Genomic DNA, 72,089 nt, shown 5'->3' on the forward strand with positions numbered 1-72,089 from the left:
TTATTCATCAAACAACTTGTGTTTACTCACCTCAACAAAATGGTGTTGTAGATAGAAAACACAAGCATTTACTTCAAGTTGCAAGGTCATTAATGATTGATTCTAATTTAGATTCTAAATTCTGGCCTTATTCATTATTGACTACAACTCATCTAATAAATATAATTCCTACTAACATTTTAAATGGAAAACTCCTATTGAAATGTTATCGGGGAAGAAACTAGATTATAATTATTTTAAAGTTTTTGGTTGTTTGTGTTATTCTGTTAAATGTTTATCCAAACAAATCAAAGTTTTCAAAAAGATCCAATAAATGTGTTTTCATTGGATATCCTTTAAACAAAAAAGGATATACAGTTTATGATATTGAAACAGGAAATGTTAGCATTTCAAGAGATGTTATTTTTATGAAGATATTTTTCCATTTTCTAATAAAATTATCCAAAACAAAGAAATTCTACAAGGAAACAAATCTTCTGATTTTCCATATTTCTTTGAAACAGAATTAGATAATTTAGATTATGATAATGATTTTGAAAATGTTCAAACTGAAATTTCAGAACATCAAAATTTGAATTCTAATTCTGAACCTGAATTGAATACAAGTGAAGGGATAACTTATGTTTCTCAAGATGAACATGAAGTTAATCATTCACCCGTTCTCACGATAACTAGAAGGTTCAGAACCTTCGATGCAAGATGAAATAAAATATGTGTCTCAAAAAAGTTCAAGATTTATAAAACAACCTGTTTGGATGGAGGATTATGTTGTAAGTCAAGTTGAGACAAATATAAATAAAAAACAAAGTTATTTACCACCATCATTTCCATTTGTATCAATTTGCAACAATGAAGAATATATTGAATTCTTGGGCAACATTGATCAGTTTGTTGAACCAACTTCATACAAACAGGCAATTTTAAATCCAGATTGGATTAAATCTATTAATGATGAACTTACTGTTCTTCATAAAAATAATACTTGGGTTATAACAGAACTTCCTAAAGGAAAGAAACAATAGGTTATAGATGGATTTTTAAAACAAAATTAAATGTTGATGGAAGTATTGATAAATGTAAATCCAGACTAATTGCAAAGGGGTATAACCAAAAAGATGGAATTGATTTTCATGAGGTATATGATCATGTAGCTAAAAATTAGACTATTCGACTACTTCTTGCTTTAACAACTGCTAAGAAATGGAATTTACATCAAATAGATGTAAATAATGTTTTCTTGCATGACTGAGTTGAAGAAGATTTATATATGAAAGCTCCAGAAGGTTTAAAAGGAACACTACCAAAACAAGTGTGTAAATTAAACAAAAGCATATATGGCTTGAAACAATTGTCTAGACAATGGCATTTTCAAATTTGTAACATCCTTACTGATAATGGTTTTAAAAAATCTGAGAATGACCATTGTTTATTCATAAAAAATGATGGATTTAATATTGTTTGCTTGCTTATTTATCTTGATGATATCATATTACCAGAAAATTCAATTGAGAAAATTGATGAAATACAAAATATGATTAATACCAAATTTCCTATTAAAGATTTGGGTAAATCTATGTTTTCTTAGGTCTTGAAATTATATAAACTGATGATGGAATTTATGTTAACCAGCAAAAATATATTCTTGACATTTTTTCTTATATGTCCTTGATTGCTGCTAAACCATCATCTATCCCTATGACTAGAGATACTAAATTGGTTCAAGAACTAGTGAATATGATACTCTTTGTGATGTTGAAAAGTATAGAAGATTAATTGGTTGTTTACTATATTTGAATTTCACTAGGCCAGATATTGCATATGCAGTACAACAATTAAGTCAATATATTAATAAACCTTATAAATCACATTTTGAGGCTGCTGTCAAAGTAGTCAAATATCTTAAAGGAACACCATCCTTAGGCATTTTTTATGCATCTAAGAATATTTTGTTATTTCAGCATATTCTTATAGTGATTGGGCTTCTTCAGGGACGGACCTAGGATTTCGAACTGGGGTGGGCTTGAAAAAAATTTAGGGTGGGCTTAAAATAATAACGAGAAAATTTAAAAAAAACAAGTATATAAAAGTAAAGTTTTACCATTTTTTTAATAATTAAATAAAAAAAACAATGAATTTTATTAAATTTTTTTAAGAAATTAAGGGTAATGTCATATTTCTACCGTAAAAAAAAAAAATATTTCGGGGTGGACTTCAGCTCACCCGAGCCCCTACATAGATTCGTCCCTGCTTCTTGTTATGATACTAGAAAATCACTTACATGTTATTGTATTTACATTGGCAATACTCTAGTAGCATGGAAAATAAAAAAATAACAAACTATATCTATATCATCAGCTGAAGTTGAATATAGATCTATGGCTACACAGTATGTGATTTTACAATGGCTGACTTATTTACTTGCTGATTTTTAGATCAAAGTTAATCTGCCTAGTTTTGTATTATGACAATAAAGCAGCGATGTATATTACGCAAAATCCATGGTTTCATGAGAGAACGAAACTACATTGATAATTGACTGTCATTTGGTAAGAAACAAAGACAAAGATGGTTTTATTATTCTAACCTATGTTGCTTCTAATGTTCAAAATGCATATATATTTACCAAAGCTCTTGATGTTAGACAATTTTAAGATTTAAGGCTTAAGCTAAAGCTCAAAGACTTCCATCTTGAGGGGGAGTGAAGAAATAAAATAATAAGTTATTTTATTTCTAAATATTGTTTAATAGATTTGTTATGATTTGAGTAAATTTGTTAGGGACTTAATTAACTGTCAAATATTTGTTAAGGCAGTTAATTAACTGCATTAGTTATTTTGGTATTGATTAGTTAGATTAATTAACTTTCATTCCAACATTATAACGAATATAAGTCTAAGGACTTATTTAGACTATAGATAGTAGTTTAATACTCATTTTGTAATTGAGACAATATAAATAATAACTGAATAATGAGAAATCCCTTAATCAAATTATTTTCACTTTCTCAATTTTTCCATTCTTGTAATCTCTTTCACTCTCAATCTCCAATCTCCGATCAAAAAAGATTGATATATCAAGAGAAGAGGGTAAACTACAAAACTGTTTATAAGATGAAAATTTAGGGTTTTCTATTGTTGTAGAGAAAGAGACAAGGATTTGAAGCTTTCACGATACCATATCTGTTTTGGCGGGAAAGATAGACAAAAATAATTGTCTTGGTCTTAAAGTTATGAAATATTACAAATTGAATTTCAAACCAGACAACTTCAAATGCCAAAATTGATCAGCAATCATTAACGAAAAAAATTTAATCCACTCAATTCATGTTACCATCAATACTCTTATTTCAGTTTCTTTCTTAATTTTTTTATGTCCGAAATTATATTTTACCCACTTAAATTTCGAGTTAGATTCCTGTAACGCCAAAAATCGTTCATCGGGAGAATCATATCTCGACTCGATAATTGTCGCCCCATAACTCACATTTTTCTCGAGCCTCGAGTAAGACGGAAAATTAAAATGGTAGGCGCGATTAGAGCACACTTAAAAATATAGATTTTGACTAATTTTACTTTTTTGGAGTAGGCACCAAATTTGTTTCTCGGGAAATTAAGGAAAAAAAATATTTTGCATGTACAAACACATTTTAGAGATTATGTTCTTAATTCGGTACTTAGTTACATGTGAGAAATTGTATTGACACTATGCTCGATTAGAGCTCGCTTAAAAGAATTGATTTTGACTAATTTTAATTTTTTTAGAATAGGCATCTAATTTTTTCTCGAGAAATTAGGGAAAAAAATTATTTTGTGTGTACAAATGCATTTTAGAGATTATGTTCTTAGTTTGATATTTGATTAATTACACGTGAAAATGGTATTGACACTATACTTTATTAGTGCTCGCTTAAAGTATCGATTTTTATTAATTTTGACTTTTTTAGAGTAGTCGCTAATTTGTCTCTCGAGAATTTAGGAAAAAAATTACGTGTACAAACGCATTTTAGAGATTATGTTCATATGTGCCATTTTTCAGCAATGACTTCATCTCTTCCTCCATTGCAGTTAGTCATTCTTCCTTATCAACATCTTTAAAAGCCTCCTTATAGTATATAGGCTCCCCACAAGACCTCCTAAGTACCTCTGTTTGTTGATTCTATTGATTTCTATCTTCTTGTTAAACTTCAAAATCAGTCTTAATATTATCAAGACCAGAAAGATCACGTATGTATGCATCAAGGTTTCACCATCTTCAAAATTCTCAATACTCTAATCTTCAAGGAATACCACATCTCAGCTTCTTAAAACATTCTTGTCAACTAGGTTATAACACTTGTATCCCCACTTTTCATCACAATAACCCAAAAATATGCATTGCCTGGTTTTTACATCTAACTTAGGACTCTCATCTTTTGGACATGCACAAAGACTCTGCAACCAAAAACACGTAAATATTCATAATTAACATCTTTACTTGACCAAACTTTTTCTGTTACACTTATTATTCAATGGCTTGGAGGGAGAACGATTGATCACATACAATGTAGTGCTCATGGCTTCAACCCATAAATGCTTAGCCAACCTAGCATGGGACAACATACTCTTCATCCGTTCCAATATTATTCTGTTCATCCTCTCTTCCACTCCATTTTATTGTGGAATCTTGGGCATAATCTGTTCATGTTGAATATCATGCTCATTACAATAATCATCAAATGAGCCTATGTACTCACCCCCATTATTTGACTACACCCTCATCAGTTTTCAGTTTGTCTCTCTTTCAACCAGCTTGTGAAAGACCTCGAACCTTGCTATAACCTCATCCTTGGACTTTATAGCATAGGCCCAAACATTCTAGATGCATCGTCTATGAAGATTACAAAATAAGAAGCACTACCTATGAATTTAATCTTCATAGGACCACATACATCAGTATGGACCACCTCAAGGACATTCTTTTTTAGTTGCACTTTCAACTTACTAAAGGAGACTCTGATATGCTTACCCTTCAAACAATTCTCACAATTTTCAAGATGATTATCCTTGAGATTCGGAAACTCATTCATCTTGATCAAAACATTCAGCCCATTTTCACTAATGTGACCTAGTCTCTTGTGCCACAACTCAGAGGATGACTCCATCATGATAGAATAAGCTGCATCATAGACAATTCCAAAATTTTCTTATATAAGGGACATCATTTCTTACCTCGTGCAACAACCAAATAACCATTTCTTAGCTTCCATCCTCCACCACTGAAAACAATATGGTAGCCTCCATCATCGAGCTTACCTGTGGAATCAAATTCATTCTTAAATGAGGACATGTCTTACATCTCTCAATGTTAAGAAACAGCTCATGTTTGTCTCGATTCTAACATCACCAAGATCAACTATTTTGGACACACCACTGTTACCAATGCGGACCTCACCATAATCACCAACTTTGTAGGACTGGAAGTAACCTTTGTCTGGAGTAATATGGAATGAGGCACCTGTGTCAACAATTGATGTTGTTTCATTTGAAGATGTGCTAAGACATGAGTCTTGACAGTTAGAAGCATATGTCAGTTCACCATCTGAATCATAAGCAGATGTATCTGCACTCTGTTATTTCTTTTCTCTAGACTTCACCGTACCCTTTGCTTTATCATTTTTAAATTTTCAGCACTCGTTTTTCCAATGACCCATTTTCCACAGTAATGACAAGCACCATCCTTATTTGGAGTTTTAGACTTTCTTCTAGACTTGCCATACTCGGACCAATTTTATTATTCTTTGATCTTCCTCTATCAATCACAAACATATCAGACTTAGAGGGTTTATCCCCCTTCGATTCTCCTCATCAAATAAGGAACCGATGACAAATGTCATGTAGACTTTACCATTTGGTGTTGAGTTGATGAGAGTGAAAATAAGTGTCTCTCAACTTGTAGGCAAAGATCCAAGGACTAAAAGTGATTGTACTGTTATTTTTGACATAATTAGAATCCCAAATCGGAAGATGATGGGAGTGAAAGAAGTTTCTCAGTATATAAAAGAAACTATGTTCATAATTAGAATAAATCCCACATCGGAAGATGATGAGAATTGGGGAAGTTTCTTAGTGTATAAAAGAAACTCTTCTCTATTTTATTTATTACACCCAATATTTGTATTTCTTCTTCCTTATTAATTGATATCCTTAGTGCTCGGAGACGTAGGCAACATTTTGACCGAACTTCATTATCAAATTCTGTTAATGTGTTCTTTCGGTTATTTTCTTCTTTTGTGTTTCTGTCAGGGTTTTTCCAAACAAATGGTATCAGAGCCGAAGGTTTGTCCTTGGCATGGTGGAGTCTTCAAAAGGGGCGTCAACTCCTTCGTCATCCTAGACGAGGACACTAATGCCGAATTTGAAGTTTGCAGTGGAAATCTTTGATGGAACTGGGCATTTCCGAATGTTGTAAGGTGATGTTCTAGATTGTCTATTTCAGTAGGGTCTAGATGTTTCTATTGAGGTCGGAAAGTCAGATGGTATAAAAGAAAATGAATGGAGTATCATGAATCGGTTGGCGTGCAAAACAATTCGATCATGTCTGTCCAGAGAATAAAAGTATGCTATGAAGAATGAAACTTATGCACAGAAACTGTGGCAAGCATTGTAGGACAAATTTCTGAATAAGAGTGGTCAAAATAAGCTCATTATGAAGAAGCGGTTGTTCCGGTTTGATTACCAATCAGGTACTATTATGAATGAACATATTACTAAGTTTAATAAATTAGTAGTAGATCCGTTAAACCTTGATGTTAAGTTTGAGAATGAAGATCTTGTTTTGATGTTGCTATCGTCCCTTCCTGATGAATATGAACACTTAGAAACAACATTACTTTATGGGAAGGAAAATGTTTCGTTTGATGCTGTAAGTTCTGCTTTATATAGTCATGAATTGAGAAAACGGGACAAAAGGAAAAACAAATAGGTACAGTAGAGGAAGCATTGATGGTTAGGGGTCGTCAGCAAAAAAAAATCAAGAAAGGAAGACGATCCGAAAGTAGAGTTGCCAAAGATGAATGTGCTTTCTATCGTGAGAAAGGACATTGGAAGATTAACTTCCCAAAGTTGAAGTAGAAATAAAAAGATTTTGAGGATGCAAATGTTGCAGAAAACAAAGGTAATGCAGATTCAGAATACTTTTTATCGATGTCACACACAAAATCACATGTTGATGCATGGATATTGGACTTAGTCTGCACTTATCATATGACATCAGTTCGAAAGTGGTTATTTGACTTTAAGGAGCTTGATTGTGGAGTTGTTTACATAGGAGATTGTTAGATAAAATAAGACCGGTTCAAATAAACCTAACTTAAATAAACTTTCCATGCAGGAACAAGGAACCGGACCGGATGAACAAGAGAACCGACTAAAGAAACCAAACCGGTCAAGCTACAAAACCGATCAAGAGTATTCGGAACGTGACCGCACAAAGAAAGGATCGGCCAAAGCTCAAAACCGGAATCATCAAATAGCCGATCATTCACAAGACAAGAATAACCGGAAGAAGTCCGGTTACATCACTACCAAAAGACATTCGGCCAAGTCAAATGACCGACCAGTACAAGAAGACAATTTGGGTATCTGTTGAGAATGATACCAAAGGAACAGACTGAATACTTCCATATCCATGGAAGTCTGAGGAAAGACTGTAGGCTGCAGAAAACAGTACTACCGGATCCTTCTACTTCAGGATAAGCCAGAAAGGAAATCTTCCAAGTACAGACAACTGTCTAAACAGACAGTGCCTATATCAAGTAAAAGACAAACCCGGCAGGTTTGTCTTACAAACCAGAAGAACAGACCGGCAGGTCTGAGACAGAATACCAGGTCTGAGGTTGACCATCAGGTCTGAGGAAACGACCGCAGGTCTGAACCTCTGAAACACTGAATCACTGCACCTCTGCTCAGCCAATCAGATTCAAGGAAGTGAAATATGACCGTTGGCATATTTCACCTATAAAAGGAGGCAGTTGCAGAAGAGTAAATGCGGGACATTAAGAGACAACAGTGTGATATTGAGATAGCGCTAAGAGCATTTACTACAAGTGATAAGAGTGTGCTGTTTTAGAAAGCCTAAGTGTTGAAAGTTAAAGTGTGTTTTTACAATTTCGGTGTAAATTGTAAGAGTGTTATCGAGCAGGAAATAAGTCTCGATCGGCCTGTACTTGTATTCCTTAGTGAATATCCTTCTCGCGGTTTCGAGAGGAAGGGGTGACGTAGGAGTTTTATCTCCGAACATCCATAAAATCCGTCTTGTTACTTACTTTCTGTCGGCTTCATTATCTAACCGACTAACTTAACCACACCGCTCCAAACCGACTTTATACTAACTATACCGAATATACAGATTACCGAAACCGACCCACCATTTCCAAATCTCCATCATCCGAAACCGACCGTGCCTATCATACAAGCGTGCCGCTTCAACCTGAAAGCAAACCTCTTCCGCGCTTGAACCTAGTTCAAGGGTTTGTGACAGGTTGTGTAGTATTGAAACCCCGATGTTAATCTCTAACCAGATTAACCACCACCCTTCGAGTGTGAACAGCTAACCGGTCCAACCCCCGGTTCACCAGCGGCGACCTAGATCCTAACAATTGGTATCAGAGCAGTTAGTTTCAATACTCAAGCAAACATGTATCAGGATAGGCCTCCAATACTAGAAGGTGATGACTTTGCCAACTGGAAGGCACGCATGCACCTGCACCTAGTCACCTTGGATGATGAAATAGAGTCCATTCTGACCGAAGGACCGATAATTATTGATAAGGATAGAAAGGAATGGACGGCTGAAGATAGGAGAAGGAACAATCTGGACAACCATGCTAGAAACCGGATCTCCAACAGCGTGGACAGAAACACATACTGCAAGATCAGAGACTGCCAAACCGCGAAGGAGACATGGAACACGGTTATCCAGATCTTTGAGGGAAATGAAAGAACAAAGGAGAACAAAATAATGGTAGCCACACAGAAGTTTGAAAGCATCAAGATGAAACCATGAGAGACTATGAAGGAATACAGTGACCGGTTCACTGGTGTGTTAGATGAGTTAGCAACTCTGGGAAAGAAGTATGACAACAAAGTGGTCATTATGAAGGTTTTGAGATCTCTTCCAAGTGCTTGGGACATAAAAACGATGGTAATGAGAGAATCAAAGAGCCTACGTAAGATGAAACTATACGACGTATTCGAAGATCTAAAGGCATACGAGTTCGAAATGAGATCTAGAACTGAAGAGGAAGTCTCGGCCTCAACGTCAACCAGAGCACTCATTACATCTACAGAACCGGTTGCACATGCTCCTACACTTGCACCGGCACCAGCCCCTGCACCCGTACCGATCAGAACCGCCGAACAGTTCACTGAAGATGCCATGGCAATGCTTGCACAGAAATTTGGAAGGTTCATGAAAAGGAGCCAACTGACAAACAACTACTATGGTGACAAATCCAATGTAAGATGCTATAACTGTAACTGTTTGGGACATTTTAAGTGGGAATGCAGGAAACCGAGGAGGGATACCCAGAAACCGGACTATCAAAATGACAAACAATTATCAACAAGCCGGTGAAGGAAGTGAGGTACCGAAAGCACTGATAGCCGACGATGGAGGAAGACTATGGGCTCGCAGTGATAGTGACGATGAACTCACATGTCTCATGGCAAATGAGGAACAGGTATTTGACTCTCCTTGTGAGGAATTTACTAAAGATGAGTTATACAATGCATTAAATGACATGGTAGAAGAATATAAGAACCTATTGACCATGCTACCTAAGCACCTCAACATCAAGCCCGACTCCATAACACATATTCCAATAGAACCAGAGGTACTCATCATAACTGAACCGGAAGTCATACAACCTGATGATACCCACACCCTATAAACCGAGTTAGATCCTAAGACCGAACAACCTAGTGAACCAACTAGAGAACTAACCGAGGAAGAGAATGCCCGACTTCAATATAAGATGGCCGCCTATAAGAGATCTAGTGATATAGTAAAGAATATGAATAAACACTACAGGCATCCTCGTTGTAAGCGTGGCCTGGGATACACAGAGAATAGCTCTAAAGACCGAAAACCCATAGAGAAAGCAAGGCTTACAAAAGGAAACCTTCCCTTTATAAAATTTCTTAAGAGCACCTGTACCGCTGAAGAAGAGGAGACCGCATACTATAGGGAAGAAAAACTAAAATACGATTATGTTGGTCCAACCGATTCATGGCTTGACCCTGTGAAAAGAAAAGCCGAAATCCTCAGATATAAGTAAAACTTTCCTGAACCGAGTAGGTCAAACCATAGATCACCGAATCAAAGACCATCACCATTTAGGACATTTGAAGGAAAACTGAAATACACAAAACCAAGTGTCAAAAGGACAGTTAAGACCCTAGCAAAGAAGACCGTCCGATTTATCAAGGTCTGGATACCTAAGGGACTAATCGCATGTGGACCCAAGTAAACGTGGGTACCAAATAGTTGTAAATATGTACATTTTGCAGGATCCAAAGAAACGGCTAGGAAACTCCGAATGGTTCTTGGACAGCGGTTGCTCCAGGCACATGACCGGAAACAGCAATTTGCTAACCGACATCAGATCAGTAACCGGTGCTCTAATTACCTTCGGTGACAACTCAAAAGGTAAAACTGTGGGCAAGGGTAAGATTGTCCATGGTAACCTAACCATTGATAATGTACTTCTAGTTGAAAACCTACGTTTTAATCTACTTAGCATTAGTCAGATGTGTGATGCCGGATACACGGTAGAATTTCTTAAAAGTGCATGCTTAGTTAAGAACTCTCAAGGCATCGTACTACTAACCGGAAATAGGATAGGTAACATTTACAAGGTAGACTTGAAAACTAGAATAGAATATCCTATATGCATGATAGCTAAGACTGATCAAACCTGGCTGTGGCATAAGAGACTCAACCATCTAAACATGAAAACCTTGAACTACATTCGCGGTAAAAAGCTAGTTGAAGGTATTCCTGATATAGTATTTAACCAGGATAAGGTTTGTTCAGCATGCCAAATGGGTAAACAAACTAGGTCATCTTTTAAGAGTAAAGGAAACATTCAATCTAGCCGTTGCCTAGATCTTCTACACATGGATTTATTTGGACCGATTCAGGTCATTAGCCTATGAGGTATGCTCTACACCATGGTAGTTATTGATGATTATTCTAGATATACATGGGTAATATTTCTACCATCTAAATGTGAAACCGTATCAAACCTGATCACACTTCTTAAGCGCCTGCAAAATGAAAAATCAACTCGTATTAATAGCATTCGAAGTGATCGAGGTACCGAATTTACCAATAGTACATTAACTGCATATCTTGATGAATCCGGCATTAGACACGAGTTGTCTAGTGCTAGGACTCCTCAACAAAATGGCCTGGCCGAGAGAAGAAACCGGACTCTCAAGGAAGCCGCACGGTCCATGATAGCCGACTCCGGCATTGCTCAGAAATTTTGGGCTGAGGCTATCAACACTGCATGCTATACACAAAACCGGTCTTTGATAAACAGATTTCACAACAAAACACCGTATGAGGTTTATTTTAACATAGTTCCCAAACTCAAGTACCTCAGGATTTTCGGTTGTAAGTGCTATATACACATAAATGGTAAAACCCCACTCACCGTTTTTTATGCAAAAACCGATACCGGCATCATGCTAGGGTACTCGGCAGTATGTAAAGCATATAGAGTATATAATAATAGAACTGCAACCATGGAGAAAACAATTCACGTTGTTTTCGATGAATCGGTTGAAAGCAACACTGCTTCATGCTTTGATCTACACAACAGATTGGAAAATAATGATATTCATTCTGATAGTGAAGATGAGACTCCGGTCTTCAGGCGGTTTGTCCATGACCAAATGGGTAATATTGATACCCAGCCGGATCAAGCTGTTCCACAACAGGAAGCTGACACTTCGGTCCAATCCGAGGGAGTCGGTCGGTCTGACAATCTCGTTCAGCCTACCGACATGTCTAGCCTTGGTCAAGTTAACGGTAATTTGGTAGACATCCCTGAACTGAATCTCAGAAGAAACAGTAAACATCCTCCTGAGCAAATTATAGGTGACCCTTCAGAACCTGTTCGAACTAGGAGTCAACTTCTGGAAGGATATTTTAACTCTGCTTTCATATCCCAGATTGAGCCGAAAAGAATAGATGAAGCATTGTCAGATCCAGATTGGATCTTGGGAATGCAAGAAGAGCTAAACCAGTTCGAGAGTAGTAAAGTCTGGTACTTAGTTCCCAGACCGAAAGATCAATCGGTCATAGGAACAAGATGAGTATTCAGAAACAAACTCAATGAGGACGGTTTGGTCACGAGGAACAAAGCCAGATTAGTGGCTCAAGGTTACAAACAGGAAGAAGGCATTGATTTTGAAGAATCATTTGCTCCTGTAGCCAGGATTGAAGCCATTAGGATTTTTCTAGCTTTTGCGGCTTTCAAAAACTTTAAGGTTTTTCAAATGGATGTTAAAAGTGCATTTCTGAACGGTGACCTACGTGAAGAAGTGTATGTTGAACAACCACCCGGTTTCAAAAGCGCTGCATTTCCAAACCATGTATACCGGCTAAATAAAGCTTTATACGGTCTAAAGCAAGCACTTAGAGCCTGGTATGATACACTAACCGCATTTCTATTAAAACATGATTTCACCATCGGTTCGGTGGATAAAACATTGTTTAAATTTGAAAAGAAGGAACATATCCTACTTGTTCAAATCTATGTAGATGACATCATTTTCGGTTCCACCGACCCTAAGTTATGTGATAAGTTTTCAAAAATGATGACTGACAAGTTTGAAATGAGTATGATGGGAGAATTAAGTTTCTTCCTAGGTCTTCAGGTTAAACAACTTAAAGAAGGAACATTCATCAGTCAACCTAAATATACCAAGGAGCTGCTAAAGAAATTCGGTATGGACACCTGCTCCTCGGCGGCTACTCCAATGAGCTCATCCATTAAACTGGACAGAGATGATGAGGGCCAATCGGTAGACCAGATTGCATACCGGGGCATGATCGGTTCTCTACTGTACCTGACAGCGAGTAGACCGGACATCCTGTTTGCAGTTGGTGTTTGTGGGAGATTTCAAGCAAATCCAAAGCAATCCCATTACACAGCCGCAAAGAGGATAATGAAGTATCTAAAGGGCACACCTGATGGCGGTCTGTGGTACCCAAAGGACTCGTCCTTCAATCTAACAAGTTACTCAGATGCAGATTATGCAGGGTGTAAGATTGATAGAAAAAACATCAGCGGAACATGTCAGTTCCTTGTTGACCGGCTCGTTTCATGGCATAGCAAGAAGTAGACATCTGTGGCCACATCCACTGCAGAGGCTGAATACCTGGCGGCCGGAAGTTGTTGTTCTCAACTCCTCTGGATCCAACAGCAGCTGAAGGACTTCGGTGTCATAGCTGAAGAGTCCCCGATTTTCTGTGACAACACGAGTGCCATAGCGATCACCTACAATCCGGTTCTCCACTCCAGAACCAAGCACATCGACATAAGGCATCACTTCATCCGGGAGCATGTCACGCTGAAGCATATCCGGCTGGAATACGTACCGACCGATCAACAAGTAGCCGATATCTTCACAAAGCCGCTACAGGAAGCTAAGTTTTCTCAATTCAGGCTTACTCTCGGCTTAACCGACATTAGCCAAATCCTTCCAAAGGATGCTTAAAGGGAAACCGGTTCAGACAGACAAAACCGGTAATTCTTCCTAAACTGTTGAACATCGAATCTTCAGGGTGTTTGTGGAAGAACCGCCCAGATTATCAGATAGAGTAAACCGACCGGCTACTTGGTGCATGCACCAAATAACCGCATCGGGATGAACAACTGATACCTGACCGGTTCGGAAGCAGGTTACCCTAGATTATTTGAATTTCAAACAGAAGATGAATAGTTATCAGGGATTAAGGATATCTGCTCTGCAACATTACTCTATCAAAGTAAAACAGGTCGCGCCTAAAAAGACGTGAAGATCTTTTGATATCTTTCACAGTCCAGGTCTACGACCGACAACCTAGCCTGTAAAACATACCTAATTCATGCAATAACTTATAACTGGCGGTCAATAGACTATCTCATTCATTACCTGGACAATAGGATAGCCCCCAAACTAGTATTTAAGGGAAGCACATATTCACTCAAACATTCACAAGACAAAAACACATCATCTCACTAAGGCAACCTAACCATGTCTCAATTCTCAAACATTCTTCAAGTCGATTTTGAATCTTGCTCTAGTACCGAACACTACGAAGTATATCGGATGATCAAAGATCTGGAAGATACTGGCCTTTTAGTATTTTCTGGATGATAAGCAAACTGTCTACTCTGAATCCGTTTTGGAATTTTACTATAATGCCAGAGTATTCAGGGGTACTCCTCATTTTGATACCCACATTCAATCCAAAGTTGGGGGTATAATCTTCGATTTCACCGAGCAAGACTTCGCTCGGTGCTTCGGTCTACCTAAACAAGGGATCACAGACCTCAACCCACCGGCCGACATTAAAGTTGAGGTCTCCCTTTCTTTTGCCCGGTCGGATGAGCCTGTTGATGACCATGGCTCTAAGTCACTCTTGAGGGCTGAATATCAGCTCCTCAATGATGTAATAGGTAGGGGCATCTTTGGAAGAGATGTCACCAACACCTACTGCGCAGCGAATTTCAACATAATGGCGGCCATTGTCACCAGAACGCCGGTCAACTGGTCCCGGGTGCTATTCGACGTCCTCATCTGGATGGTCAGCATCCGATCGGTCGGTCTCATTCCTCAGATAAGCAGTCTTCTCGTGGAACTTGGTGTTCCAACCTGTCCTGGCGAGGGTTTGAACCAAGCCCAGGTGCTAACCAGAGAGACAACCGATTCATTTTATGATCGGTTTGAGAGAGCCTGGAGGAGGAGGAACCTCAATCCCCCCCGTGAAGCCAATCGCCGTGCACCTTAAGTCACTCCTTCTTGCATCCGGTCGTTTTGCAGTATGCATCGGGTGTATTCTTATTCAAGTTTGATCATTTCGGCCTCTTCTATGTCTTTTTCGGTTTTACTTGTGTCTTTCTTGATCTCATGTTTTCCTCATCGTTCATTATGCCATTTTCGGCATTGTTTCTGTTATTTTCGGTTTCAATCTCATTAATCCAGGTTATGTTTAAGTGCATCCTTAATTAATGAGATAATTCCCAACCAACTGAATATTTAATATCTAACTAACCTGGTTACTTCCCAACTAACACCTACCTTGGGCTTTGCAATTTGCCGCTTCCCCATGCGCCTTGAAAAGGTAAAGATTCTTTTCCTTAATAAAACAAAACTGACCATCAATGCTCAGATTTTCCCTCCAAAACCAATCCTATATAAAGAGCCATCCTCTACTCATTTTATCACATTCGAAAGCACAAGATCACATTTGACATTCTTGAATCCTGTCTCTCTCAATACCGAAATCATGCCGAGCAGAACTCTGGGAAACTTCCTAAGCATTGATTTCAACTCTTGCACGGGCGAGAGGGACTATACCACTAAGCAGAAATTCATGTATGACTCTCTCGTTGAAACCGGTCTTCAACCGTTCCTTGAAGAGGCCGGTCCTATTCTTCTAGACGATGTCAAGGCCTTCTTTCGAAGCGCCTGCATCAGGGGAAAGTACATCGTCTCCACTGTCAGAGACCATACATTCTGGATAGACGAGGTTGAATTTGCCTCACTATTCGGTCTACCCACTGAAGGTTTCTCTGACTTTCCTCCTATTCAGGACCTTGCGGGATTTGAAACCGCGCAATACCTGTCGGACACCCCTTTTCCGGTGGAAAACTTTGGGCCCAAAACCCAACTTGCTAGTCACGGTCAGCTACTGCTCGAAATCGTGACCCGGTCAATTCTGTGTCAATCACCTAATCAACGGTACTCTAGGAATACCTACAACATCATGACCCACATTCTTTGCAAATCGGCCATCAACTGGTCAACGGTCATATGGGAAAACCTAAAGAATATGGTGCTGACCAAGAAAGGGCTCGGTTATGCACCACATATTAGCAAGCTGATTCTTGGCTACCGACCAGAATTCGGACCGGGAACACCGGCTTCCTTTTCAAACATCCTCGACATGGATTCGGCGATAGACCGAATATGGAGAATGTCTTTCCAATAGGCTATACTTTACATTATTTATGTATGCCTATCTTATATCGGTTTCCTTTCTCTGCTATTTCTTGAATTTTAATATCAATTCAGTCTAAATGACCGTGTCTTCTTAATTCTTTGAACATTTATCTAAGTAACCGGTTCATATCTTCAAACTATAACCGCGTTTTCATCCGGTCACATAAAATCTGCTTAATCTGTTAACACTCAAAATAACCGATTGGACTTAGAAACCGAATCATCAATCGGTTTCTAGAAGAAGAATGCGTCATCAATGACATAAGCAAAGGATTTTGGAGGGAAATTTCCCGCCGAAAATTGCCGCCCCCATGTTTACCGCCCTTTGTTTGGCGCCCATTATCTCCCGCCCACGGTTTGGCGCTCATTTCATTTTGGAGGGAAAATTCCCGCCTTTTATTGATGGGACGGTTGGGTTTCCAAACCGCATCTATAAAAGGGGCCTTCGGTCATTTTGTTTCATTCTCACGCGAATCTACTTTCTCTATCTAAGCTCTCTAACTCTTTTGAAGCGGTTCTCTTCCTCAAATTCTTAAACATGGGGCGTGATTCGGCTTTGTTCAGACTCTACTCTCAGGTGGATTTCGAGGAAATCCGGTTGAATGGTACGCCCGAGGCGAAGGAAGTTACTGACCGGCTAATCAAAACCGGTCTGGAATACTTCCTCGACGGTCCCCATATTATATACAAAGATGTGGTCGAAGAGTTCTTCAACACCGCAAACGTCGCCTACGACAAGATCACCGCGACTGTATGCGGTTCACAAATAGAGCTCACTGAAACATTAGTGGCCGAGAGCTTGCATCTACCAACAACCGGCCAAGATGTAACAGCAGAAATAGAGTAGGACATCTTTGAGTCGGCCTGCTACATTCTATCGGCAACCAATGAGCCGATCAAAACATCCGGGAGTAAACAAATGTTGAGGCCGGAGTTAATCCCGGTATGCGACATCTTCGCAAGGGCAATTCTGGCGAGGGGAGGAAACTTCAGCAACCTCACCAAGGACAAAATCAAGATGTTGATCGGTCTGATGGAAGGAAAAGAGGTCAACTGGGCAAGATCGGTGTTCGGTAACCTAATGGACATGGTGAAACCGGATTCAAACCGGTCGTGGGGATACGCCGTGCCACTCGGTAAGATCTTCCTCCATCTAAATCTCGACGTCGGTCCCGGCGTTGCGGTAGCAGAACGCTGCCTTATCAGATCAAGGCAATTCCTTGAAAGAACACAACCGGCCCCCAGCTCCACAGGTGGCCGAAAGAAGAAAGCCGCAAAGAAAGATGCCCCGGCCAAAGTAAAGACCGGAGGCAAAGGAAAAGAAAAGATAACCTTCTCCGATCCACCTCGACACACAGAAGATGAGGAGTGGGCTTCTGAGAGAACAGACACCGAAAGGACGGAAGATGATAGAACGGTCCTCAATGAAGACGGCTCGGTCCAGAGTCCTAAGGATGTCGCACCGAACACCAACCCTGAGACCACCGAGGGTGGAGAAGAGGTTGATAAAGAAGCCGATTATGAAGGCAACAACACAGAGAGGGAGGAGGCCGAAGAGGCAGAGGCCGATAGGTTAACTAGGAAACTCCTTCAAAGCATCAGAAGAAAAGCCGAGTTGGTTGAAGAACTATACCTGGAGTGGCACGAGCACCAGTTTGATACACCGTATAGACAACTACTACCGGACCACACAGATGAGGAATGCATGAACAGACTGGAGGAAGTGGAGGACCTGATGATGAACCTTACGAACTCCAACACACTCCAAGAAGTACAACACCGAACCTGTCTCTTGTTACCGAAGGTTCAACTTCGGAAACTAAAGACAAAAATCCGGAAAATTAAGGAAGAGCTCAACAAGATGGAATCGGTGGACACCGTAGCGCCGCGGGTGTTAGAAAGGCTTGAAAAAGCCAAAGGGGAACTAATTCAAGAAGTCGAGCGGTTGGAAGCCATATGCAGCCGAATGAAAGTACCGGTCTATACCACTCCCGTGATCGAAAGGTTTCCGGTCGACTGTCCAACACCTCCAAGGGAGGATACGGCACCATTAGAACCTCCAAGGGAGGATACGGCACTATTAGAACCTCCAAGGGAGGATGCGGCACCATTAGAATCCAGTGACAGAGCCGATCCAAATCTCACGGAGCAATCACCTCCCCCACCACCGGAAGTCACCGCTTCAGACCTTACTAAAGAATGGGCTGCTAAAGAATGGGTTGAGGACCGACTTCAAAAGCTTGAAGCATCCATATCAGAACGGATCGATGACCGCATACAAGAACACAACGTGTCCGAGCTTCAACCATTCAAGGATAGATCCAACAGAATAGTTGATTCGGCCCTGAAGTTCACCGACGTGACAAGGCTGCTTCTGGAAAAACATCAAGAACGACTCTCAGAACTCGGCAACGGACTGTGGGAAGAGGCCGGTGAGCGCGATAAATGGGCTCAGCGAACCGCAATTCTAGAGGATGTGACCTCCGATTTAAAGAAAGACTTCGAACGGGTCGACACGACACTTAACCGAGTCTCCGAACTCGAGAAGACAAACGAGAGTCTCGTGGCCGAAGTGAAGGCGCTCTCCGAACAAATGGCCGAAATTCTAAAGGCTAAGGTGGACGCGGACGCCGCGGCTGTAGCGGCTGATGCTCAAGTAGCTAAGAGGGTCCAGGATGCGCTGGATGCCGAGGCAGGAAAAGATAAAGAGGCACCGCGCCCAGCTCAGCTGACCGAAGCGGAAGTGGAAGCCGCGCGAATTAAAAGAGGAGAGGACATATTCCCAGGGTTTACCGAAAAAGTGGCCGCTCTAGCAGCAGAGGATGCTGAACGGTTGGAAAGGGAGACAAGGAGGCTGGAAGGCTATGCAAAGGAAAACGAGAAGAAGAAGGCGGCCGCCTCCACCTCAGCGCCGAAAAAGCGGAAGAGGGAAGCTCCTAAAAAGGAGGCCGTTAAGAAAGTTCAGATTGCCGAGCTGCTCAGAGAGGTTTCTGAACCGGTCATCCCAAGTACATCGGAGCAGGACGACCAAATCGAAGATGAAGTCGAAGCACAACTGCGGTCTCGGTCTACAAGACGACGACCTTCCGAACCGACTGGTCGACAGCAACCGAAGAAGAAGAGCATATATGAACTCACGGACTCTGAATAGGGACTACATTTCCTCTTATTGCCTTAGTACTTTTATATATATTTTGTCTCTTTCGGTTACCTATATATATAAAGTTACTTTTTGAAACCGGCAATCTTTTGCATTTCTACTTAGTTTTGATAATTTTAAATAAAATAATCAAAAAGGGAGAAATTGATAAGATAAAAGATAAAGACTCTTATAAAGACTCTTCAAAAAAAAAAAATTTCAAACATTTTTCGAAAAATTCTCCCAAGTCAGTTTCAAAAATCCGGCCAAACAAAACAACCGGCCTACGGTTGCAAACTTACATGATTTTGATAATTTTAAATAAAATAATCAAAAAGGGAGAAATTGATAGGATAAAAGATAAAGACTCTTATAAAGACTCTTCCAAAAAACAAATTTTCAAACATTTTTCGAAAAATTCTCCCAAGTCAGTTTCAAAAATCCGGCCAAACAAAACAACCGGCCTACGGTTGCAAACTTACATGATTTTGATAATTTTAAATAAAATAATCAAAAAGGGAGAAATTGTTAGATAAAATAAGACCGGTTCAAATAAACCTAACTTAAATAAACTTTCCATGCAGGAACAAGGAACCGGACCGGATGAACAAGAGAACCGACTAAAGAAACCAAACCGGTCAAGCTACAAAACCGATCAAGAGTATTCGGAACGTGACCGCACAAAGAAAGGATCGGCCAAAGCTCAAAACCGGAATCATCAAATAGCCGATCATTCACAAGACAAGAATAACCGGAAGAAGTCCGGTTACATCACTACCAAAAGACATTCGGCCAAGTCAAATGACCGACCAGTACAAGAAGACAATTTGGGTATCTGTTGAGAATGATACCAAAGGAACAGACTGAATACTTCCATATCCATGCAAGTCTGAGGAAAGACTGTAGGCTGCAGAAAACAGTACTACCGGATCCTTCTACTTCGGGATAAGCCAGAAAGGAAATCTTCCAAGTACAGACAACTGTCCAAACAGACAGTGCCTATATCAAGTAAAAGACAAACCCGGTAGGTTTGTCTTACAAACCGGAAGAACAGACCAGCAGGTCTGAGACAGAATACCAGGTCTGAGGTTGACCATCAGGTCTGAGGAAACGACCGCAGGTCTGAACCTCTGAAACACTGAATCACTGCACCTCTGCTCAGCCAATCAGATTCAAGGAAGTGAAATATGACCGTTGGCATATTTCACCTATAAAAGGAGGCAGTTGCAGAAGAGTAAATGCGGGACATTAAGAGACAACAGTGTGATATTGAGATAGCGCTAAGAGCATTTACTACAAGTGATAAGAGTGTGCTGTTTTAGAAAGCCTAAGTGTTGAAAGTTAAAGTGTGTTTTTACAATTTCGGTGTAAATTGTAAGAGTGTTATCGAGCAGGAAATAAGTCTCGATCGGCCTGTACTTGTATTCCGTAGTGAATATCCTTCTCGCGGTTTCGAGAGGAAGGGGTGACGTATGAGTTTTATCTCCGAACATCCATAAAATCCGTCTTGTTACTTACTTTCTGCCGGCTTCATTATCTAACCGACTAACTTAACCACACCGCTCCAAACCGACTTTATACTAACTATACCGAATATACAGATTACCGAAACCGACCCACCATTTCCAAATCTCCATCATCCGAAACCGACTGTGCCTATCATACAAGCGTGCCGCTTCAACCTGAAAGCAAACCTCTTCCGCGCTTGAACCTAGTTCAAGGGTTTGTGACAGGTTGTGTAGTATTGAAACCCCGGTGTTAATCTCTAACCAGATTAACCACCACCCTTCGAGTGTGAACAGCTAACTGGTCCAACCCCCGGTTCACCAGCGGCGACCTAGATCCTAACAGAGATGATGATACATGTAAAATAAAAGGGATAGGTTAAATCAAGCTGAGAAATGATGACGGATCCACCAGAATTATTAGAGATTTTTGGTACATACCGAATATGAAAAAGAATCTCATTTCCTTTAAGGGCCTTAGAGTCAAAAGGCCTACAGGTGAAATTAGAAAATGGAATTCTTAAGGTAATCTCTGGAGCATTAGTGATGTTGAAAACTATCAAGAAAGTAATAATTTGTATTACTATCAAGGTAATACAGTTAATGGAACAACATGTGTATCAACTTCTGGGAGCAGTAACGAATTAGAGACAACAAAGCTATGGCATATGCGATTGGGGCATGTTGGTGAGAAATCTATGCAAACTCTTGTCAAGCAAGGATTATTAAAAGGTACAAAAGTTTGTAAATTAGATTTTTGTGAACATTGTATTCTAAGAAAACAAAGGCGAGTAAAATTTGACATTGTTATCTATAACACCAAGGGTATTTTGAATTATGTGCACTTAGATGTCTGGGGACCTATCAAAACTCCTTTTCTTGGAGGTAGAAATTATTTTGTTACTTTTATTGATGATTTTTCTAGAAGAGTATGAGTGTTTAATATGAAGAATAAAGGTGAAGTGTTTGAGATTTTTTTAAATGGAAAACTCAAGTTGAAGACGAGATAGGAAGAAAAATCAAAATTCTCCGGACTGATAACGGTGGAGAATACAAGAATGATCCATTCTAGAAGTTATGCCAAGAGTGTGACATAGTTTGACACTTCACAATCAGAAAAATACCACAACAGAATGAAGTATCGGAACGTATGAACGGGACATTGGTGGAGAAAGTTCGATGTATGTTGTATAATGTTGGGTTAGACAGGAAATTTAAGGCAGAAGTTGTGTCATACGCTCAACATTTGGTAAATCGCCTACCATCATATGCACTTGGTGGCAAAACTCCATTAGAGGTATGGTCTGAAAACCTGCAACTCATTATAATTTTTTGACATATTTTTGGTTTTAAAGTATATTATCATGGTGTTGAATCAAATTTGGATCCACGAGGAAAGAAGACTCTTTTTATGGGATTTACTACTGGAGTTAAAAAATATCGACTCTGGTGTTTGGATGCAAAGAAAACCATTATCAGTAGAGATGTTACTTTTGATTATTATTCAATGTTGAATAAGGTAACACCAGACAATATTGATTGTACTCCGCAACAGGTGAAGTTTGAGGAGATAAAGATAAGCCCAACTATAAGTGACTCTCTGACGACAGACGAAGAGTTAAATGAGGAAGAGGTTCTGACCCAAGAACCTTCAGAATAACGTGAATCAATTGTTGTGAATAAGCCAAAACGAGTTATTCAAAAACTAGGTCGGTTTGTTGACATGGCAGCCTATGCACTTCTAGTCATAGATGATGTTTCATCCACTTTTTCAGATGTCAGTCGAAGTACTAAAAATAGAAAAATGAGAAGTGTTATGGAAGATGAGATGCAATTTCTTCAGAATAATGAGACATGCAAGTTGACGCATATACGAAAAGGGAAGAAGACTATTGGTGGTAAATGTATCTTTGCTAAGAAAGAAGGATTTTCCGAAAATTTTGATGTTTGCTACAAGATAAAATTGGTAACTAAAGACTACGCTCAGAAGGAAGAAGTTGATTATAATGAGGCACTTTCTCATGTTGTTAAACACTCTTCCATTAGAATTTTGTTGGCCTTGGTAGCGTAGATGAATTTAGAGCTAGTTCAACCAGATTTGAAGATCGTAGACATACACGGTCATTTGAACGAGGAAATCTACATTCATCAACCAGATGGATTCAAAGTTGCTGATAAAGAAAATTGGGTTTGCAAGTTGAACAGATCATTGTACATGTTAAAGCAATCGTCTAGACAATGGTACAAGTGACTTGACAATTTTATGATTGAGCACAAGTACACAAGAAACAGATTTAGTTCATGTGTGTATTTGCGCAAACTGCAAGATGAGTGTTATATTTATTTATTCTTGTACGTTGATGATATGTTGATAGCATCAAAGAGCCAATATGAAATTGACAAATTAAATGCTCAATTGGGTAAAGAGTTGGAGATGAAATAAATCTCACATCGTAAGATGATGGGAGTTGGGGAAATTTCTTAGTGTGTAAAAGAAATTCTTCCCTCTTTGATTTATTGCACCAAATATTTGTATCTCTTCTCCTTATTAATTGATATCCTTAGTGCTCGGAGACGTAGGCAACATTTTGGCCAAACTCCATAATCAAATTCTTTTAGTGTGTTCTTTCGGTTGTTTTTTTTGTGTTTTGTTAGGATTTCCCAACATGCACCTTAATCAAAGTTTATCTTCATACTACTCGGCTGATTCAAATATTTTAAAATTCATTCAAATGCTCAGAAATTGATTTATTATCCATGTACTTCAGATTCACCAACATTCATATTCTATGATAACTCATAAAAAGAATGAGAGGAAAGGTAAGTCTGATTCTTTGTTTGCAAAATATGGTGGTGGTGGGAGCAAAGTGGAATCAGAACCTATTGATGAGGAGTTTGAATCCATACTGAAGAAGCTCCAAAGCAAAATGAAAACCAAGAAGAAGTAAATGTAGATTTGGATTTGGAAATGAAACTGATTGGTTTATCAAGTAGTATTAGTTTGATGATACTTTTGAGCATGGGGGCTTGTTGTATCAAGTCTTTTAAGGAATCAACTGAAATTTGTTTGGATCATGGGTTTCCTCTCATTGAAAAATTATTATTATGCTCATAAGTTTTGCATGATATATATAGAATTTTAAATTATTATGCAGATCATTAGGTTTCTCAAAGTCTTGAATAGCAAACACTTGAGTCATAATGACCATTTTAGAAAAGCAACCCCAAGAACTATTGAGATCTCAATCAACATGTCTCCTACATAGATAGATGTTAATAATAAACTATCACAAAGAAGCAGTCTCCTAATCTAGTGAAACTCTTCAAACATGTCCACCTGTATGCTCCATATAAATTTCAAAAATGAATTCTACTGCTGACGCAGAAGAAGTCAAAAATTCTCCATAGTTAGCCCTTTATCCATAAAAGAATCCTGCTACTAGGTGGAATTAGGAAAGTCAAGTTTTCAGGTATTGGATAACCCAGACCGGAACGACCCGAATTCCTTCGTAAAAACTGGTACCTAGGTGGCTCGAAATATCCGGCCCCAAATGGACTGATACCCGGAAGCAATGTATTTATTAAAAAAAACTTATTTTATAAATTTTAACAACTTTGAATACATCTAAAAAATTTATAATCAAAGATCCTTATTTGAAATGAATGAATCAATTATTTACTTAGCTTTAAAGCCTGTTAAAATTATCCCATACTAATAAATAAAATTTCTAAAATTTATATACAAGTTAATTGCAAGAGTTTCTTCTACTATTGATATTACACTTACTTCTAAACATACATGGTGAGTTGTCTTACCAAGTAAGAAAGATTAATCTGAAACGCTTAAATCCCATATTTTGGCTCTTTTGATTTTCTCTTTGATTAAGGGTCTCTAGACGGTTTGAGTTTATTCCAACCGGTCTGATTATGTTCTAAACGCCTCTAAGAGGATGATAATCTTGCAAGGGAGTGTAGAAACATGCAGTTCATCTTCAACCTCCATCCGTATTTTCAGTTGTTCTTGGTTTCTTATATTTTTTATAGTTTGATTTATTTGTTGTTTTAGTTGTTGGCAGTCAGTTGTAGATATTTTTGAGGTTATAAAATAAAAAAACATTCGATTTTGAGTTTTGATGGTGAACACTGCTGCAATCCAATCGAGAAACCTCCCAGGACCCAGGAGCTCTTAGCCTATTTTTGATCGAAGAGGCTAGCCCGGCCTAGTTTCACATCAAGGAACCTAGTCCAATCATGTATTCTGACCATGGGTTCTCCCTTAGTGTTGGTCTAGTTTCTAACCAAGGAAGCCTAGGCTTTATTCCCCTTCATGACCGAGATTTCTAGTATGATTTTCGACTGAAATACCCAGATCCTAGCTTGATTTCTAATCGAGGTGGATTCCTTGTTGTTTGTCTAATTTTTTATTAAGGAAGCCTAAGCTTTAGCCCCTTCATGACCGAGGTTTCTAGTATGATTTTCAACTGAAACACATAGATCCTAGGTTGATTTCTAATCTGAGGTGGCTTCCTTGTTGTTTATCTATTTTGACCGAGAAAACCCACCCACTAACCCCTTTCGCGATTGAGTTTTCTTGCCTGATTTTTGATCTAGAAAACCAAGTCCTAACCTGATTCATGACTGAATGTCAGCGATAAATAACTTCAGTCATCCGACCAAGGTCCACGCCGAGTTTGTCTAATATTGATTCTTGACCCTCCCACTTTTTGGATTTTAATGAAATGGTTTAACCGTTTTCCCAAAAAAAATGTGAGGATCTCTACTGATAATTATTTTTCCAGAATCATGATAGTATGTTTTATATCTCTTTTGTCCATCATTATATCCTAAAAAAAATCATTTTGAGGCACTCGAATCAAATTTAGATTTATGTATGTGAGTATTCTGAACATAGCATAAGCAACCAAAAACTTGAATAATCTAGTTCATGTCCATAAAAAATGTAAAATTGTGTTTTTCACTTAAGAATCACAGTGGGCAATCTGTTTATAAGAACTGTGGTAATAAGAATTGAGAATAGTCATAATTTAGATGGCAGTTTAGATTAAACATCAAAGCTCGAACAACCTGAAGCAAATGCTTGTGGTTGGAGTATATACACATGTCTTTTGATTTATTTTTAGTCATCTACTATTGTAAGCATAAACGAGATATTTGTGAAACAAGGTTCACAATAAGGCCCTCAAATATCAAAATGTATAAACTGGAAAAAGAAATCAGATTTGTTAAAATTTGATCTAAAACAGATTTGTTTTGACTCAATGGAATATTGATCTTATGTTGTTTAGCTTTTGGACAGATTTTGCATCTGAATATTTTTAACTAGATGCTCAGTTGGAAATTTTGAAATGAATGAAAAATAATTCACATCAACAAAAGGATTACCAAGACATTTATGCCAAATTTCAACAATATCATTTGCATTAGAATTCAAACTATTACAAGAATAAACTCTATCATGGATGCATGAGTTATCCTTTTGGTTATTGAAACTAAAATAACCTAAAACATAGAAATTTCCCTCATTTTCCAACCGTCAATGTGTCTTTCTTTTAAAGATCCTACAATAGACATTTATTTATGAAGAAGGTTACTAACAAGTGAGAATCCTTAACCAATTTGGAAACCGATATTAGGTAATATTTGAAATCTAGTATGTATAGAATATATGTTAAGTTCAATTGTGGATGGATTATCACTAAGCCCATTTGTTTCACAATTTTAAAAAAATTATCATTTTTAGATTACAACATACATGTCCACTAGCTCTCTTGTTATCTATAATCCATGAATTATATCTCATATAATCGTTTATTGAAAAAACATATAATAATGAATTCACACATGCATATCCATGACAATGAGCAAAGTTAACTTAATTTCCTTTATGTGCATTCACAATCTCATGTTAAATCAACATAGTAAGAGAAATCATACCAATCTAGAAATCCCAAGAATTTGAATCATCCAATAACATTTTGCCTTTATCATTCTTTCCTTCTTTACTGAATTAGTGAATTTGTTGAATGTCTCCTTAATCATTATTGTCAAATTTATAAAACTATTATCAAATTCAATCATATTAACCATTGTGGAATTATTCCGTTAACAAGTAACATGTAATAGGCTTTGTTGATGTCAAGCAACCGATCCAATTTTAGAATTTATCTCATAACCTATATATACATCTCATTAAATCCCATCAGAAATTGAATTAATATATTAGTGGACAATTTATCACAAGTTCCATTTGATGCATAACATGTACAAATATACATATGACAACAAATCCAATTATAGAATTTTTCTCACAACATTCAATCCTATCGAAAATTGGATCAATTTATCGGAGGACAATTTATCCAAAGTTCCCCTTAATTCATCACACCTACAAATATAGGTCACTAAACAGTACAACTCATCCCAGAATTATTATTTTGTTTTGGAAAATAGACATCCAACGACATATTACATGAACAATAAAGTTGATCACTTTCTGTACATCACTCATTTTCACAAGCTTTTTTTTCCTTTTCTCCTAGCACTGATACCATCTAAATATTAAGTTAATCGAGGATTCTTAACTTACATTATGAAGGGGATGAAACTTATTTATATACACTTGCACGACAATTAATTACAAAAAGAATAATAAAAAACTAATTCTAAATAAACTATTTAGACATTACTAATAACATTAAGACGGTAGGAAAATAATCACATTATAAGGTATATATTTCAAGTCTTTCGTAATAGTGTTCCATATAAATTGCTAAAAGTTGGACACAAATGAGCAATGGAGTATTAAATAAAGAGCACGCTCATATGGTAAATATAACACTAACCAACAAAAGTGAAATCATTACACCTCAATTTGTTATAGAAAATAAATTATACAAGACACTTCATCAAAGAAATAATGTCACTTCTATGAGTTGTTGAAACCCTATTTTGAATATGCAACTGTGTACTAAAATACCTTTGTTCCAAAGGTAATTCATGTTTGAACAGTATTAACCGAAATGACTAATTTGATTCAAATTAGTTAAATGATTAAATAGTGTTTGAATAAATTTAATCAAAATGGATAAATAGAAGAAATCTGAATATAAACAATCACACAAAATCTTCTCAAGTTCTCAGGAGTAGAAGCCATTTCAAAGACACATTAAACTAAACATTGAATTTGTATATAACTCTTGATATATAACTCTTGATGGACATCATCGATTGTTAATGATCATCACCATTAAGGTGCTAGAAAATAAAAGATAAAATACAAGACAACAAATACAATGGAAATCTCTGAAATCTAGTAATACCATGAGGGAGTGCCTAAATCACATATAGGAACATCAGAAATCTGAATACAATGGTGCTACAAAAAGAAAGAAAAATGCTAAATGCCAGAATCTTGATTCCTAAATCAATGCCAGCAACATATAGCACTGATTACACTATCAAGAAAGATGCGACTCTAATTAAATTGCCTATCAAGATCATATCAATCGAATCGTATCAATTGTGGATTACAATATAATAAATTTATCTAAACAAAAATCAATATAAGAACTTCTGAATGCATTGGCATCAAGGTACACCAAAAGCCAGAATCTCAGTTCTTAGATCGATAACAACAACGTACAGTGCTGTAAACACTACGAAACTTAGTGCTTCAGAGACTCTAATTTGTTGCCTTACAATTACAAGAAGACGTCAAACAAAAATTAAGAGATTAAGAAAATCAAAATAAGAGATGTTTCAAAATTGAAAGGTTCAAAGATATTAGTTATTAATTAATAAAAAAACAGTCTTCATAGTTTGATGGTATAACTTTAATCATCATAGCTTGTCTGAAAAACTTGTAAAGTGCAGATAAAACGAATCTAGTTAAAAATGAAGTAACAAAAAACGAAATTCTTCTATTGTATGTGAAGAGATATCTTTCATGCGTCACATTAAAAATATACATTTGGTAACAAATCAAATTTCAATAATTGTCTCCTAACATTTATATAATCTCATTCAATTTCATCAGAAATTGGATCAATTTATCCAAAGTTCTCTCTGATGCGTCACATATACAAATATACATCAGACAACGTATATACATCATATTCAATCCCATCAAAAATTGAATCAATTTAATAGTGAATAGTTTATCCAAATTCTTTTTGATGCGTCACATGTACAAAATATACATTAGACAGCACAAATCCAATTTCAGAATTTGTTTACTAAATTTTATATTCATCTCATTCAATCCCATCAAAAATTGAATCAATTTATCAGTGGACAATTTATCCAAAGTTCCATTTGATGCATAATATGTACAACTATACATTTGGCAACAGATCCAATTTCAGACTTTGTCACCTAACATGTATATACTCATTCAATCCCATCAAAAATTGTATCTGTTTATCAATGAAAATTTTATCCAGAGTTCTCTTTGATGTGTCACATTACAAATATACATCTTGCAATGGATCCAATTTCAAAATTTGAATCCTAACATGTATATACATCTCATTCAACCCCATCAAAAATTGATTCAATTTATCTAAAGTTCCCTTTGATGCGTCACATGTACAAATATACATCAAGTAACACAGATCCAATTTCAAAATTTGTATCCTAACATGTATATACATCTCATTCAATCCAATCAGAAATTGAATCAATTTATCCAAAGTTCCTTTAGATTCGTCAAATGTACAAATATACAACAAGGAACACATATCAAATTTTAGAATTTGTTTCCTAATATGTATACATTCAATTCCATTAAAATATGAATCAATTTATCAATGGATAATTTATTCATAGTTCCCTTTAATGCATCACATGTACAAATCAAGGTAATTGAAAGGATTCCATATCGCATAGGAAAAATCTATCCAAAGCTACCTAACTGATGTGGTGTAGATGAAGGACTCATAAATTTATTTCGAAATTCAGTTAAAAATCCAAGATCTTACCATACAATCACATGATTCCACTGCTCAATTCCAATAGTGACTTCATATAGCTTATTTTAGTATCAATCGCAATCTTCACCACTTAGCTACAGCTGTGGAAATTTGACATCAAGTTAGTACCAAGATGATCAGAATTGTGAAGAAGTAGAAATTCATCTCCCTTTTCTCCTAACTCTCATACCATCTAAATATTAAATTAATAGAAAAATATGTAATGAAAAGAAAGATATAAACTTTAACTCTCATACACTTACCAAATTATTATTTACAAAAAGAATAATAGAAAACTAACTCTAAACAAATTATTTACACATTACTAACAACATTATGCCCACAGGGTATATACTTCAATTAAATAAAGAGCATGTTCATCATCCTTGTATGGTAAATTAACACCAACTAGCAAAGAAGAAATCATTACACCTCAATTTGTTATAGAAAATAAATTATACAATGCACTTCATCAAAGAAATAATGCTACTGATGAGAGTTGTTGAAACCCCATTTTGAATATACAAATGTGAACTAAAATACCTTTTCCAAAGGTAATTAGAATTTGAACAATATTAACCGAAATGACTGATTCAGAGTTTCATTCCTACTTATTTGATTCAAATTAGTTAAATGCCTGGATAGTATTGGACAACCAGAAGAAAACTTAGCATATTCACAACAAAAATCTGAATATAAACAATAATCACACAATTATAAACACTATGGAGAAGCCATTTGAAAGACTCATTAGACTAAACATTGAATTGGTATATAACTCTTGATGGGAATTATTCTAACTGATGATGCATCTTCAAATCAATTATTAATGATCATTTACATTAAGTGCTAGAAAAGATAGAATGAAAAACAGCAAATACATTGGAAATCTCTAAAATCTAGCAATACCGTGAGGGAACACCAAAATCATATAGGAACATCAGAAATCTGAATACAATAGCGTTATAAAAGAAACGCCGAAAGCCAGAATCTTGATTCCTAAATCAATGTGGACAAAGTATAGCACTGATTACACTATAGAGAAAGATGCATCAGTGACTCTAATAACAATGCCACTCTAATAACAATGCCGGATCGGATCAATCAATCAATCGTGGATTACTACAGTATAATAAATTTATCAATATAAGAACTTTTGAATGCATTGGCGTCAAGGTAGAACACCGAAAACCAGAATATCAGTTCTTAGATCGTTATCTGCAACGTACAGCGCTATAAACACTATGAAATATTAGTGCTTCAGATACTCTAATTTTTGCCTTAGAATTATAAGAACGGGAAAATAAGAGATGTTGGAAAATTGAAAGGCTCAGAGATATTAGTTATGAATTAATCAAAGAACTCAACAACATTGAGTCTTCTTCCTAGTTTGATGGTATAACTTTAGACATCATAGCCTGTCTAAAAACTTACAAAATGCAGAAGTAACGAATCTAAGAAAAAAAAATCAAAAGTGAAATTATTACACCTCAATTTGTTATAGAAAATAAATTATACAAGGCACTTCATCAAAAAATAATGCTACTGCTGAGAGTTGTTGGAACTCTATTTTGAGTTTGCAACTGTGTACTAAAATACCTTTATTCCAAAGGTAATTCATGTTTGAGCAGTATTAACCGAATTAACTAATTCAGAGCTTCATTCATACTTATTTGATTCAAATTAGTTAAATAATTAGATAATATTTAATTATATTTAATCAAAATGGACAAATAAAAGAAAACTGAATATAAACATTCACACAAAATCTCTTGAAGTTCTCATAAGTATTGAGAAGCCAACTCAAAGACACATTAGACTAAACATTGAATTCATATATAACTCTTGATGGGCATTATCAATTCGATTGTTAATAATTATCACCATTAAGGTGCTGGAAAATAAAAGATTAAATGCAAAACAGCAAATACAATAGAAATCTCTAAAATCTAGTAATACCATGAGGGAGTACATAAATCATATAGGAACATCAGAAATCTGAATACAATGGCGCTACAGAAAAAAATGCCAAATGCCAGAATCTTGATTCCTAAATCAATATCGGCAACATATAGCACCGATTACACTATCAAGAAAGATGCATCAGTGACTCTAATTACATTGCCTATCAAGATCATATCAACCGGATCATATCAATCGTGGATTACAATAAAAGAAATTTATCTAAAACCAAAAATCAAAATAAGAACTTCTGAATGCATTGGCATCAAGGTAGAACGCCAAAAACCAGAATCTCAGTTCCTAGATCGATATCGGCAACGTACAGCGCTGTAAACACTACGAAGATTAGTGCTCCAGAGACTCTAATTTGTTGCCTTACTATTATAAGAAGACGTCAAACAAACGGAAATTAAGAGATTAAGAAAACCAAAATAAGAGATGTTTCAAAATTGAATGGCTCAAAGATATTAGTTATGAATTAATAAAAAACAGTTTTCATAGTTTGATGGTATAACTTTAGTCATTATAGCCAGCCTGAAAAACTTGTAAAGTGCAGAAGAAACGAATCTAGATAAAAATGAAGTAACAAAAAACGAAAGTCTTTTATCGTATGTGAAGAGATCTCTTTGATGCGTCACATTAAAAATATACATCTGGCAACAAATAAATTTCAAAAGTTGTCTCCTAACATGTATATAATCTCATTCAATTTTATCAGAAATTTGATCAATTTATCTAAAGTTATCTCTGATGCGTCAAATTTACAAATATACATCAGGCAACTCAGATCTAATTTCAGAATTTGTCTCATACCATGTATATATATCTCATTCAATCCCATCAAAAATTGAATCAATTTAATAGTGGATAATTTATCCAAAGTTCTCTTTGATGCATCACATGTACAAATATACATTAGTCAACACAAATTCAATTTCAGAATTTGTTTCCTAACAATTATATACATCTCATTCAATTCCATCAAAAATTGAATCAATTTATCAGTGGACAATTTATCCAAAGTTCTTTTTGATGCATAACATGTACAAATATACATTTGGCAACAAATCCAATTTCAAACTTTGTCACCGAACATATATATACTCATTCAATCCCATCAAAAATTGTATCAATTTATCAATGAAAAAATTATCCAAAGTTCCATTTTATTTTTCACATTACAAATATACATCTTGCAATGGATCCAATTTCAAAATTCGTAATGTATATACATCTCATTCAATCCCATCAGAAATTGAATCAATTTATCCAAAGTTTCTTTTGATGCGTCACATGTACAAATATGCATCAAACAACACGTATCCAATTTCAGAATTTGTATTCTAACATGTATATACATCTCATTCAATCCCATCAGAAATTGAATCAATTTATCCAAAGTTCCTTTTATGCGCCAAATGTACAAATATACATTAAGGAACACAGATCCAATTTCAGAATTTATTTCCTAATATGTATATACATCTCATTCAATCCCATTAAAAATTGAATCAATTTATTAGTGGACAATTTATTCATAGTTCACTTTAATACATCACATGTACAAATATAGGTAATTGAAAGGCAATTCAACTAATCCTATAATTTTTTTTGTTTGGAGAAATAAATTCCATATTGCATAGGAAACTCAATCCAAAGCTACCTAACTGATGTGATGTAGATGAAGGACTCATAAATTTATTTCAATTTGAGTTAAAAATCCAAGATCTTACCATACAATCACATGATTCCATTGCTCAATTTCAATAGGTCCTTCATTTAGCACGCAATCTTCACCGCTAACTACAGCTGAGGAAATTTGACATCAAGCTAGTACCAATATGATCAAAATTGTGAAGAAGTAGAAATTCATCTCCCTTCTTTCCTAACTCTCATACTATCTAAATATTAGGTTAATAGAAAAAATATGTAATGAAAAGAATGATATAAAAACTTTAACTTATTTTATGAAGGAGATGAAACTTATATATATACTTACCAAATAAATTAGTTACAAAAAGAATAATAGAAAACTAATTCTAAACAAACTATTTACACGTTACTAACAACACAATATTATGCCTGTAGGGTATATACTCCAATTCTGTCTTAATAGTGTTCCATAAAAATTCCTTAAAGTTGGACACAAATGAGCAATGGAGTATTAAATAAAGAGCATGCTCATCATCCTTGTATGGTAAATAAACACCAACCAGCAAAAGAGAAATCATTACACCTCAATTAAGTCATCAATAAGTCACAAAGTTACTAAACAGACTAACATTGTCTAAATATATAGAAAGTAGAAACATGTTAACAGATATAAATATTACAAGTATTAGCTGCAGAATCTTGCTGAATTATTTATCCATAAAACATCCATTACATCAATTTTATAGGATATCACCACTCATAAATCCAATAATGCAATGAAGATTAAATTTACGTATAAAATCATTCTTCTTTTCACCATATAGGAGCGGATCAAACATGTGAATATTCAACTTGAAAATTGTAGCTCATACAACAAAGAACAAATCACACGAAATTCGAACTACAGTTACAAGAGAAGATTACTCTACAAACACATGAATAGTAAATAGAGTTAAATATAGGAGGAACCTAATCGATCTTCATATCAGTATTATACGAGAGGGTAAAACATATGAATATGCAATGAAGGTTGAATTTACGTATAATATCATTCTTCATTTCACCATACATGAGCGGATCAAACATGTGAATATTCAACTTGAAAATTGTAGCTCATACAATAAAGAAAAAATCAAATCACACGAAATTTGAACAACAATTACATAAGAAGATAACTCTACAAAGACAGCTAGGAAAGTAAATAGAGTTAAAAATAGGAGGAACCTAATCGATCTTCATTCTAGTAAGTATATAGGAGAGGATCAAACATATGAATATGTAATGAAGGTTGAATTTACGTATAATAGCATTCTTCATTTCAACTTGAAAATTGTAACTCATACAACAAAGAACAAATCAAATCACACGAAATTTGAACTACAATTACAAAAGAAGATAACTCTACAAACTAGGAGGAACCTAATCGATCTTCATTTCAGTATATAGGAGAGGATTAATGTAGCATACGGAAAATCGTAGACAGACTGGCTTCAAATGTATCTCGGCAAACAAAGGATCGATACTTGAAACTCAAGTAAACACGAAATTCGAGCTACAAAATCTATAGCAGCAATTCGAACGATAAAATTAAGGAAGAATCGTAAATGAAGGTAGAAGAAGAAGAAGGAAGAACTTACTCGAGAAGTGAAGGATAGAGGATCCGCCGATGGAGGAGACGGTGCAGAAGAATGTCGATGAGCTGAGAAGGCATGCGTTCGAGTGTTCGACGCTGCATCTTCCAAGCGTCAATGGCGTCTTTGCTTCCGTAGCCGCCTCGATGCAGAGACGAACCAAAGGACTCTGCTCTTCGCAGATGTGTGGCATCGTCATTCCGATGTAGCTTGGATCCATTTCTCTCACTAAAATACTTTTTCCTTCAAAATACATTTTCCAAAAGGTAACTAGAATTTGAACAGTATTAACCAAAATGACTGATTCAGAGTTTCATTCATACTCATTTGATTCAGATTAGTTAAATGCCTAGATATAGTATTGGACAACCAGAAGAAATCTTCTCATAAGAATTCATCAATTCAATTCTAACGCAATCCTTCTATCGTATCGTATGTCAAGAGATCTAACGCAAAGATGAAGATTTCTTAGACGGAAAGAAAGAGAGAAGACATCTGCCGTTGTTGGGCATCCTATTGTAAGCATCAACTGTCCGACGGAAGGAGAAGATACGCGCACAGAAAAACCCTAGGTGTTATAAATTACATAAACAAGCCCATTTATTTTATATATTGTCTTGGGCCTCTCCCTTTAATTTAAATAATTAAAGCTTGTTTTATATATTTATTTTTTAAACTTTTTTTTCTTTTTATAAATTCTCCCTTTTACTATTTTTCAAATCAAAATAGCACTCATTAATTAATTAAAATATATTATTTTTTTTATTAAATTTAAATTTTAAGTAAAAACACATTTTAATTTTAATGATTAAACTAATTAAAACTCCAAATTTTTATAGATAGAAGATTTTCTAAACTAAAGTAAAAAATCAATATCAAACAAATTCTATAAATTATTAAAACGTGAGTTAATTTATATTATTTAAACAAAAATAATAATAAAAATATAATAATTGTAGACACTCAAATTTTACTCTTTTAATTTATTTAAAAATATTCCAGCTAATAAATAATTTTACTAAAATTCATATAATAAAATAGTTCATTGCAAATAATTGTTTTGGAAACATTTTCGTATCCATTAAATTTCAAAAATAATTAATTTTGGACTATATTTTAAATAAAACTCAAAGTTTAAAAAAACTAAGTTGATGAATATGATGAATTTATCTATTATTAATGTTAATTTATTTGTTTTTATATGTATTTAAAAAAAAGGTCGGAGTCAGCCGAAAAATCGGAGGCGAGTCACTGAACCCTTCGGCAACGCCGAAGCGGGTTGCTCAGAGGTATAGGGTGCAGAGGGAACCAGGGTTTGAGGGACTTGAACCCATGCGTAGAACACATGCCGAATCTCAAGGTGCGGTCAAGGTTCGAGCATGGATGCAATCGACGAAGGCAAGACCTGAGCCCAATCGTAGATCCTAGACCTAAGTTGACGCAGAAGAGCATTAGACCCCTACATGGACGCAAGTAGGTGGCCCATCCTATACAAGATGTGTCCTGAACGCATACACATGTTTTGAACTTGTCCTCCTTCGCGTAAACGACGAGAAGCCCCTCTCATTTTCTTTGATTTCGGAGAGTGGAAATCCTTGTCATTTCTTGACCAAATCGACCCATGAAAAAACCGCATAACTGGGGAGTCACACGTTTATAATTTTCCTCGACACTCATTGGTTTCCTAGAAGAAGCTTAGAGAAATAAAGGAGAGTCGTGTAGTTATAAGTGACTTACGTAGGCAACACACGGATTGCACGTTCTTTCCCCTTTCATCTTCAGTTGCTCCTTTCTCTCTCCCAATGTTGCCTAGAAACTAATAACATAATCCCCTTTCAGAAAATTTCGATTTACGATTTGTTAGACCAAATCGTCCAAAATAAAGTATCAAGCAACCCCTAAGAGACGAGGATCAAGAGGCCTTAGGTAGTAGAGCCTCCTAGTGACCAAGACCTCTCAATCCGACGCTGAAAAGGAAAAAAATGGATATATCTGTCGTCGAGGCCCAAGCCCATGATGTAGCCCCTATATAAACGACTTCCCATGTTTGAATCGAGGGAAAAAATAAAATGAAGGTGAAATGTAGTTTTTTTACGATCGGCAATTTTTAGGTTTTTTAAACTTTTTCAAAATGTTTGATTGTTGAGTTAGAAGAAATTGATAGTTATGTGTAGGGGTATAAACAAGTTAATTCGCTCGTGAGTAGCTTAGTCAAAACTCGGCTTGAACTCGGTTTGACCTAGTTCGAGTCAAGTTCGATTATTAAATCAAGCTTGAGCTTTATATTTGTTGTTCGAGTAGCTCACTTAGTTTTGCATTATCGATGATGACTAGTATTTGAAGTCTTTTAAGAAGTACTACTGGGATTCATTGGGTGATGCCGAATCTTGAGTAGTTGTTTGAAAATTTGGATTGATGCGGCTGATATGATAGACCTACATATTTGGGTTAGCATTTTAATTATTTTTTGGTGGACTATCTGGTTGGATAGAAATTGTCGAACTTTCAATGATCATAGTCGTCTAATGTATATCTATCATAATACTATTAATATGAGGTTTTCTATAATTCATTCAGGAAAGCCAATAGAGTCTGTCGGGGGAGAGTTAATCATTTTTCTCGAGAATTTACGAGCTCGATAACTTATTGAGTACCTTTTTTCTTATTTTTTATTTTTTTATTTTTCTTTTCATTTTATGTTTTGTCGTTGTGTTTAAACGGTTATTTTTATTTTTATTTTTAATATACATGTAACTTTAAAAAAAATATATAAATAATTAAATTTATAAAAATAATAATTTAAATATATATATATAATCAAATTTATAAAAAAAAAATTAAATTGTCCTAATTCTAACCGTGAATGAAAAACTTTTAAACACAAATGCAAAACATACTTAAAAATCGAACTTAGGCCTTTCTGTTTTAAACTAGTTATGTTTTAAACTAGTTAACGAAATTAGAATTGATAAATGACTCCTAAACTATAGGACAAAGCTATCAACAATCTCAATTCCAAGCATAATAAACTAGACAATAAATGTAATTTCACGAAAATTAGACAACTTCAAATATTGAACCAATATAAAATTATAGACACTTATAATGAATATGAATGACTTCTACCAAATGTAAGAATAGTTTTAAGTTTCTAGCACAATCACTCAACTACCTCACTCCACTCAAACAAAATTTCTAAAAAGCTTGAAAATACCATTAATGGTGGAGTATTGTTAGGGTCGGCAATTTTGGACACGACACGAAAATACGACCCGGACCGATCACGAAAAAATCAAGTTAGGGTCATGCTCAAGTTAAAATTAGGTCGATCTGTTTAACCTGATTAAAAAATATGTCAAAATTGAGTCGACCTGACATTACCCAAAATAGACTTGATAACCCGTTTATAAGTTTATTTTCTTAAGTTTTGTGTTATTCTTTTTTATTCCCTCACTTATTTTTTTTTTAAATTTTTTTTAAAGTGAATTTGTGATTTAACTTTATTTTTATTTTGTATTGATGTTATTTTAATATGAAATAGAGAAATGTGAATTAATTATACCGAGTTTGGTTCGAGTTGAGTTATGTAAATCGGGTCAAACGGGGCAAACGAATCAGGTTCTGGTCAAACACAAATAAACAGGTCAAGTTCAGGTTAGATATTTTTGACCCAAATTATTAAACAGGTCAGGTTTATGTTATAATCGTTGACCCGTTAACTTATGAATCCGAACCCACCAACCTGAAACTTACATAAATTGCAACCCCTAATTATAGAAACTCTGAATTGTCTGTCCTTGTACTTTATCATTGTAGAACATATTTATAATGGTTGAATGTAGTGGATCTTCATGTCTTGCTCCAATTGGGCCCCGTTCGTCAATCACCTACTACTGGTCTCTATTTTTTTTTTATATTTTATTAGGTGGCCTGGGATTGTTTTTTAATCCAAACAATGATTTCTTCCTTTAGAGCATATCTGGAAAACCTTAGAAGTAACAATCAACTTATACTTAACGCCTATCATTTAAACTCCACTAAAAAATAATAGTACAAATACCCCCAATGCTCTTCGTACCATTTTCATCATCATCTCTTCATCTTCCTTCAACCAACAAACAATTACTAAATATATCATTATGGCTTTTGTCCAAAATTATGGCTTCCCATTCTATTCCCCACCACCATCACCCCCTTCCCATTCTCCCTTCCTTCCGCCACCCTACCACCCTAGCATAGTAGCATGCAACCACCACCATCACCAAGTCATCCATCCTACTTTGCACCCACCACCACCAAGCCATTCCCTTCTTCCGCCGCCAACCCCACCAAGTCGTGTTCCACCGCCACAAATCCATTCCCTTCTTCCGCCGCCAACCCCACCAAGTCGTGTTCCACCACCAACCCCACCAAGTCTTCCACCTCCACCAAGCCATCCCCTTCTTCCACCGCAAACCCCACCAAGTCGAGTTCCACCATCACCACCACATCATCTCCTTCACCACCACCTGCATTTCCACCACCTTCGCCAGGACATCATACTATCATCATAGTGGTCTTCGTCTCATTGCACTCTATTGCTTTCTCTAGAAGAGGAAGAAGAAACAAATTCACGAGATCGAAATTGTGAGAGTTGACAACACCTCAAGATTCAAGAAGTTGTAGTACCAGGTCCACAGACCGTCATAATAAATATTGATGAAGACATACATGTGGAAGAAGAGATCAACAAGAATGAGCTGATACTTAACAAAGGCTCTCATCATGATCATGGTATTACTTCCGAATCCCCTCAATCAAAGGCACTTGAAATAGCCAATGCAGAAGCTTCTGATACAATCATGCATTATCATGATCACCAAAAGAGTTTATCAAAACTCTCTCTTCCAAGTATTCCAAATTCTGATGAACCGAGAAGAATGTCTGATTTTTTTTTTTAACTTTTACCCATCAAAAATAAATGTTCACTGTAATTAAGGCAACCCAATAAATAATATGTTCTTGACACGGATGACAACCAAGGTTGTACTGCTCTCAGTTAATAATCAAAATTATGCTCTGTCTATCTTCTTCCATCCCTGAAGTTCAAGATTCAAATAGTGAATCTCAATTTCAAACTTTTTCCTGCTAAGGAAATCATTTATGTATTGAAGAATGGGTGTGTATTCTGCATCTTGGGCAGGTAATGCAGCTAAAACATGATTGACAATTTCAAACTACTAACACTTAAAGAACAGTTTCAAGGAGTTCCTAAAGACGATTTTATTAGGAATTGATGTAACAATTGTATTAATTCTCTAATCGAACTTATTTCTCTTCAAGCTCATAACCGGTATATTTTAAAATACTCGAAAATATGAGCAGCAATTCACAATTATAGCATCAATAATCATCCGAATAAATGAGATAAAGAAAAATGAATTCAATGATAAATTTGACTTGTTAAAAAAGGATTGATATATCAAGAGAAAGAGGGTAAACTAGAAAACTGTTTATAAGATGAAAATTTAGGGTTGGCTATTGTTGTAGAGAAAGAGACAAGGATTTGAAGCTTTCACGATACCATCTCTATTTCGGCGGGAAAGATAGATGTCTTGGTCTTAAAGTTATGAAATATTACAAATTGAATTTTGGGAAAGAGGTGATACTCAATTTTCTCTTTGAGGAGCTTGTTAATGTTGAGCAAGGCATAATTTAACTTTGAAAATTTGGCAGGGTACACTTTCTGCTGCAAGACGTGCTGCAGCCTTTGTCCGAGGGGATGATGTCATCCACAAATTGTTCCATGAATTCGCATACCGATACAAGTTAGTCTTACACCTTATAATTTGCTTCATTGTATTATTTATTTGAATGCGTGTTTGGACAAGGGTAATTGAAATTGGAATTCAAACTAAAATATATATACTTGGAATTGCCCCTACCAACTCCAATGTCAATGCCGATTCACCTCTAACCAAACAAGATGTCATTCTTACTGGAAATAAACTGCAGAGATAGAGCTGGTGGGTACACAAGATTCCTGAGGACTCGTATACGTGTTGGTGACGCGGCACCAATGGGCTTTATAGAGTAAGTGTAGTCGTCAAATTGCAGTTCACATAAAAAAAGAAGATATATTGAAAGTGCTTTGTCAAATTGTGGAGCTAATCCTTGTTTGTTTAACAGGTTTATTGATAGAGAGAATGAACTTAGGCAGTGGAAGCCAGCAACCCCTCAACCGCCACAAAGAGCAGGTATGGATCCGTGGACAAGATCTCGTCTCACCAGGCAATTCGCACCCCCAAAAGAGGAAAAAACCACTTCTTCTAGTTCCGAGGATTGATTCTCCTATGTTGAATGCTTTCTTCAGCATTCCGGTATCAGTTTTTTCCTACATTGCTGCAACTAATATTATCGTTGAGAGTCTCGTATTCAGGCATGCTGATATGGAAACTGCAAAATCTAAAGCCATAGATAAGAAAGAATAAAACATGTTTGTTGTTCTTCATTACAGTCATATTATATATGATCATCATCATCATCATCCAGTTTGTTGTTCCTTAGCAGGCATTTATTTTGTTTGTCTTCCTTCTTGTGAATGCCAATGAAATAATAAATGGTTCTTAACAAATAATTACTAGATTTTGGTGAACCCACTCATATTTATCCTTATATTAATTCAGCTTCCAAAAAATCATGATATAAAAAAGTTTAGACATTATATATCATTTAACTATGCAGAATGAAATAATTTAATATATTTTTTTTGAAAAAATGGTATTATATTTTATTAATATAAAGATAAGTCAATACATGAATCAATAATCTTTAAAATGACAAGTCATTAAAGAATAAATGTACATGCAAATCTGAAAGCAAGCAATATAGATTTATGATATGGGAAAGGAAAACACTAGTTAGAATATTTTAAATGATATAAAATATTAGCTTAATTGAAAATAATCTTCTTATAACTTGTTAAATTCAATAAAAATAATAAAAATTGCTCCTTATGTTACTCGATCACCTACTACTGGTCTCTATTTTAATTTTATTAGGTGGCCAGGGAGTGTTTTTCAATGCAAACAATGATTCCTTCCTTTAGAGCATATCTTAAAAACCTTAGAAGTTACAAATTAACTTTTCTCTTCATACCATTTTCATCATCTCTTCATCTTCCTTCAACCAACAAACAATTACTAAATATATCATTATGTCTTTTGTCCAAAATTATGGCTTCCCATTCTATTCTCCACCACCATCACCCCCTTCCCATTCTCCCTTCTTTCCGCCACCCTATCACCCTAGCATGCAACCACCACCATCACCAAGTCATCCTACTTTGCTGCCACCACCACCAAGTCATCCTACTTTGCCGCCGCCACCAAGCCATCCCCTTCTTCCACCGCCATCCCCACCAAGTCGTGTTCCTCCATCACCGCCACATCATCTCCTTCCACCTCCTCCGCCACACCACTTCACTCCACCACCGCCTTCACTTCCACCACCATCTCCAGGACATCATACTATCATCATAGTGGTGTTCGTCTCATTGGGTGGTCTTTTCCTACTCGGGTGTCTCTCCTTTGCACTCTGTTGCTTTCTCAAGAAGAGGAAGAAGAAACAAATTAACGAGACCGAAATTGTGAGAGTTGACGAACACCTCAAGATTCAAGAAGTTGTAGTACCAGGTCCACATGGTACACAGACAGTCATACTAAATATTGATGAAGACATACATGTTGAAGAAGAGATTAACAAGAATGAACTGATACTTAACAAAGGGTCTCATCATGATCACAGTATTACTTCCGAATCCCCTCAATCGAAGAAGGCGGTTGAAATAGCCAAAGCAGCAGCTTCTGACACAATCCAGCGTTATCATGATCACCAAAAGAGTTGATCAAAACTCTCTTCCAAGTATTCCAAATTCTGATGAACCAAGCAGAAAGTCTCATTTTACTTGTGATTTTTTATTTTTACCCATCAAAAATAAATGTTCACTGTAATTAAGGGAAACACAACCTAACCAAGTTGTATTTAAACACCCGATAAACTTATAAAATAACTTAAGATTCATCGAACTCTACAATTATCTTTATATAAATTGGTGGAAAATCTCATAACTGTATTTAATGAACATGTCAAATCTAATCGTGTACAAACTATTGCATTATGATAAATTAATTCACTGCAATGAAATATAGAGCTCATAACGTAGCATCGATATCCTCGTCAAACTGAGATAACATAGTAAAAGAGAGTTTAAAATGAGTTGTTAATAGAAAATCAAGGCACTATCATGAAACATGTTAAATAAATAAAAAAAAACTTTCTCAATATACAATTTCTCGATATAATTTTCTATCTCGTCTCTATCTTAAAATCACAATTTCAAATATTTAATTTGCACATTTACCTTCTTGATTTTTTTTATAAGAGTAAATAAACAAACGAGTTCTCGTACGTAATCAAATTTAAAATAGACACAATTATAAAAATCATTTTTTAAGTAATGCGTGGTAATAAAAAAGTCACAACTTTTATATCGCCACCTTGACAATTGTTTCAAACAAGATTTTTTTTTCTTCTTCAAATAACAAATACACTCATTTTTGTCATAAGACTATATATATATATTTTAAAAATGTGGTATTCACATCTAGCTGCTCCAACTCTAAAATATGCATCACCACAATGCCAAATAATGTTTTATCAAAATTTGTTTCACAACTAAAGAAAACACGTCATTAAAATTAATATCCGAAATTTGACTATACAGTTCTCACCGAACTTCAAGAAGGACTAATATCGCATAGAGTTTGCTATTGTTGTAGAGAAAGAGACAAGGATTTGAAGCCTTCACGATACCATTTCTGTTTCGGCGGGAAAGATAGACAAGAATAATTGTCTTGGTCTTAAAGTGATGAAATATTACAAATTGAATTTCAAACTATCATATATCGCCAGACAACTCCAAATGCCAGAATTGATCAGCAATCATTAACGAAGAAGATTTAATCCACTCAATTCAGAGTTATCATCAATAATCTTGTTTCATGTTTCAGTTTCTTTCTTAATTTTTTTATGTCCGAAACTATATTATACCCACTTAAATTTCGAGTTAGAGCCGTGTAACGCCGTGATCTTTCTGGTATTGAGTTGTCTCATGATGTTGAGTAGACAAGACCATATGTAGCTTTAGACTCAGATAATGATGATGATTTTCCTTAGGGTCAAGCTATAAGCCATAAAAATGATATAGAAACTGATCTTGGTGATAATATTGAGGATGATTTTGAAGTTCAACAAGAAGATATAAATCAATAGAATCAACAAACAGAGGGACTTAAGAGGTCTACTTAGGAGTCTTGTGGGGAGCCTATATGATATAAGGAGACTTTTGAGGATGCTCATAAGGAAGAATGACTAACTGCCATGAAGAAAGAGATGAAGTCATTGCTGAAAAATGACACATATGAACTGGTTGAAAAACCAAAGAACATAAAAGTATTACAAAATAAATGGGTGTATAAGATCAAACAAGAAAGTGATGATAGCAAGTCAAGATATAAGGCTAGGCTATGTTAGGTCTAGCTGCTTGTATGAATCTTGAGGTTGAACGGCTTGATGTCAAGACTACATTTCTCTACGGTGATTTGTATGAAGATGTTTATATGGAGCAACCTGAAGGTTACAATAAAAAAGGCGAGGAATGCAAGGTGTGCAAACTTGTCAAAAGTCTGTACGGTTTGAAGCAAGCACCAAGGCAGTGAAATCTTAAGTTTGAGTCGTTCATGACCATCAATGGGTACATGAAGACGTCTAAAGATCACTGTGTCTTCGTACAAAAGTTTGTTTCTAATGATTTTATTATACTTCTCCTATATATTGATGATATTCTGATTGTAGGGAGAGACAAGCTCAAGACTGCCAAGTTGAAAAATGATTTACTCAAGTCTTTTGAGATGAAAGACTTGTGTCAAACAAGACAAAATTTTGGAATGCATGTCATTCGTGATTGGGTGAAAAAAAGCTATGGCTGTCTCAATAGAGATATATTGAGAAGATTATAAAAAGATTATGTATGGACAAGTCAAAACCAGTTGTTTGTCCATTGGCTACACACTTGAAAATAAACAAGACAATGTCTCCCAAGAATGAATAGAAAATACAAGAATTGTGCAACCATTTTAGTTGCTCATCTTAGTTGAGGCTCGAGAAAAATGTGAGTATAATATAATTATCAAGCTAAGATACAATTCTCTCGATGAACGATTTTTCACCATCTTCAAAATTCTCAATAGTCTACTGGGTCAACTGGGTCATAACACATGTATCCCCACTTTTCATTACCATGACAAAAAAATGCATTGCTTGATTTTTGCATCTAGCTTAGACCTCTCATCTTTTGGAACATGCACAAAGGGCCTGCAACAAAAAACACGTAAATAGTCATAATTAACATTTTTACCTGACCAAATACTTTATGTACACTTATTATTTAATGACTTTGAGGGAGAACGATTGATAACATACACTGTAGTGCTCATGAATTCAGCCTAAAAATGCTTAGCCAACCTAGCATGAGAGAGCATACTCCTCATCCGTTTTAACATTGTTATGTTCATCCTCTCTGCCACTCCATTTTGTTGTGGAATCTTGAGCACAATTTATTCATGTTGAATATCCTACTCTTTGCAATAATCATCAAATGAACCTATGTACTTACACCATTATCTGACTGCACCCTCATCAGTTTTCTGTTTTTCTCTCTTTCAACCAGCTTATGAAAGACCTCGAACTTTGTTGTAACCTCATCATTGGACTTTATAGCATAAGCCCAAACATTCTAGATGCATCGTCTATGAAAGTTACAAAATAAGAAGCACCACCTATGAATTTAATCTTCATAGGACCACAAACATCAGTATGGATCAACTCAAAGACATTCTTTTTCAGTTGCACTTTCGACTTCTTAAGGAGACTCTCTTCTGCTTACCTTTCAAGCAATGCTCACAATTTTCAAGATGAGCATCCTTGAGATTTAGAAACTCATTCATCTTAATCAAAACATTCAGCCAATTTTCATTAATGTGACATAGTCTTTTGTGCCACAACTCAGAAGATGACTCCATCACGACATAATATGTTGAATCATAGACAATTTTCAAATTTGTCTTGTATAAAGAACATCATTTCTTACCTCATGCAATAACCAAATAACCATTTCTTAGCTTCCATGCTTTACTACTGAAAACATTATGGTAGCCTCCATCATCGAGCTTACATGTGGAAATCAAATTCATTCTTAAATCATGACATGTCTTACATCTCTCAATGTCAGGAAACAACTCATGTTTGTCTCGATTCTAACATCACCAAGACCAACTACTTTGGACACACCACTGTTACCCATGCAAACCTCATCATAATCACCAGCTTTGTAGGACTGTAAGTAACATTTGTGTGGAGTAATATGGAATGAGGCACATGTGTCAACAATTGATTCTATTTCATTTGAAGATGTGCTAAGACATGAGTTTTGTCAGTTAGAAGCACATGTCAGTTCACCATTTGAATCATAAGTAGATGTATCTGCACTTTGTTCTTTCTTTTCTCTGGGCTTCACCGTACCCTTTGTTTTATCATTTTTAAATTTCCAGCACTCGTTTTTCCAATGACCCATTTTGACGCAGTAATGACAAACATCATCCTTATTTGGAGATTTAGACTTGCTCCTACTCGAACCACTTCTATTATTCTTTGATCTTCCTCTATCAGTCACCAATATATTAGACTTAGAGGGTTTATCCCCCTTTCGATTCTCCTCATCAAATAAGGAACCGGTGACAAATGTCATGTTGACTTTACCATTTGGTGTTGAGTTGCTAAGAGTGATAATAAGTGTCTCTCAACTTGTAGGCAAAGTTCCAAGGACTAAAATTGATTGCACCTCATCATCAAAATTTATCATCATACTACTCAGCTGATTCAAAATAATTTAAAATTCATTCAAGTGCTCAAAAATTGATTTATGATCAATGTATTTCAGATTCACTAGATGAATGCTATGATAACTCATAAAAGGAATGAGTGGAAAGGTAAGTTTGATTCTTTATTTGCAAAATATGGTGGTGGTGGGAGCAAAGTGGAATCAGAACCTACTTACGAGGAATTTGAAGCCATATAGAAGAAGCTCCAAAGCAAAATGAAAATGTAGATTTGGATTTGGAAATGAAACTGATTGGTTTATCAAGTAGTATTAGTTTATGATACTTTTGAGCATTGGGGCTTGTTGTATCAAGTCTTTTAAGGAATCAACTGAAATTTTGTTTGGATCATGGTTTTCCTCTCATTGAAATATTATTATTATGCTCATAAGTTTTGCATGTTATATATATCATTTTAAATTATTATGCAGATCATTAGGTTTCTCAAAGTCTTGAATAGCAAACACTTGAGTCATAATGACCATTTTAGAAAAGCAACCCTAGTAACTATTGAGATCTCAATCAATATGTAGATAGATGTTAATAATAAACTATCACAAAGAAGCAGTCTCCTAATCTAGTGAAACTCTTCAAGCATGTCCACCCGTATGCTCCATATAAATTCCAAAAATGAATTCTACTCTGACAAATAGTCTGAAGAAGTCAAAAATTCTCCATAGTTAGCCCTTTATCCATAAAAGAATGCTGCTACTAGGTAGGATCAGGAAAGACAAGTTTTCAGGTATTGGATAATTTGTTCAGTTTTCTATCTTCAAAAAAATCTTGAGCCTACACACAAGTATGTAAAATCACCATTGACCTTCTTGGTCCTCTCCTTACAGACTGGAACTGTGTAATTATCGTGTCTAACCTCATTTTACTCGAAACCAAACAATTAAGCCACCGCTGCTACAATGCATAATAAATAATACTGTTGAGAGTTTGAAGAAACCTCATTTTGCATATGCAAATAAATGTGCACTAACTTACCTACCTAATTCTAAAGAATCCCCTCAATATTACTCAAGGAAATTCAACTTTAAACAATATTAAACGAAATGACTGATTCAATCAAGATTTCATTCATACTAGTGTTTCATTTTAACATAAGGGTCAACTAGTCTGAGAATATGCATAAATGAAATGAAGTATTCTCAAACATAATTTTCTTTAATTGAAAACTTGATTATATTTCTCAAGTAAAAAATCGAAAGCCACAAAAATCTCATAACTAGACAATTAACATTAGTAAAATGCTCCAATTTCTTTTGAACTTTTTCTTTGTGGTTTATCCATAAGAGTCAACTAGTATGAGAATATGCATAAATAAAATGAAGTATTCTCAAACATAGTGTTTCTTTAATTGCAAATTTTATTATATTTCTCAATTCACAAATCGAAAGCCACGAAAATCACATAACTAGACAACTAACCTTAGTAAAATACTCCAATTTCTTTTGAACTTTTCTTTGTAGTTTTATCCATAAGGGTCAACTATTATGAGAATATGCATATATGAAATGAAGTATTCTCAAACATAGTGTTTCTTTAATTACAAACTTGATTATATTTCTTAAGTCACAAATCGATAGCCACGAAAATCTCATAACTAGACAACTAACATTAGTAAAATGCCCCAATTTCTTTTGAACTTTTCTTTGTGGTTTATCTATAAGGGTCAACTATTATGAGAATATGCATATATGAAATGAAGTATTATCAAACATATTGTTATTTTAATTAAAAACTTGATTATATTTCTCAAGTCACAAATCGAAAGCCACGAAAATCTCATAACTAGACAACTAACATTATTAAAATTCTCCAATTCCTTTTAAACCATTTCTTTGTGGTTTTATCCATAAGGGTCAACTATTATGAGAATATGCATAAATGAAATGAAATATTCTCAAACATAGTGTTTTTGTAATTGCAAGCTTGATTATATTTGTAAGTCACAAATCGAAAGTCACAAAAGCCATAAAAATTCATAACTAGACAAATAACATTAGTAAATTGCCCCAATTTCTTTTGAACTTTTTTATTTGTGGTTTTATCCATAAGGGTAAAAAAATAGACTTATCAAATTATTTTTAAGAACTAAAATAACTTGGTAAAATAATATACAGAAATGAAGTATTCTCAAACACAACTAAGATAATTTGATACTTAAGCACAAAATCAAATACTATCGAGTCAACCTTTTAAGTTATATCTCCTCATGTTTTTGAAATGTTCTTTTTGTGTCTATACTCATAAAGGACGACTAAATAGATTTATAATATTACTTTTTGCAAAGATTGACCAACTAGTCAAGAAAATATGTAGAAATGAAATATTACCTGATTTTAAAACATTGAAAGGAGTTCGAACCACCACTCCAATTTTATTATTACCTGATTTTTCAGGTTGATCTCAAAATAGAAAAAGATGCCAGCATTCAGTCATCCTACTTAATTCAAAAAATTCAAGATACAACGGTTGCAAATAAATTTGACATGTTACATAAAAGATTCAAAATATCAACATCTAACCGAATTCAAAATTGTGTCACAAGATTATAACACTGAAACAAGATATTGTGAAACAGTTCGATTTCATACAATAAGATACAACGAGAGAACAACAACACTCAACTTGAAGACTAGAATCAATGCAGTCACAATTTTTGGCAAATCTAGAAACAAAATTGAATCAAGAAACATACATGTCATCAAAATCAAGAAAGAACTAAATTGAGCGTCATCATCGACTTCAGCCCGAAAAGAGAACGTAAATGGAGATGAAATATTTTGCCGACCAGATATAAATCTAACAAACAACAACCAACAATAACACAATAACAGAAGACATAGTTTAAATTAGTAGGCACACAAACAACAATAATCTTATTTTAAAGAATCCTAGAATTGATCAAGACAGGTTTGATGGAACTAATTCGACAAGGGTTAGGAGGGCGTACCAGTTTTTCCGAAATTTCATAATCGAAGATAGTGACAAGTTGAATTATGCTATATATTTTTTACGGGTCGAGTTAAAATATGGGTGACTAATTGTTTGATGGACCACACAGTTTCGACATGGAGGGATGTATTCACAATGAAGTTTTATTAGCGTTCCAACCAATAACTCTATACAACAAATTTTGGGGCAACTCAAAAAAAGTAAAGTTCTTATTTTGATTGATAGCGTTTATAGACGAAGGAAAGACACACACCAATTGGGTTGGGTTTTGACCTACGAGAAAATAATCCGTTAGTAGTTACCATTGCAAATGAAGGTACTTTATATAGGATCGTGCAGAGGAAAATTAATTTACACTCAAGGTATGGACGTTCAAATTAGGAGACTGCAACATAGTTTAGGGGTTGATTGAATGACAAAATTTAAACAAGTAAGCTAGAATTATCCAAAGCAATGAATGAAGACAAAGATCAATCGTTTAAAAATACGTTTGTACGGGATTAAGGATATGATAACTTTCAATTTGATGTGTGTCGAGTCAGTGAGCAAAAAGCCAATAAAAAGGATTGGGTTGTTTCGTGGGACAAATATACCACATAAAAATTAAGAAATCGTCTTCAAACAGAACAAACTGATCATAGAAGGAAAATTAGACTTGTCCATTCAAAAGGTAATTGAAAAGTACCTCAATGTTTTCAAAGAACCAAGCCAGCTGCCTGCCTCCAATTCTAAAAACTGGTCATTCTATTAATCTCAAACGATTCCACCAAATCTGAGACTATACCTTTATCCCTTTATTTGTTTATCCTGTTATCTTAGTTAAGAAAAATGATGGAATATTGATGTTTTGTGTAGACTACATGCAACTAAATGAAATCACAATCAAGGATAAGTACCATATACATGTAGTGGACGTGTTACTGTATTAGTTTTATGAAGCAACATTTTTCATCAACCTCGACTTATGTGTGAATTATCATCAAATAAGGGTCAGAGAAGAGGACATTCACAACACTGTTTTCAGAACTCATTTTAGATTATATGAATTCAATATCAAATGTACCTGCAACATTCTAAGTATTAATAATTGAAATATTTTCGAGAATGGCTAAGAAAATATTTTATTAGTATTTTTTATGATATTATTTTATACAGTTCTAATATGGAACTACATAACAAGGTATATTGAGGATGTTTTGAACATTCTATAAAATAGTCAATTGGTAAAGCGATCAAAATGCTTATTTGAATTAAAGAAGAAGTAATATCTAGGTCATTTTTTGGGCATCAAAGCATTAAGAGGCTTTCTTGGGCAGGGTATTATCGAATATTCGTATGCAACTTTGGAACTCTTAACAAACCATTACATAAATTTACTCTAAAGTGGTATGTTTAAATGAACTGAAGACGCAGAGAAGACATTTAAACTTTAAAAGAGGCTCAAATTACCACTCCGATATTAGTATTACCTGATTTTCGATTGATCTCAAAATAGAAACAAATGTCAGCATTAGCACGGTATTGATGTAGAAAGGAATACTCATAGCATATCTGAGCAGCTCACTAGCTAAGAGACATTTATGTTTTTCTATATATGAGAAAAATAAAAATTTCTGATGAAGAAAAATATCACAACAAACATGGTTATCAAAGTTAGGGATTCAATTATACCATAATGTACAATAGGGGAAAGACAAATTTTGTGACCCGGGAAGGTACATGAAGTCAACAATGCATATACACAAAAGATCTAGCCTCATAGAAGATTATAAAAGTTGTTAGTAGTGTAAAAGATTATAGAAGTAGTTACTAATTGTTTATGAGTGTCCATACATGAATAGTATGAATAGATAAGGCAAATATGATGTAATAATTTCTGAATTTTTGTTTGTTTTGGGAAATAACTTATTGTCATTTAATAAAACCCAAAAAGGAAAAGAGATACAAGGGTTCAATCAAGACAAGGCAGCTTTTGCTTTGAGATAAAAGAGTCATCAACAAAACAAAGATATATCCAAATGACAACAAAAACAATAACAAACTGTAATAATTTTTTATTTCTTCCTAATGGAATGGGGCTCAGCACCTCCGTTCTTCTGCTCCGCATTTCTGATTCAATCTGTCCCGTCTCTATTCCTTATCTTCTATTATAATTCTCTCTCCTTGCATGTCAATGGAGTTTGTTTACATTTAACATTTTTTAGAACGAAGAGTCAAGCAGAACAAGTCGATACACATGGTAGACTGGTTCTAATAGTAGTGTCATCCAAACATCTTCCAGCTGTAAGTAGAAAGCTTAGACTAGCCATTATTATTTCATAATTGTCTTAAAGATTCTCATTGTTCAAGTTCTGCTCAGGTTTCTTTTGTTAGCGTGGTACCTTAACTATTACAGACAATCTGACTAGCACTTTCTTTAGCATTCACACTTGCATTTAGATAATTGCTACCCCAATGGGACAAACTACAACAGCTTTATTGAAGATATAATTTGTATGACAACAGTAACAACATTATTTTGTACAATCGTATCTATTTTAATATTTAGATAAAAGTTCTTCCATACTAGTTTTTGTTTTATCTACCTTAATGTCAGGGAATTCTCATTACCATAAGTATGGTCTATACCAAGATTATTGTTGCATCGAAATTATACCTTGATTGACATCATTTATCCTGGATCTTGGATCCTTTATAATTATGTTATTACGAGAAACATTAATGATTTTTAGATTGCCCTCGCGACAAAATCGGCCCCTAGAATCGCCCAGGGAAGAGAGAAACTTCATTGTCAGGAGCCGTTATTGAAAAGAGATTACGCATATATAAATTTTTGTCGAACATTTTTTTCAATAATTTTATATTCAACATTTTTCTATGTCCAAAATTTCAATTTATAAAGGCAACATAATGAGTGAAACCGCCTCAATTGTTTTTTTCACCGCAATGACAACAAAATAAGCTTATATGATTTTCTTATAAAAGAGTAGACCAAATAATTAAGAGAATATGTGAAATATTTCTATAATTTCAAACTAAAACTATATTTCTATTTCTCAAATTTCAAGCAACCCAAAAATATTTCTAACTCCCAAACCAATACAATTCACGAAAATTTAAATCACTATAAAACCAACATTAATAAATGATATTATTCTCATTATTTTTGTACTTTTGTGTTTCTATCCACGCAGTCAACAAAATATATTAATTATATTATTTTTATGACAAAATAAACTAAACAAGAGAATATGCATAAATAAAGTATCCTCAACCTTAATAATTTAATCATTTAATACTTAATATTTTTTAAGTCCAAAATCACAATTTAAGTGATATTGCCTTATAATAAACAAAGATAATAAGTATAAATTAATTATTCTAAAATACCGTGAGTTAAATCATTTGATATTTAATATATTTCACAAATTTAAAATCTCAATATTATAGAACCACTTAATTAAGTGATGTTGTCTCATAATTTTCAAAATATTTTTTTGTGTTTAATATCGGACAACAAAATAGGCTTAACAAATTAATTATGAAAAAAGTGGATAAATTATTTTTAGAATATGAATAAATGAAATGAAGTATTCTCAAACATAATGTTTCTTAAATTGCAAGTTTAATTATATTTCTCAAGACATAAATCGAAAACAACAAAAATCTCGTACAACTAACATTAGTAAAATGCCCCAATTCCTTTTAAACTTTTCTTTGTGGTTTTATCCATAAGAGTCAACTAGTCTGAGAATATGCATAAATGAAATGAAGTATTCTCAAACATAATTTTCTTTAATTGAAAATTTGATTATATTTCTCAAGTAAAAAATCGAAAGTCGCGAAAATCTCATAACTAGACAATTAACATTAGTAAAATGCCCCAATTCCTTTTCAACTTTTCTTTGTGGTTTTATCCATAAGGGTCAACTAGTTTGAGAATATGCATAAATGAAATGAAGTATTCTCAAACATAGTTTTTCTTAAATTGCAAGTTTAATTATATTTCTCGAGTCACAAATAGAAAGCCACGAAAATCTCATAACTAGACAACTAACATTAGTAGAATGCCCAATTTCTTTTGAACTTTTTCTTTGTGGTTTTATCTATAAGGGTCAACTAGTCTGAGATTATGCATAAATGAAATGAAGTTTCTCAAACATAGTATTCCTTTAATTGCAAACTTGATTATATTTCTCAAGTCACCAATCGAAAGCCACGAAAATCTCATAACTAGACAATTAACATTAGTAAAATGTCCCAATTTCTTTTGAATTTTCTTTGTGGTTTTATCCATAAGGGTCAACTATTATGAGAATATGCAAAAATGAAATAAAGTATTCTCAAACATGATGTTTTTTAATTACAAAATTGATTATATTTCTCAAATCACAAGTAAAAATCCACGAAAATATCATAACTAGACAACTTACATTAGTAAAATGCTCCAATTCCTTTTGAACTTTTCTTTGTAGTTTTATCCATAAAGATCAACAAAATAGACTTGTCAAATTATTTTTAAAAGACTTAAACAACTAGGTAAAAGAATATAAATAAAAATGAAGTATTCTCAAACACAATTTTCAATCATTTGATACTTCATCACAAAATCAAATACTATCGAGTCAACTTTTAAAGTTATATCGCCCCATGTTTTTTTAAATGATGTTTTTGTGTCTGTACTCGCAAAGGACAACAAAATATATTTATAAAATTAATTTTCAAAAAGATAGACCAACTAGTCAAGAAAATAGGTAGAAATGAAGTATTCTCTAACATAATACACTTCTATCATTTGAAACTGAATATTTCTCTAATGTTCAAAATCACAAGGCATGAAAATACCAATCACTATAAATCAACATTAGTAAGTTATATTGTTTCCATTCTTTTTGAAGTTTTTTATGATTCTATGTGGACAACAAAATATTTTTAACAAATTATTTTAAAGATTAAAACAACTAAGAACGAGAATATGCAGAAATGATGTATTCTCAACCATAGTGTTATAATTCTATAAAACAAAATCAAAATACTATAGAGCCAACCTTAATTAAGTGATATCACCCCATTCCCCATATTATTCGAAATATTCTTTGTGTTTGTAATTGCAACAAAAAACAACAAATTAAGTATATAATATTACTTTTGAAAAGAATAGATCAACTATTCAAGAGAATATGCAGAAATTAAGTATTCTCTAACATAATACTTCTGTAATTTGAAACCCAATACCTCTAATTCCAAAATTTCAAGCCATACAAATATCAATCACTATAAAACCAACATTTATAAGTGCGGTTTCATTCTATTTGAGATTTTGTGTTTCTATACATGTGGGGTAACAAAATAGGTTTATCAAATTATTTTTAAGACTAAACAACTAAGAGAATAGACAGAAATAAAGTATTCTCAATAGCAGTGTTTTAATAATTTGATACCAAATAATTATTATTTTATCATTATATACTAATACTTTATTAAGTTATTTACCAAAAAAAATCTATACCTTCTCAAAATCACCACCAATCATATTTGTTAAATAACCTGAATCCAAACAAGGCCTAAGCAATTAATAAATTAAATATTTTCTAAAATGGCTAAGAAATGATTTTGTTAGTATTTTTAAGATATTCTTATACATAGTTCTAATATGGAAGAACAACCAAGGCATATTGAGGATGTTTTAAACATTCTAAAAAACAGTCTATTGGTAAGCGATCAAATGCTTATTAGGATTAAAGAAGTAGGAATATATAGGTCATTTCTTAGGCATCAAAGTTTTCATTGGCAGGGTATTATCAAAGATTCGTATGCAACTCAAGAAGGGTATATCTAAATGGACTGAAAATGCAGAGAAGGCATTTAAAACATTGAAAAAGGCTCTAACCACCACTCCAATTTTATTATTACCTGATTTTTCAGGTTGATCTCAAAATAGAAACAAATGCCAACATTTAGTCAATCTGCATCAAGAAAAAATAGTTGAAAATCAAATTGACATGTTACATAAAAAATTCAAGAACGTCAACATCTAACCGAATCCAAAATTTTGTCACAAGACCGTAGCACTACAACAAGATAATGTGAAATTCAACTTGAAGACATCAATGTAGTCACTATTTTTGGCAAATCTAACAGAAAAATTGAATCAAGAAACATACATGTCAACAAAATCAAGGAAGAACTCAAAGGAGCGTCATCATCGACTTCAGCACGAAAAGAGAACGTAGATGGAGATGAAATATTTTGTCGATCAGATGTAAATATAACAAACAAACAACTATAACAAAAGATAAAAGTTTAAATTAGTAGGACTACAAACAACATGAAGCTTATTTTAAAGAATCCTATAATTGATCAAGACAAATTTGATAGAACTAATTCGATAGGGTTAGGAGGGCGAACCATTTTTTCGAAAATTTCACAATCGAAGATAGTGACAAGGTGAATTATGCTATATATTTTTTACGGGCTGAGCTGGAACATGGGTTACTAATTATTTGATTGACCACATGGTTTCGACTTGGAGGGATGTGTTCACGAATTAAGTTCTATTAGCGTTTCAACCAATAACTCTATACTAAAAATTTTAGGGCAACTCAAAAAAAGGAAAGATCTTATTTTGATTGATAGTGGGAGTACTCATTCGTTTATAGACGAAGGAAATGCACGCCAATTGGGTTGGGTTTTAACCTACGAGAAAATAATCCGTTAGTATTTACCATTGCAGATGAAGGTTCTTTATATAGGATCGTGCAAAGAAAAATTAATTTACACTCGAGGTATGGACACTCAAATTGCTGCAACATAGTTTAGGGTTGATTGGATGAGAAAGATTAAATAAGTAAGCTAGAAGTATCCAAAGCAATGAATGAAGACAAGGATCAATGATTTAAAAATACGTTTGTACGAGATTAAGGATAAGAGAACTTTCAATTTGATGAGTGTGAGTCAGTGAGCTAAAACTATTAAGAAATGATTGGGTTGTTTCATAGGACAATTATACCACATAGAAATTAAGCAATCTTCATAAAATAGAATAAAACCGATCATAAAAAATAACCAGACTTGTCCATTCAAAAGTTAATTGAAAAGTACTTCACTGTTTTCATAGAACCAAACCAGCTGCCTGCCTGTCTCCAATTCAAAAAACTGATCATTCTAATAATCTCAAACGATTTCACCAAATCTGAGACTATACCTTTATCCCTATTCAAAAAAGGCTTCAGTAGCAGAGATGAAGAGGGTTGGGTTTATAAGAAACAACACAAGTTTATATGTTTATCTGATTATCCTTGTTAATAATAAGAATGGAACATGGATATTTAGTGTAGAGTACATACAACAAAATGAAATCACAATCAAGGATAAGTACCTTATATCTGTAGTAGACGAGTTACTGGATGAGCTCTATGAAGCAACGATTTTCATCAACCTCGACATATGTGCGGATTATCATCAAATAAGGGTCAGAGAATAGGACATCCACAAGATTATTTTCAAAACTTATTCTAGACTGTATGAATTCAAGAGTAATGACATTCGGATTATCAAATTCAACTGCAACATTCTAAGTATTAATAATTGAAATATTTTTTAGTATGGCCAAGGAAATGTATTATTAGTATATTTTTTTATGATATTCTTATATACAGTTCTAATATGGAACTACATCTAAGGTATTTTGAGAAAGTTATGAAAATTCTTAAAAAACAGTATAATGGTAAACGATCAAAATTCTTATTTGGATTAAAGAAGTAGGAATATCTAGGTCATTTCTTGGGCATCAAAGCATTAAGAGGCTTTCTTGGTCCGGGTATTATCGAAGATTCGTATGCAACTTGAAACTATTAACAAACCATAACATGGTTTTACTCAAGAATAGTATGTTTAAATGGACTGAAGATGCAGAGAAGACATTTAAAACTTGAAAAAAGCTCTAACCACCACTCCGGTATTAGTATTACCTGATTTTTCGATTGATCTCAAAGTACAAATAAATGCCAGCATTGGCGCAGTATTGATGTAGAAAAGAATAGATGCCAACATTGGCGCAGTATTGATGTAGAAAAGAATACCCATAGCGTATCTGAGCAAATCATTTGCTAAGACACATTATGATTCTCTACATATGAGAAGAAACTGTTAGCAGTATTAATGACATTATTTAAGTAAAAAATTACCTTTATGGTAAGCATTTTCATTATCAGGATAAAAAGATTGTCCTGATAAAAATTACCTTTATTAGTTTCCCTTTATGCTCGTATGGGAAATTAGGGTTTGTTTGTCGTCAGGTGGTGAATTTCACTCTACGATCACACTTCTCCTCTTAACTGGCGTAGAGCTCCGACCGACCGAGAAGAGAGACGCGGAGGATTCGGTGGTGGAGGAGTGTATTTATACTTTTAATTATGAATGGTAACATAATAAAAAAATAAAAAGTTGGAACATAAAGACTAGTTTTGATAAAGAAACCGCTTTCAGTAGTGAAAATACAAAAACAAGGCATAAATATATCTGAAATTCCCTAGTAAATAAAGGGTATGAACCTGAATTGGACTTTTTTCGTGTAATCTTCATAATGGGTGGCAGATGTATCTTCCTCCATTGTTTCCCTTTTGCTTGGCTGATAGTACATCAAACCCAGACTACAACTATGAACAGACTGCAACTATGAATAGTGCACTCATAGGTTCTCTTAGCGCAACAACAGAATATGAATATAAAAAAGATACATTTGTCATTTTGGTCAAAAATCAGAAACAAAAAATTCTCAAATAAATCATAACATTATACTTCAATTTGGGGATATTGATGCAGAAATTAATTCTTATACCAAATGATAAATCTCGATCATATCCAAAAAATAATATCAGCTTGCCAAAAAAAAACTCTTAAACCAAATAATGTTTTGAAGTGCAATGGGGCGAACCTTCATCCATTTTCCGTCAAGAAAGAGTTTCATTGATCAACTAATTAAAGAAACATGATTATTGATTGACTCGAATACATTGATTGATCAAACAGGGTAAGAAAGTTTGGGAAATTAGGGTTTGTCTGAGCCATTAATTATTAGAAATGATATGAGATGAGAAGAACTGACCGACCTGAGGATGATGTGGAAGGAACGGTCGTCGGCTGGTGGATTTCACTCTCCGATCACACTTCTCCTCTTAACTGGCATAGAGCTCTGACCGACCGAGAAGAGAGACGCGGAGGATTCGGTGGTGGAGGAGTGTATTGATATTTTTAATTCTGAATGGTAACATAAAAAAGAAAACAAAAAGTTGAACATAAAGACTAGTTTTGATAAAGAAACCACTTTCAGTAGTGAGAATACAAAAACAAGGCATAAATCTATATGAAAATTGACTAGTAAGGGTATGAACCTGAATTGGGGTATGAACCAGAATTAGACTTTTTTTCGTGTAATCTTCATACTGGGTGGCAGATGTATCTTCCTCTATTGTTGTCATTTTGCTTGGCTGATAATACATCAAACCCATACTGCAACTATGAACAGTGCACTCATAGGTTCTCTTAGCGCAGCAGCATGATATGAATATGAAAAAGATACATTTGTCATTTTGGTAAAAAATCAGAAACAAAACATTCTCAAATAAAGAAGAACATTATGCTACAATTTGGGAATATTGATGTAGAAACTAATTCTTATACCAAAATAAAAATCTCGATCATATCCACAAAATAATATCAGCTTGCCCAAAAAAAACCCTTAAACCAAATAATGTTTTGAGGTGCAATGGGGCGAACCTTCATCTATTTTCCGTCAAGAAAGAGTTTAATTGATCAACTAATTAAAGAAACATCATTATTAATTGACTCGAATACATTGATTGATCAAACAGGGTAAAAAAGTTTTGGAAATTAGGGTTTGTCTGAGCCATTAATTAATAGAAATGAAATGAGATGAGAAGAACTGACCGACCTGAGGATGATGTGGAAGGAACGGTCGTCGGGTGGTGGATTTCACTCTTCGATCACACTTCTCCTCTTAACTGGCGCAAAGCTCCGACCGACCGAGAAGAGAGACGCTGAGGATTCGGTGGTGGAGGAGTGTATTGATATTTTTAATTCTGAATGGTAACATAATAAAGAAAACAAAAATTTGAACATAAAGACTAGTTTTGATAAAGAAACCACTTTCAATAATGAGAATACAAAAGCAAGGCATAAATCTATCTGAAAATTGATTAGTAAATAAAGGATATGAACCTGAATTGGGGTATGAACCTGAATTGGACTTTTTTGTGTAATCTTCATACTGGGTGGCAATGTATCTTCCTCCATTGTTGCCCTTTTGCTTGGCTGATAGTACATCAAACCAGACTGCAACTATGAATAGTGCACTCATAGGTTCTCTTAGCGCATCAACAGGATATGAATATAAAATAGATACATTTGTCATTTTAGTAAAATATCAGAAACAAAACATTCTCAATTAAAGAAGAAAATTATACTACAATTTGGGGATATTGATGCATAAACTAATTCTTATACCAAATGAAAAATCTCGATCATATCCAAAAAATAATATCAGCTTGCCCCAAAAAAAAACCTTAAACCAAATAATGTTTTGAGGTGCAATGGGGCGAACCTTCATCCATTTTCCGTCAAGAAAGAGTTTCATTGATCAACTAATTAAAGAAACAAGATTATTGATAGACTCGAATACAATCAAAGTTTGGGAAATTAGGGTTTGTCTAAGCCATTAATTATTAGAAATGATATGAGATAAGAAGAACTGACCGACCTGAGGATGATGTGGAAGGAACGGTCGTCGGTTGGTGGATTTCACTCTCCGATCACACTTCTCCTCTTAACTGGCGCAGAGCTCCGACCGACCGAATCCTTCAATTAGCTAAATGAAATGGAACATGTTTGATTTTGACAAATAAATTGAAAACAAAAGTGAAATAATACGCATATAAAATATAAGAAATAAGTTTCAATCAAACTAAGCCTTATAGATGGCAACAGAAGCAATTGCAGGTTTTAGGAGTGAAAAAACAGAAACCAAAAGGCTTGTTTGGAAGATTACAATTAATGGCATAACAACAAGGAGAAGGTAAACAATAATCGTCACCGCCGGCGCCGCAGCAATTGCACAAAGCACGTACCTGAAAGTTTCTTAATCTTTTTCATTAATTCTTCAGCTATACATACAAACATGGGGATAATTAAATTGATGACCTAGGTCTCTTTTCAGCTATGCATACAGACATTAATTCTTCTTGAAACATATCATAATTTCTCTCTCAATATTACACAGACTCGTCAGAATATTTCTAACCAAGATCAAGAAAATTCATTTCATACATAGAGTCGTCAGAATATTTCTAACCACGATCAATCTTTAATAATTATTGTGTTTCTATCAACGCGTAACAATATAGTCTTACATATTATTTGTAAGACTAAACCAACTAAGTAGAAAAATATACAAAAATAAAGTATTCTCATACATAGAGTTTTTATAATTTTAAACCGAATATAATTATACATCTCAAATCACAAGTCAAAAATTACAATCACTATAAAACTAACATTTGTAAGTGATTGTGCACAATCTTTTAGAATTTTTTTGTTTCTATTCACGTGACAACAATATAGTCTTGTAATTTATTTATAAAACTAAACCAACTAAGTCGGAGAATATGTAGAAATAAAGTATTCTAATACACAAATATTTATAATTTTAAACCGAATATAATTACACGTCTCAAATCACTAGTCATTCAAATCGCAATCACTATAAAACCAACATTTGTAATGATTGTTCTCAATCTTTTAAAATTTTGTGTTTTTATTCACGCGTTAACAATATAGTCTTAGCATATTTTTTTATAAAACCAAATCAACTAAATAAGAGAATATGCAAAAATAAAGTATTCTCATATAAATAGTTTTATAATAAAAACGGAATATAATTTTACGTCAGTCACCAAATCACAATCACTATAAAGCAACATTAATAAGTGATCGTTCTCAATCTATTAAAAATTTTGTATTTTTATTTACGCGGCTACAATATAGCCTTATCTTATTATTTGTAAGACTAAACCAACTAACTAGTAGAATATACTGAAATAAAGTATTTTTGTATACAGAATTTTTGTAATTTTAAAACATCTCAAATCACAAGTTATTCAAATCTAAAGTCACCAAATCACAATCAATTTATTCGTTCTCAATCTTTTAGAATTATTGTGATTATATCCACGTGGCAACATTATATTCTTATAATATTATTTTTAAAATTAAACTGATCTCAAATCACAAGTCACCAAATCACAATTACTATAAAATCAACATTGGTAAATGATCGCTCTCAATATTTTAGAATTTTTGTGTTTTTATTCACGCGACAATAATATAGCCTTATCATATTATTTATAAGACTAAATCAACTAAGTAGGAAATTTTGCATAAATGAAACATTCTCAGCCATCAATTTTTTATAATTCAAAACGAATATAATTTTACGTCACAAATCACAAGTCGTTCATATCACAAGTCACCAAATCATAATCTCTATAAACCAACATTAATTAGTTAATTGTTCTCAATCTTTTAGAGTTTTTGTGTTTCTATCTACGCGACAACAATATAGTCTTATCGTATTATTTGTAAGAATAAACCAACTAAGTAGGAGAATACGAATAAATTTAGTATTCTCAAACACAGTGTTTTTATAATTTCAAACCAAATATAATTTATATGTCCCAAATCACAAGTCACCAAATTACAATAAATATAAACCAACATTGGTAAATGATCATTCTCATACATAGAGTTTTTATAATTTCAAAACAAATATAATTATACATCTCAAATCAGAAGTCATTCAAATCACAAGCCACTAAATCATAATCACTATAAAACCAACATTATTAAGTGATCATTCTCAATCTTTTAGAATTTTTGTGTTTCTATCCACTTCACAATAATATAGTTTTATCATATCATTTTTAAGATTAATTAACCAACAAGGTAGGAGAATATGCAGAAATGAAGTATTCTCATACACATAGTTTTTTTAATGTCAAACTGAATATAATTATACGTCCAAATCACAAGTCATTCAAATCTAAAACAACCAAATCACAATCACTATAAAACTAACATTAGCGAGTGATCATTCTCAATCTTTTAGAAATTTGGTATTTTTATCCACACCGCAATAATACCGTTTTATCATATTATTTGTAAGACTAAACCAACTAAGTATGAGAATATGCAGAATTGAAGTATTCTCATACACATAGTTTTATAATTTCAAACCGAATATAATTTTACGTCCCAACTCAAATCACAAGTCACCAAATCTCAATTACTATAAAACCAACATTGATAATTGATCGTTCTCAATCTTTTAATTTTTTTTGTGTTTCTATGAATGTAGAACAATATAGTCTTATCATATTATTTGTAAGACTAAATCAACTAAGTATGAGAATATGCAGAAATGAAGTATTCTCATACACAAAGTTTTTTATCATCCAAACATAATATAATTTTACTTCACAAATCTCAAGTCACAAAATCACAATTACTATAAATCAATAATTAGAAATGTTCGTTCTTAATCTTTTAGAATTTTTGTGTTTCTATCTATTCTGTAACAATATAGTCTTATCATATTATTTATAAGACTAAACCAATTGAGTATGAGAATATGTAAAAATGAAGTATTCTCATACATAGAGTTTTTTATAATTTCAAATTGAATATAATTAGATGTCCTAATCACAAATTATTCAAATTTAAAGCACCAAATCACAATCACTATAAAATCAACATTAGTAAGTGATTGTTTTCATTCTTTTAGAATTTTTGTGATTCTATCAACACGACAATAATATTATCTTATCATATTATTTGTAAGAATAAACCAACTAAGTAGAAAAATATACAAAACGGAAGTATTCTCATACACAAAATTTTTATATTTTAAAACCAAATATAATTATACGTCCAAAATTATAAGTCATTCAATTAGTCATTCAATAATATATTGTGTTTTTATCCACGCAGGTAACAATATATTATTTTTAAGGCTAAATTAAAAATACGCTGAACTTATGTATTTTTAACATTTATGATTTAATTATTTAATAATTAATATTTATCAAATTCAAAATTACAAGTTAAGTGATATTGCTCTTTAATAAGTCAAAAGAATAATGAAGGTATAGAGTTATATTCAAATAATTATCAAACTTAATTTAAAATAGATATATATAATAGGAGGGTTTTGTCTTGTATTTAATGTCTATGTACCTAATTTAGTCTAACTAATTATTTATAGTTTCTTCTTATGCATTCTTATAATACTAATCTTAAACTTTATTTAGATATATGATATGTGTTTAAAAAATTAGGTAGGACTAGTTTTTTTTGTTAGAAAGAATTATTGTAACAGAAGTTTTAGACATCCAAACAGATTAATTAGTCATGAAGTTTTTCCGATCTTAATATATATTTTTTTTTGTCTTCCTTAATTGTTCACTTGTCCTTAATTCAAATAAATTATAACCAAGTAATGACAGTTATCCTTTAAAATTAAAGTTTATGTTATCTAAATGGTTATAGTACATTAAAGAAAACAAATAAACAAACTTACCAAGTGAGGAATTAAATTTTTTTAAGCTTCGAGAATTGGTTCCCATCCGGTCCATGTACAATTTCCAGAGTTTCATCACAAGAACCCTACTCCACAACAACAATATCACATGATTTTGATTTAATATACAATAACGCTTGTAACATTAAAATAAAAGATTGCTCAAAGAAAAAAGATTAAAACATACCGAATTTTTTATTTTTAGAATTAACAATGATCCGGTTTATAAATTGTTGTTGTCAACTTTCCCATAAATGGTTAACCCCGAATATCCACTCACGTAAGTGTAATAGAGAAATGAGAAAAAAGTAAATTAAAATCACACTTTTTAATTGAGGAAAATAATAAACACCACCTTGATTACTCTATGTATAAATAACTAGATAAGTACTACTCTTAAATTACAATTTTTTAATGTTAGATCATGAGTTTTGAATTTTAAAAATATTAAATGACTAGATCATAAAACTCTTCAATCACAATTTTTGAATGTTCAAACATTATTTTTCCTCATCTAATAAAACTACCATGAGCATTCGCTCTCGGATCTTTTTCTTTTTCTTCTTTTTCTTCCTTACCTAGTTCTCACCAATTTAATTTTATTCGAGTTATGTTGCTTACCAATTTAGAGTTTGATGAAGAAATCTCAAACCATCGATGAAAGCATTCATAAACTGGGCGAGCGAATAAACAACCTTGAAAGCATCTTTGCCAAACAAATTAGAAGCAACAGTTGCAAATCAAATTGACTTGTTACATCAAGATATTCAAAAAATCTAACTGAATGTGTCACATTTTGTAGCAAGAAAAACGAGAAAATGACCAGACTCGCAATGTAGTCTTAGTTTGTGGCAAATATAGAAGAAAAACTTGAATCAATACCTGTCAACAAAATCGAGGAAGAACACAAATCGACTTCAGCCAGCCAATAAATAGAAAGTGGTTGGAGATGGAATATTTAGCCGACCATATGCTAACTTGACAGCTAACAACCAACGAGAATAACAACCAACGAGAATAACCAACGAGAATAGAAGACAGATGTGCATAAAAATTAACGTGACTACAAACAAACAACAAGAAGCTTTATCATTAAAGAATCTTACAATTAATGTGACTAATCCGAGAGGTTGGCTCAAAAAAGCAAATCCAAATTTTCGGAAATTTCACCATTGAAGACTTAAGTATAACTTCAAACAACATGAAACTTATTTTAAAGAATCCTAGAATTGATGAGAAGAATTCCTCATCAATTCATTAGCTATACATACAGACATGGGGATAATTAAATTGATGATCTATGGGTCTCTTTTTATCTATACAGACATACAGAGACATACAGACATACAGACATAATATTTCTAACAAAATCAAGGAAATTCATTTTAAGAAGACGGCAGCGAAATCGATATCGATCATAAAAGGCCCTTGACGAGTTTAATGGGTTAGTACAAGAGTTTGGTAGAACTAATTCGGGAGGGCAAAGTTGACATATGGGTTGCTACAGATTATTTAATGGAGTACAGACAGGGGTTACTAACCCAGATTAGCGTTTCATCAAGAATCGGGTCATTATCGAATTTCATCAACTAAAGAAACATAATTATTGACGAATACATTGATCAAACCAAGAAAGAAAGTTTGGGAAATTAGGGTTTGTCTTAAGCGATGGAATAATCTAGAAGAAAAGAAAAGAAATGAAATGAGAAGACTGACTGACCAGAGGATAATCTAGAAAGAAGGAACGGTCGGGTGGATTTCACTCTCCGGTCACTTTTCCTCTCAACTGCGTCGATCTGGCGCAGAGAGAGCTCCTCCGGTAGGCCGACCGAGAAGAGAAGAGAAGAGAAGACGCGTAGAAACGGTGGGGTGAATGGATGATCCGATCATCCCTCGCTTTTCCTCCAACTAGCGTAGCGTAAACCTGGCGCAGATCTCCTCTTCATCCGATCCTATCATCCCTCGCTTTTCCTCCAACTAGCGTAGCGTAAACCTGGCGCAGATCTCCTCTTCATCCGAGAAGAGAGATGGGCGGACTACTGTATTTATACTTTTTATTTGAGACGCGTGTGACCGTTATTCATTAACTTTATTTAAAGTCCTATTAATTCATTTTAAGTCCGGTTAATTTTAAAATATATTTTATATATTTATATAATTTATATTAAACTTGTATATAAATTACATATTAATAATTTCAAAACCAAAGTGATTCCAAATAACAATAACTCAAAAACTATAAAATTTATACATCTAGTTAAGGATGGTTGAGAACTTGGAATCTCACGACTAATTAATTGCACTTTGGTCTGTTATAATGAAATTTATAAATACATATTAATAATATTAATAATAATAATAATTCTTAAATGAATTGTTTTGGAGTGCTTAATTTGAAATTGATAATTGCTCTTGGCTCTTGGATCTTGGCATTTAATACCTGACTTTTGACTCTTGGAACTTTTGAAGTGAAAGATGAAAATTTTTGGACAGATGAAATGTTTGAAGAAATTTGTCGATACGTTAACATGTACAGATTCGGCCGAGATATCCAGTGCAATTTTGAAATGATGTCCCACTTGTTTAACATAGTGGGTGATAAAATAGAGATAAAAAATACTTAGGAAATATGAGATAATATAATAATTTGAGTTCTCCTCCAATGGCTATTTCCACCATTGGAGGAGGCAACGAATAATTGTGAACATGTTCCTTTAAGATGGAAAACCCTGCTCTGATACCATGTAATAATTTAAGAGAGATAAAATTTAGATAATTTTATTGCTTGCACTTGATCATTACAATGTAATACCTTTGAAGTATTTATAGAACTTGTGACGTACTAATTTAGGAATTGTCTTCCTATTACAAATTAATTACACTAATTTAAGATATCACTTCTTAATCAAGAATATCCCTTCATTAACTAAAATATCCTCATAGAAATAAAATTAAATTAGAATACATCTTTCTTAACTAGAATATTCCTTGGGTTAGGCCTACTTAGACAGATTGGGCATCCCCTGAGCTAGGAAGATTGAGAGATAATTCTACAATAAAATAAAAATAAAAATTCCTCATCTTTTTTTTCTTCATTGTCATAAACTCTCTTTCCTCCACCATAAATCTCCTCCCATTTTTTTCTTTATAATTTTTACCTCTTTATCCATATGAGTAATCCATTTCTTCCTTTGGCTTACCTTTTTCCGGTCAACCCCAAGTGAAATCCTCCAATCCATTTTCTCCTAGTTGAACCTTAAATTTCCGTTGATGGCAGAAGCTTTTGTTGGTCAAATCCTAAATTGTAGACAATGTTGCCGAAATCTCCCTTAATCGAACACTAAATCGTTATCCTTGTTAACGAATAATATTAACAGACTTGAAAAAAAAAAGATTTGTTCTATATATCAATGTAAGTTGTTTTTATTTATTTTTTATAATGTTTATACTATTAAATTACATTTTTTTTATAGAAGAAATAATTAGTTGCATTGTAGAGATTTCATGCTTCAATAAAATTTGTTATTAAATTACTAGAGTAAAGATCATAATTATTTTTAGAGAAAGGTTAGAGAGAATTTGAAAGAGAGAATAGAAAAGAGAATGATGTGCCACAATTTGATTGGTTGTAAAAATATTTCTCTTCTCTCTCCACACATTTTTTTTTCTTTTTTCCGTCAATGAGGTGATGCCACGTCATTCCTTCTCTCGTTCTCTCCTCCAAATTCCCTCTCTTAAAAATTCGATCAAAACTCATTTGATTGAATGACATAAACATCGTCTAATTAAATATTTACATGTGATTTAAAAAGGTAATGAGAGTTGAGATTTGAACTTTAGTCACTATGGATGTTCAAAATATCAACATATCTACTCTATTTATCTTTATTATCTCCTTCCATAAATTGGAAAGAAATATCTTGTTCAAGGTGAAAAAATAGAAAAATGAAATCTCAGAATATTATTGTTAGGAGTTTGATAATTTTTTTGTTATTAATAGAGTTTGATAATTTTGTTGTTATTAATTTTGTTGTTATTAAATTGTGAGCTAATTTGTATTATTTAAATAAAAATATAATAATTGTAGACACTCGATTTTACTCCCTAATTTATTTAAAATTATCCAAGCTAATAAATAATTTTGTTAAAATTCATATACTAATTCATTGCAAATAATTATTTTTGAAAAGATTTGTATCGATCGGATTCCAAAATAATTAATTTCGGAATATATTTTAAATAAAACTCGAAGTATAAAAAAAATAAGTTGATAAATATGATGAATTTATCTATTATTAAAGTTAATTTATTTATTTTGTAGGTATTTAGAAAAAATTGAATCGGAGTTAATCAGAAAATCATCGGCGGCGAGCAACCGACAGAATCCTCTGACATCTTTGAGGCGGGTTGGTTAGAGGTATAGGGTGTAGTCAACGATGCAGTTGAGGGTACAACAAGGGTTTGAGGGACTGGAACTCATGCATGGAATTCAAACTCAATCCCAAGATGCGGTCAAGGTTCGAGCCTAGATACAATCGACGAAGGTAGGACTTTAGCCCAAGTGTAGATCCTGGACCCATGTGAACAAAGGCGAGCATTCAACCCTTACATGGAGAAAGTAGGCGGCCCAGGCCTATGCAAGACGTGTCCCAAACGCATACGCGCATTTTGAACAACTTATCCTCCTTTGAGTAGACTATGAGAAGCCCCCTCTCATTTTCTTTGATTTTGGGGAGTGAATATCTTGGTCATTTCTTGACCAAATCGAACCTAAAAAAAACGCATGATCGGAAGACTTAGGATCACAATTATGACAGACAATTTGATAAAAGAGAACCACACGTTTTATAACTTTCCTCGACACTCATTGTATGCCTAAAGAAGTTTTAAAAAAAATAAAGGAGAGTCGCATCGTTTTGTAAGTGAGCTACGAACAACTAAACATAGGCAACACGCGAAGGGCACGTCCTTTCCACTTTCATCTTCAATTGCTCCATTCTCTTCTCGATGTTGCCTAGAAACTAATAACATAACGAAAGATGAAAAAATGGTTATATCTGTCGTCTAGGCTCAAGCCCACGATATAGCCCCTATATAAACGACTTCCCATGTGTGAATCGAGGGGAAAGAAAAGATTAAGGGAAATGTATCTTTTTTCACAATCGACCATTTTTAGGTACACTTTAATCACTCATATACATTCTATTCTCCACATTTATTAATCTCATTCATATTCTCATTCTCTTATTGTTTTTTAGCCATCAATTAGTCATTTCAATATTTGAACATATTTCATACCTACACAATTAGTATGTTAAGATCAAATTCCTAAAAAGTTTTTACTTTTTAAATTGAAACACATTTGTAGAACAATTTTTATAACCCATTCACAGTTTAACAATTTATAGAGTTTGTTTGATATTAATTTTTTTATACTTTTGTTTAGAAAAACTTTGGTCTATAAAAATTTGAGTTTTAAATTAGTTTAATCATTAAAATATTTTTTTTACTTGAAATTTAAATTTAATAAAAATAAATAAATATATTTAATATTTTAATTGATTAACAAGTACTATTATGATTAAAAAGTAGTAAAAGGGAGAATTTATAAAATAAAGAAAACATATTGAACGAGCTCTAATTGTTTAAATTATAGGGGAGGCCCAAACCAATATTATTTATAATATAAATGGGCTATACATAGTAGGTGAAACAGTACCAAGGTCATGGACTCGATTCCATCTGAAAGCATTTTGAGTTGAAGCCTTAATTCAAAATAAAAATTGTCTGTCATAGTTATGACCCTCAAGCCTCCGATCATGCGACTTTTTTGGGGTTGATTTGGTCGAGAAATGACCAAAATTATTAACTCCCCGAAATTAAAAAAAAATGAGAGGGGGCTTCTCGTCGTATACGCAAAGGAGGACAAGTTGTTCAAAACGCGCGTCTATGTTCGGGATTCGTCTTGCATAGGCTTGTCCGCCTACTTGCGTCCATGTAGGGGCTACTTGCGTCCAGGGGCCTAAACATAGGCTTGCGTTAATGATTTTTTTTTAGGTTTGTGTTTGAAAAACTTTGATCTATCTAAATTTGGGTTTTAATTAGTTTAATCATTAAAATGTGTTTTTACTTAAAATTTAAATTTAATTAAAAAAAATATATATTTTAGTTGATTAATAAGTGCTATTTTGATTAGAAAATTAGTAAATAGGAGAATTTATAAAAAAAAAACTAGCTTTATTTATATGAAAGGGAGGCCCAAGACAAATGGGCGTAATTTAAATTCTGTGAAGCAATATAATACCTAGGGTTTTTCTTCCCGTATCTTCTCCATCGCGAAAAGTTATGCTTAAATTCACGTACAGTAGGATGCCCAACGGCAGATCAATCATGTTCGATTTCTTCTCACTTTCTCTCCGTCTAAGATATCCTCATCTTTGCATTAGATCTCTTCACATACGATAGAAGGATTTCGATTTTCTTAGATTCGTTTCTTCTGCATTTTACAAGTTTTTCAGGCAGGCTAGGCTATGATGACAAAAGTTATACCATCAAACTATGAAGACTCAATGTGAGTTCTTTGATTAATTCATAACTAATATCTCTGAGCCTTTCAATTTTTCAACATCTCTTATTTTAGTTTTCTCAATCTTCCTTCTGCATCATATTATTGTTTTCAATCCGTTTGACGTCTTCTTGTAAAACAGCAAATTAGAGTCTCTGAAGTACTAATCTTTCAGAGTGTTTACAGCGCTGTACGCCAATGCATTCAGAAGTTGCTTTCGACGTTTTTTGGTAGCGCCATTGTATTCAGATTTCTGATGTTCCTATATGATTTTGGTATTCCCTCGTGGTATTGCTAGATTTCAGAGATTTCCATTGTATTTTTTATTTTTCTAGCACCTTAATGGTAATGATCAGTAACAATTGAATATATGATGCATAATCAGTTAGAATAATTCCTATCAAAAGTTATATACGAATTCAATGTTTAGTCTAATGTGTATTTCAAATGGCTTCTCAATAGAGTCTATAATTGTCTAATTGCTTATATTCAGATATCTGTTGTGAGCATTCAATTGATGAATACTTATGAGAACTTGAGAAGATTTTTCTGTTTGTCCAGTTTAATCAAACACTATCTAAGCATTTGACTAATCTGAATCAAATAAGTATGAATGAGACTTTGAATCAGTCATTCCGGTTAATACTGTTCAAACTTGAATTACCTTTGGAACAAATGTATTTCAGTTTAATTTTGCATATTCAAAATGGGGTTCAACAACTCTTATCAGTAGCATTATTTCTTTGATGAAGTGCCTTGTAGAATTTGTTTTCTATAACAAATTGAGGTGTAATGA

The 72,089-nt window shown here is 33.9% G+C and overlaps 1 protein-coding gene, 1 long non-coding RNA gene and 1 other non-coding gene across 6 annotated transcripts; 2 read left to right on the forward strand and 1 right to left on the reverse strand.

Annotated features, from left to right (window-relative positions):
- Positions 1 to 29,846: 29,846 nt before the first annotated feature.
- On the reverse strand, positions 29,847 to 35,310 carry LOC124939217. 4 transcript variants are annotated; one of them, XR_007099416.1, is made up of 3 exons: positions 35,146 to 35,310; positions 33,589 to 33,664; positions 29,847 to 29,994 (listed from the first exon to the last, which is right to left on the reverse strand). It is a non-coding gene; the product is annotated as an uncharacterized LOC124939217 (long non-coding RNA). The 4 variants fall into 4 exon arrangements; XR_007099414.1 differs by lacking the exon at positions 29,847 to 29,994 and adding an exon at positions 32,148 to 32,182; XR_007099415.1 differs by lacking the exon at positions 29,847 to 29,994 and adding an exon at positions 32,151 to 32,229.
- A 6,968-nt stretch (positions 35,311 to 42,278) lies between these two features.
- Positions 42,279 to 43,205, forward strand: LOC124939211 (protein TRACHEARY ELEMENT DIFFERENTIATION-RELATED 7A-like). The gene has a single exon (XM_047479716.1). It carries the CDS (start codon positions 42,335 to 42,337, stop codon positions 43,022 to 43,024), a length of 690 nt encoding a protein of 229 aa, XP_047335672.1. The 5' UTR covers positions 42,279 to 42,334; the 3' UTR covers positions 43,025 to 43,205.
- Positions 43,206 to 71,253: 28,048 nt separating this feature from the next.
- On the forward strand, positions 71,254 to 71,340 carry LOC124923189. The gene has a single exon (XR_007098196.1). It is a non-coding gene; the product is annotated as a small nucleolar RNA snoR116 (small nucleolar RNA).
- The last annotated feature ends 749 nt before the right edge of the window (positions 71,341 to 72,089 follow it).

The sequence above is a fragment of the Impatiens glandulifera genome, chromosome 1 (assembly GCF_907164915.1).
Source record: "Impatiens glandulifera chromosome 1, dImpGla2.1, whole genome shotgun sequence".
Classification (NCBI taxonomy): Eukaryota; Viridiplantae; Streptophyta; class Magnoliopsida; order Ericales; family Balsaminaceae; genus Impatiens; species Impatiens glandulifera.

Coding starts and splice junctions, on each gene's coding strand:
- LOC124939211 (XM_047479716.1), top strand. CDS start 42,335: ATGTCTTTTGTCCAAAATTATGGCTTCCCATTCTATTCTCCACCACCA.